Consider the following 72,089-nt stretch of genomic DNA (forward strand, 5'->3'; position numbering starts at 1 on the left):
TCCGTAGTATAGGATAACACTAGCAAAGAGGCCTAAATAGACCCAGCCTGTAAATTATACAAAAAGAATAACCCTATTAGAAGCGACAAATAAATCAAAAGGGGCCACATTGGATATAAAAGGAGTAATTAATGATAACTTTCATAAAAAATGGAAAAGAAAAAGAAAAAAGAACCCTATAATGGCTGCAGTTAGTCATTCCATAAACTTTTGATGACCTTAGCCCTGACTTACTAAAGGAGTGGGAACAGCTACTAATTACTTCATCATATGGTATGATGGATATTCTCATTCGTGATGCCAAGGCCAAGAGAGATAAACTATTACAGGACATTGCACTGCTAGAAAAAGAGATTAATGACATAGATTCACCCGACACCAAAACTAAAAACTTTAACATTCTCAAGGAGGTCCTACAAAAACACCAGCTATATATAATGGACAAGAAATTACGCAAACTCAGGAGAGATGATAAAGACTATAAGAATGGCAGGGTTTTTACTTTTGCACGCAAATATGACAATACCAAATTAGATAGTAACAGGGAATCCTCAATCATTAAGAAAAACCGTTCTCCTTCTAATCTCACTACTAGCGACACGGACATATCCAGTATCTCTAGTGGGACCAGTGAAGATAAAAGGGACCAAGCACCATTGCCTCCTTCCACACACAGGTCACCTTTTTTATTAGAACTGGAGAAATTTCGGAGAGGCCAAAAACAACTCCAGAGGAGAGAAGAAATAACCACAAGGCCATTAGGCGGGGAAAGCACAAGTACAAACACAAACAGACGACCAGAGGGCTTTGCCACGCGTTCGACTACTCGCAATGCTCAACAATGACGGATAAATGTGGATCTACGCGTGATACTCCCGATACCATCTCTATTGTCAATCTATCTTCTATAACTCTGAATCCTGACCAAATTAACATCCTCATAAAAAGTCTAGGGTTTGTGCCTACCACACTTCCAGACTTTACTCAACTCCACATCAGTCTGTTCAAGTTTATTCGCAAATGCAAACTCTATAAATACTTCTATGACACAAACACCCCTGCCCGGGTCGCTTCTGCTTTTTATCACACCCCCAGCACAATGACCATCAAGGATGTTAAGGACATTCAAACCTTGCTATCTATTGAGCACAAGGAGGGCCCCATGCCATCACTCGCGGAGATCCTTACTGATTTAAATATAGATTCCAACACTAGGACTTTCAGTGGTCTGAAGACAACTTCCAAGTTCACACCTATAATACCCAGGGATTATGCAATTGATTCATTTTGTCATAAGGTCACCAGCGATCTTTATCATATGGAGGAACAATATTTGCTGGGACACAAGTCCATCCCTGTGCACAACATTACTCTAGCCGAGAAGCAAGCCTTACATTCCCTAGGAACTTGTAATGACATAGTCATTAAGGAAGCGGATAAGGGTGGGAACATTGTAATTATGGACAGAGCAGATTACATATCCAAACTGGATCGTCAACTATCGGATAGTACTGCATACCTTAAACTCACCTCCAACCCCATGTTGGGAGTGAATAGATGCATTCTACAGAAACTTCAAACCTTCCTGAATCTTGACCTGATATCGGATATGGAGTTTAAATACCTGTAGAACAATACACCTACTTCACCATGTATATACATTCTACCGAAGATACACAAAACGGGCACCTTCCCCCCTGGCAGACCTATCATTTCTGGCATTGGCTCCCCTACGGAGAAATTGTCAGAATACATAGACATCTTCCTACAGCCTTTTGTCCAGAACTTACCCTCTTACATCAGGGACACCAAAGACCTATTGTGTAAAATTGCGGACAATGACTGGACGGAGGACCACTACCTAGTTACTTTGGATGTTACTTCATTATACACGAGGATCCCGAGAATAGAGGGTCTTTCTGCTATCCAACACTATCTGGACACCAGGGATGCCTCCCTACTAGATCATACTAATATGCTTATGGACCTGATAAGTATGGTCCTGGACAGTAACATCTTCTTGCACAATGGGTGTTGGTATCGCCAGATACAAGGAGTGGCCATGGGGGCTAAGTTCTCTCCATCTTATGCCAATCTATATATGGGGTACCTGGAAAAAACACATGTGTGGCGCTCTTGCCCCCCACTCCTGACACAACACATTTTGTACTGGGGTAGATACATTGATGACATCTTAGTTTTTTGGTCAGGCGATGCACCTTCATTTACACTTCTCACAGAACATCTAAACAACAATACTTTCAATATTAAGTTTACTCATGAGGCCAGTCAATCTTCCATCAATTTTCTGGATCTCACCATATACATCAAGCATGGTAAAATCTGTACTAAACTGTATAGAAAACCTACAGCATGCAATGCTGTTTTGCACGCCACTAGCTCACATCCTAAGCCCCAAATTAATGCCATTCCATATGGGAAAAGCACTAGAATCCGTCGCAATTGTAGTGAGGATCAGGTGTTCGAGAAGAATTGCACAACATGGAATTACATTTCAGGCCTAGAGGCTATCACCCACAGACCCTTAACAAAGCCTGTAATATGATCATGAAAACCAAACGCCCGAACTTACTTACCAACTCTAAGAAGAATAGGTCACACGAACATATCTCTCTTGTTATAAAACATAGTGTACTGAGCTCCCAAGTCTTTAAAACTGTACGCAAACATTGGTCATTGCTACTAAGAGACGATACACTAAAGAATGGTCTTACTGTAAAACCCAGCATCATTTACAAGAGGAGCACCACCCTACGGGACCAGTTATGTCACAGTTTCATGCCACCTGAGAGTAGGGATACTTGGTTGCCTAAACCGCCACTAGGCACGTACAGATGTGGCCATTGTAGCATTTATGGGTGCATTAAAGACAAGACAGTGAGTTTCCAGTACAACACTCAGGTTACACACAAACTCAAACACTTTATCAATTGCAACACACGCTATGTGGTGTATTGCATTGTCTGCATATGTGGGCTTATTTATGTTGGAAGCACCATTCGACCATTAAAAGAGAGAATTCAAGAACACCTGAGAGCTATTCGGTCATCAAACATCAACTATCCTTTTGCAACTCACTATAATGAGGCACATGGACACAGAGAAGTCTTGGACATCTCTATCCATGGGATTGACTCTCTGAACAGGACGCCTCGAGGAGGCAACCGGACTTTGGCGCTAAGACGCCTTGAAAGCAGGTGGATTATTAAACTACGAGCGGTAGAACAGGGCCTTAACATCCACAAGGACCTTCATGTATTTCTCTAATATTAGATGCTTTTTAACTTCCTTCTCTTTCACTACACCCTCATTACGTGATCATGGGACATACTTTTCCATGAGATACAATTTAGGATGTAGTATCATCTCGCCTCCTTTCGGAAGGAGAACAAAACAATATATATGTGTACAAAAAATATTCTTCTGTTAGGAGTTTGCTGCCTATGGAACGATTTTGTGTCTTCCTTATCTCTTCTATGTATACTACATGATTGTGTATGTCAAGTACCTGGCATTAGTATTGTACAAAATTATGTCCCACTCGAAAGTGTATATGCCTCTCTTTTTATTATTATTTTATTATATTTGATTGTTCTTCGTGTCCCTTATATTATGCTCAATGTCACTATCATGCATTAGTGTTGTACAATTTTATTTCCCACTTAAAAGTGTATACGCCTCTGTTTTATCATATTCGACTGATCTCTATGTCCCATATATCTTGCTCAGTGTCCTACTAATCTTACTTCTATATGAATGCAATTACTTTCTATATTAGTACCCTCTTTGCCCCTCTTTTTAAATCTCTGGTAAAGGGATCCCTTCAACACCACTCTATATTTATTGGCATACTTCCACATTGGGGAATCTTTAACTCCCACCCTTTGTTCAAGTTATTTTCACAAAACTTTATGTGTTTTTATACATATGTCTACGCTCTGGAACACTCTTCACTACAACTAAAATGGCACCTGGTGAGTGCCTTGGATTACGAGTGGTTTTTGCCCGTTTTCCGCGTCTGAGTTTTAGTCCTTTTTTTATTTTGGAGTGCGCGTATTTAGACGCCGACACTCTACAGGGACGTGTTTCACACAACACGGCAGCGGTATCATGCGCTGCCCTTGCTCGTACATGCCGTTTTTTCCTGACTCTCGGATTCTTGAGCAGTGCAGGTAAGGGGGAATGCTTACTGCCGTTCTCCTTCACTTTTCATACAGTAGTCTATATTTGGATAACGGGAGACGTGTAATGGGGAGGGCTTTTCTACTTTCGACTTTTTTCTAGTTTGTATACGCATACGGAGTTATATACTCCGACGACCTGGACTGTTACATTTTTTGGCGAATACTCAGTCTATATTAACAGCTTTTTTAAGGAGTTAGGTACTCTGATATTATTTTGGACACCACCCACGTGGCTCTTCACTCGCGCTTTCAGTTTTGTATGACATATACTTTGCCTGCTTTGCCTCACATGGGAGGTCACCATTTTGCGTCCTTTGGCGTTTTAGCCCATTTCTGTTTATGGAATGACTAACCGCAGCCATTGTAGGGCTCTTTTTTCTTTTTCTTTTCCATTTTTAATGAAAGTTATCATTAATTACTCCTTTTATATCCAATGTGGCCCCTTTTGATTTATTTGTCGTTTCTTATAGGGTTATTCTTTTTGTACAATTTACAGGCTGGGTCTATTTAGGCCTCTTTGCTAGTGTTATCCTATACTACGGATACACTCAACGGTACAGTCCTTCTGCCTTGGAAGATTACCTTTTCCTTTACCACAAGGGACGACCTTATACTCTGCTGGATTACTCTTCATGTTTGGTAGGTCTACATTCGCCTTCCTCCTCCCCGTTTCTTGTTTTTTGCACTTTTTGAATAGGACTTCACAATTATAGTCCGTTTTTCTTTGGGCCTCTCCCTTAGGCATAGAACCACATTTGAGGTTAAACAGAAGGACCCTAAGAACTGTCCTTCTTCAACTTTAGTTTCTGAGGTAAATCAACTTTTCGACGTGCACCGTTTGTCCCACTCATGTATATAGCATGTGCGCAACAACATCATCTCTACTCTTATGTCTGATAATTACACCCTTTAATGTACTTAATTCTCACGTGGTGGCTCTCTACATCTTCATTCACTATTGTAAATAATTTTCTCTCACCTCCTTCCTATATCCACCAATCCTGTGTAGGGTGGCTTGTTTTTGTGCTCAACGTTTCAACAATGGGAGTATCTCTATTCTGACTATCCGTTCACGCCGAAGGGCTATGCATCCTATGCAAAATTTCTTTGATGTAAATGTAACTTTAATCTGATATATCACTGTTTATTGTACCTACCGGATGGTAGTGATAGTACTTGTAAGAGTTCCCATTTGTTTTTGTTTCCAGCCTTGAAAAAGTCCGTGTGAACGAAACACTTGTTGGCTGTTTCTGAACTCTAATATGCCTGTTCTAATATGTGGATTTGACTATCTTTGAGTACTGATTGGATTTCCCAATACAAAGGATTAAAGTATTTCCTGCAACTTTACCCATCCTGGACTTATTATTTTGGAGTGCCCTGGTTGCTCTTTTGTCTTGCAGTGTGTGTATTGTGGTGGGTGGGGGTGTTGAATGTTGCGTGTGTGTGTCCCTGTTTTTTCCCTCCCCCCTCCCCTGTGTCGTAGGTGCAGTACTCACCGTGGCCTTTGCTGCCGGCGTTCGTGCTCCTGGTAGAAGGGCAGGAAGACTATCGCAGGTAGAATTTGAGTTCCGGGTCCATGGTGTCCTCGTTCCTCGTGGGGTGTGTAGAGGTGAGCGTTTTTCCTTCGGAATTCCTGTTTCCGCCGTGTTTTTATCCATGGTGAATCAACCCCGGAAAAGGCAGCGGATTGGCCTGTCATAATAGTGGGGGCGGTACTTTGTCCTCCGCCTGTCTGTTGGCGGTGACCACCAAGATGTTTGTTTGTACCGCCGTGGCGGTCGGAGTGTTAAAGTGGATGTCTTTGTTGGCGGTTTCCGCCACAGTCGTAATTGCACATTTTTTCCGCCGGCCTGTTGGCGGTTTTACCACCACTTTAACACCGTCCGCCAGGGTTGTAATTTCCACCATAGTGTAGGGATATTATGCCAGCAATGGTTAAAAAGGTTGTCACTTGATGCTGTTAATGATCACCTCTATCTCTAGTCTAACAATGCAAATTTGCAGGATTTCCTGTTAAGCCCCAGAAGTCAACACAGAAAGAGCTTCTTATATGCAGTATATGATGAAATTTGGAAACTTTCCCAAAAAGAAACAGCTGCCCGATTAAGGCAAATAGATCGGGAAAATTCACAGAAGGCATTAGCTGTTGTAGATAATCGTATTAACACCATGTCCAATTGGATATGCACTTTAAGCATCATTGGCCCTCATTACAACCCTAGCGGTCAGTGATAAAGTGGCGGTAATACTGCCAACAGGTTAGCGGTAACTACTGCCTGTAGGAGGCTGGCCTGGTTTGTAGTGGGTACCTGGGGTACTTACACCTTACACCAGGTTCAGTTATCCCTTATTAGTGAATGTAGTAGTGTATTAGCAGCTTAGGCTGATAGAGGTGGCTGTAGCAGAGCAGCTTAGGCTGAACTAGGAGACATGCAAAGCTCATGCAATACTACTTATAGTTACACAGTACTTATGCACAAGTAAAGACAATACTCTGTGTTACCAAAAATAAAGGTATTTATTTGGGTGACTCAGTACCAAAAATATCTTAGAGACAATACTCCTTCTGGAGGTAAGTATTATACACAATATATACACTAAACACCAAAATTAGACAAGTAAATAGTCATAGAACAATGCAGACAGTAGAAAATCCTATAGAATGCAATGGGAGAAAATAGGTCTAGGGGCAACACAAACCATATACTAAAAAAGTGGAATGTGAATCGCAAATCTCCCCCTAGACAAGTGTAGTGTGTGCTGAATCGCTGGGAGAGTACAAATGCACTAAGGGTAAGTAAATTACCCCACCCCAGAACACAGAAAAACAGGAGTAAAGGACTGCAAGTTTCCTTAGGACACACTACAGCTCGTTTAGGGGATTTTGCAGCAGCCAACCAAGTCTGCAAAGAGCAACTGCTGGATTATTGGACCTGAAGACCGGCAAAGGAAGGGGACCAAGTCCAGAAGTCGAAAGAAGTTCCAGGAAGGACAGGAGCTCCTGCCAACCCAGAAAAAGGTGCAAAAGAAGAGTCCTTGGTTAGTTGAAGGCTGCAGAAATGCACCCTAAGAAAATGCCAGCATGTTCCTGCATGATGCAAAAGATGTCCCATGGTGTGAAGATTGTTGCAGATGAGATTTTGTGTTGGATGGCACCAACAAGCCTTGGCTACAGTAAACGTGTGTTTTACATCAAAATGGCGCTGGATGGACCCAGGAGGGACCTGGTGGCCTCAAATCTATGTGAGGAGGAAGAGGGGGCTCTCAGTACTTTAGAGAGCCATCAGAATTCCAGCCAGCACCCCCCGAAGCCGCAGGATACAAAACACAGTTGATGCAGCACAACAAAAGAACATCCCATGCCACGGAAGAACAACTCAGCAAGGTGAGTGTCACAGGGTGGGGTGCTGGGGACCTGGGCCAGACTGTGCATGAAGGAATTTTGCAAAGAGTGCACAGAGACCTCAGGAGGCAAAGAAGACACAAAACACAGGGTACCATAGTTTTCGTGGAAGGCAAGGTCTTATGTCCTCCAAATTGCGTCAGCAGGACCTCAGGACAGTCTATGTCAATGATGTCTACCCTCTTTTTCCTTAGGCGCATGCTCGTCACCCTGAGAGGAGTCCAAGTGGACCGGTCATTGCCTTGGAAGGTGCCTGCTTGGAGCCATGGAAACTGTTGCAGTTGCTGACTTGGACCTGAGGTTGCTGAAGAAAAGTGTCTCTTGTAGACACTTTGTTGCAGTTACAGCGTTTCTTGGAGCAGGCTGTGGTTGATCCGAGGTCAGAGGATGCTGAAGTTGTAGCAGAGGATTCCTGAAGGAAACTTGCAAGCAGAATCTGAAGAGAACCCAGAGGAGAGACCCTAAATAGCCCTGAGAGGGGGTTTGGCTACCTTATCAGGTATGGACCTATCAGGAGGGGTCTCTGATGTCACCTGCTGGCACTGGCCACTCAGAGCTCTGGGCACCACCCCTGGGGTGGTGATGGACAGGGGAGTGGTCACGCTCCTTTCCTTTGTCCAGTTTCCCACCAGAGCAGGGACAAGGGGTCTCTGAACCAGTGTAGACTGGCTTATGAAAGGAGGGCATCATCTGTGCCCTTCAAAGCATTTCCAGAGGCTGGGGGAGGCTACCCCTCCCTAGCCTGTAACACCTATTTCCAAAGGGAGAGGATGTAACACCCTGCTCTCAGAGGAAATGCTTTGTTCTGCCTTCCTTGGACGTGGCTGCCCAGACCCCAGGAGGGCAGAACCCTGTCTGTGAGGTGGCAGCAGCTGTAGCTGCATTGCAAGCCTCAGAGAGCTGGTTTGGCAGTACTGGGGGTCCATGGTGGAGCCCCCAGGATTCATGGAATTGGCTCCCCAATACCAGATTTGGAATGGGGGGACAATTCCATGATCTTAGATACCTTACATGGCCAAATTTGGGCTTACCATTGTGAAGCTACATATAGGTATTGACCTACATGTAGTGCACACGTGTAATGGGGTCCCAGCACTCACAAAGTACTGGGAATAGGCCGTGAACTATGTGGGGGCACCTTTGCTAGTGCAAGGGTGCCCTCACACTTAGTAACTTTACACCTAGCCTTCTTTATATGAAGGTAAGACATATAGGTGACTTATAAGTTACTTAAGTGCAGTGAAAATGGCTGTAAAATAATGTGTGCACTATTTCATTCAGGCTGCAGTGGCAGTCCGGTGAAAGGGTTTGTCTGAGCTCCTTATGGGTGTCAAAAGAAATGCTGCTGCCCATAAGGATCTCCTGGAACCCCAATGCCCTGGGTACCTAGGTATCATATGCTAGGGACTTATAAGAGTGTCCAGTGTGCCAATTAAAATTGGTAAATGAAGTCACTAGCCTATAGTGACAAATTTAAAAAGCAGAGAGAGCATAAGCACTGAGGTTCTGATTAGCAGAGCCTTAGTGACACAGTTAAGCACTAGACAGACACACACATTAGGCCATAAACTATGAGCACTGGTGTCCTGACCAACAGGATCCCAGTAAGACAGGAAAAAACATACTGCCATACAGGTAAAATTGGGGGTAACATGCCAAGAAAGATGGTACTTTTCTACATCCCGCAAATTATGACCATGGCGTAAAGACCTTCGAAAGACAGCCACTGTACCACATCGACCGCCAGGGCGGAAACAACAGACACCACAGCGGTAGCTGGCTATAGCCAGGCAGAAGTCAAAGTTCTGCCCACCATATTACAACAACACAATCCGCCACCTTTTCCGGGGCGGTACCAACGACATCAAAAGCCTTGCGGGAACAGACCTCAGAAGTGAAAGGAGTCACCATTGGAGACACAGGGAAGAACAATGTCGCCATCGAAGCGGTTTTTCCGATGACATTCTACGTTCTGCTCCACCATGACCACCAACACCGGCGAAGACGAGGATGGTGAGTACAGCCCCCTAGCACACAAGGTAGGGGGGAGGAAAACAACAGTGACACACACACGCACCAAACACACCCCACAGACACACACACACACACAAACAAACACACAAACACACCATACACACAACCAGCTGCACAAGAAAACAAGTTAATCCCCCTAAATCGGCTGAATAAGGCAAGGACAAAAATAATTTACCAAAGTGAATGTAATAAAATCAACACAGTATGAATCATAATTTAGGCAATGTAACAGATATATACAAATGTACAAAACAATGGACACAGCCCAGTCCTCATTTTGCGTGGGCCACATGGCCACAAGCCAAAGTCCAAGGCCCCACTTGTCACCTGCATCAACAGGAAGAGAACACTGCAGGAACATCAGTTGGTAAACAGGCAGGCACCTCAGGGGGACGGGGGGCACCTGAGCCGGGAGCTGAAACAAGACCACTGGTTCTGGAGGGGGCAACATGCCCTGTGCTTGGTCCTGGGGAGTGCAAGGCCACAGTCTCTGCAGTGGGTGTCTTGCCCACCGGTTCTGGGGGGAGGACATGCCCTGTGCTTGGGCCTGGGGAGTGCAAGGCCACCGTCACTGGAGTGGTTGTCTTGCCCACTCGTTCTGAAGGGGACAACATACCCTGTGCTTGGTCCTGGGGAGTGCAAGGCCACAGTCTCTGGAGTGGGTGTCTTGCCCACTGGTTCTGGAGTGGATAAGCCGCACAGAAGCCCATGGACGCAGGATTACATTTTGTCTGTCAGCAGTAATGGCTGCACTGTGTTGGTGGTAGTAGGAGGCTGGGGCACATCCCCTGCATCCTCGGATTGATGCACTGTGGTGGTGCTGCTGGTGGGGGGAGGCTCCTGCACATCCCATGCACCCTCAGATGGATGCACTGTGGTGGTGCTGCTGGTGGGGGGAGGTTCCTGTCCATCCCCTGCACCCTCGGATGGATGCACAACAATGCTTGGTGGTGGGGGCTCTGTCACAGCTGCTGGCCCAGGCTCCTAGCCCTTCTTGTCTGCTAGTGCAGGCTCCTTTCCCCTCTTGCCCGCTGGTGCAGGCGCCTTGGCCTTCTTGCCTGCTGGTGCAGGCTCCTTGCCCTTCCTGCCTGCTGGTGCAGGCTCCTTGGCCTTTCGGGTGGCAGGTGCAGGCTCCTTGCCCTTCCTGCCTTCTTGTGCAGGCTCCTTGGCCTTTCGGGTGGCAGGTGCAGGCTCCTTGCCCTTCCTGCCTTCTGGTGCAGGCTCCTTGGCCTTTCGCGTTGCAGGTGCAGGCTCCTTGCTCTTCTTGCCTGCTGGTGCAGCTCCTTCCCCTTTAGGCTGGCTGGTGCAGGCTCCTTCCCCTTTAGTAAATGTGGAACAGGGCCCATGGACTGTGTGGCTGAGATGCTTGGCTGGGTTCGTGATACCCTGGCCATATGTGCAGGATGGGGGGAGGGGTAAGAAGGAGGTCAATGGTGGATAGGAACAGTTTTTTAAGGACATTGGGGTGGGAAGAGGGAGAAGGAATGGGATTGGAGGATAAGGGAGTGGCTTTAGGAGGCATCTGACTGCTGGATTTGGGTTCAGGTGTATGGGCGGTATGCTGTTGTGAGGTGGATGGCTGTTGGGTGTCTGAGTGCTTGTGTTTGTGTACTTTAGGGGGGGACAGACACAGTGGGTGAGGACACAGGGGACGTGGGCATGGATGTCGTGGAGGTGTCTGCCAGTGAGGTGTGTGTTCTGCTTGGTGTGGTGATGATGGTGGTAGTGGATGACGATGTAGTGCATGCAGGTGTGAGTGTTGACGTAACTAGGTGGGAGGTGGAGGAGGAGGAAGAGGGGGAGACAGAAATAGTGGGTGTTCTTGTGTCTGTAACTGGATGGTGTTTGTGTGAGTGCTGTGGGATGAAGGGTGGTGCTTGCGTTTGCCTTTGACACTCTTGGGTGTTGTCTTGTGTGCATGCTCATCTGTATGTGTGCCTGAAATGGGCTGGAGTTGAGGAGAATGGGGCTGGGAAGTGGAAGTTGGAGGGGGGACAGTAGAAACAGGGACAATGGCAGCCATCAGAGAGGAGGCCAGAGCCTGAATCGATCTTTGTTGGGCCGCCAACCCAGTGTGAATGCCCTCCGGAATGCATTAGATTGTTGCATCTGGGCTGCCAGCCCATGGGTGGAATTCACAATGGTTGACTGCCCTACAGAGATGCCTCCTCACTCAGGGCAGCAGGGCTTACTGGGGCAGGGCCTGAGGTTCCTGGGGCGAAGGAGATTCCCACCCTCCTGGGTGAGCGGGCACGGCAACTCGATGAGGGGCTGCTAGGAGGGCGGTACTGGTATGGGCGTGGCGGCTGTACCTGTAGCTGGGGTGGTCATAGAAGTGTCCGCCACCCCATGGATCTTCCATCGGAGGAGGTATCTGTGTCTGAAGTGTCCCCTCCATTCTCTGCCGTGGTGCTCCCCTCGCCCTCCATCCCAATGGTGCCCTCAGCATCAGTGGACTCTGCCTCCTGGGTCCTGTGGGATGCAGCTCCTTCCCTCACCGGTGCCTCTACTACTTCACCAGATGATGGTAATGCACATAAGGACAGGATGACAAAACAAGAAAGAGGGGGAGAGAGACAAAGGATACACTGGGTCAGTGGCTGCACCAACACCACCGTTGGCATACACAGCACCCTCACACACAGGGAAGAGGCCTACGCACTATGCATCGCACTACCAGTGATATTGCTAGCCACCAAGGCATGGAGAGGGGCACACACCAGCAAATGCAGCACACCTGGGACCAACGTAGCCATGACCAGTAGTGGATGTCTACGAGCTAGGTAGCAGGATTATCCCTTCAGAACCCTAGCCACCAGGGGGCGTACTCTACAATGTCAGGCCTGGCCCAGGGGCACCCACTGACACACATCCACCACCACCTTCTCATGCATAAGTTGTAATGATGGGCAGTGTACCCACCCCCTTGTGGCTGCTGGGATGCCCTCAAGTGCCCATCCAGCTCAGTATATTCCACCGCCAGTATGCGGGCCATCAGGGGGCTCAGGATTCGATGGGCACCCCTTCCTCGTTGGGAAGCTGGCCCTCCACAGCCTTCCGTGCCAAGCATCTCAAGTCCTCCCACCGTTTGTGACATTGGGTGCTCCGCCTGTCATAGACCCCAGCATCCTCACCTCCTTGGTGATGGCACGCCATATACCCTTCTTTTGATGGGCGCTGACCTGCAGAGGCAATACACACAGGGAACAACCATTAGACAACGAGTCCAGCCTGTTACACATATGGCCCACCACACCTGTTTCCATCACCATTGGCACACACATAGCCCAGCACACAACCTGTACGCTGCCAAGAGGACATCCACCCACCCCTCTTACACGAGGCCTTCACACACCACTCCATGCATTCTTCCCACATGCATTGATCCCACAGTGTACTCACCTGTTGGTCTGGAGCCCATACAGCAGTCCGTACTGGTTTAGGACCCCATCCACCAGTCTCTCCAACTCCCCTGATGTGAAGGCTGGGGCCCTTTCCCCGGTCAAACGGGCCATGGTAGGTTCCAGACACAGGTCACAGCAGCACATGCAGTGTAGGTCCTCTCATATGGAAGGTCAGGTAGCAAGTGAGGAATATGATAGAAAATGGCGGTCACATCCACGGCGGTGCATACCGTTACCACCGGAGTACATCACCATTGGCCACTGTACCCCATAGGGCCCAATGTTAACCAATGAGGAGTTGCATGGCGGTTCCCGACCGCCTCCCGCAATGTGCACAACGTCTGCGGAATTACCTCACTTCCAGGTGGAAGCCATTTGCGGGGGGGGCAGACCTCTAGAATAATGCTCCATCACAAGAGGTATTGGCACATTCTGGACAAATCACACTGACCCATTACAGAATGCAAACTATTGTTGTAGCTCCACTGTTCAGGTTGTGACCGGCTCCTCACTCTTGTGTCCCTTAGATTCCTACTGCTGCAGATGAATAGGAGATGGAGACATACCCCAGTGTACAGAACCCTGGTGGACTTGGCAACACTGGAGGACAGGCACATTATCCTCAACCATAGACTTGACAGGGCCACAATCACAGAGCTGTGTGCCCAATTGGAGTTTGACCTGATATCTGCTATCCTTCACCGCACTGGGATCCCCCCTCTTCTGCAAGTGCTCTCAGTACTCCATTTCCTGGCAACTGGTTCTTTCCAAGTGACAGTGGGCTTGGCAGCAGGAATGTGACAGCCAATGTTCTCAAACGTGCTGACAAAAGTGTTGTCTGCCCTGATAACACATGTGCAGCTGCGTTGTTTTCCCCCAGGTTGAGGATTTGGCCACAGTGAAGGATGGGTTTTATGCAATGGGACATATCCCCAACATAATTGCTGTGATTGATGGAACACATATTGCATTTGTCACCCCCCCCGGCATAATGCAAAGGTATTCAGAAATCGTGTTTCCACTCCATGAATGTTCAGATGGTGTGCTTGGCAGACCAGCACATCTCCCACGTCATTGCTAAGTATCCTGGGTCGGTGCATGATGCCTTTGTTCTGAGGAATAGCAGCATCCCAAATGTGAAGGGCCAACTACAGAGGCAGAGGGTGTGGCTAATAGGTGAGCCCTGGTTCCCACAAAGTATATGTTGGTGTTTGGGTATGGTGTGGGCAATATAGGATAGTGTGTGGCTAAATGGTGTCCCTCAGTATTTGCAGGTGACTCTGGTTACTCAAACCTATCAGGGCTGCTGACCCCTGTGAGGAATGCCAGGACAAGAGCAGAAGAACGTAATAATGAGGCACATGGGTGAACCAGAAGGATCATTGAAAGGACCTTTGGCCTCCTGAAGGCCAGGTTCCGGTGCCTCCATCTAACAGGTGGATCCCTGTGCTACTCACCCAAGAAGGTCTGCCAGATAGTAGTGGCATGCTACATGTTGCATAACCTGGCCCTCAGATACTATGTCCCTTTTCTGCAGGAGAAGGAGACTGGAGATGCCTGGGTGCCAGCAGTAGACCCGTGGACAGGGAGGGTGAGGAGGGAGAGGATGAGGACAACAGAACATCTATGATCCGTCAATACTTCCAATGACACACATGTAGGACAGTGTAACTTCACATTTCAATGACTGGTTGTAATCTGTGTGGCAATGGCATGCTGATATTTCCCACTTCTATGTCCACTTACTGTTCCCTCTGGCAATTCATTTTGCAGATGTTGGTGACCTGACATATACTCCTGGTGTGATCACTACAGCCAGCTACAGGTCATTAATCTATGCCCATTCTATTTGCAGTTAATTTGCAATAGTCGTACCTGTTTCAATCAATACATATTTGAAATACATGACATACTCAAAATCGATTTTTATCCAAAGGTGTTTATGGAAGTGCTAACATTTAGGGGGAGGTGCAGTGGGATAGGGTTATGATGGAGAAAAGTCCAAGTATTGTTCCAGTCTGTTTTTAGCACAGGTGCAGTGTCCATGGGGACATAGGAAGGGGAGAAATGGCAGTTCAAGGTGGACAGGGTTACTGAGTGGGACACAAGGGTGACAGTCAGGAGAGTCTCATTTCCTGGCCAGGTCTTGTCAACTGTCTCTGGCTTCGGTCTGGATCGCAGGGAGTGTTTGCATGGTGGTTCACAGTCTGCAGGGGGAAGGATGCTGGTGGCCTGTGAGTCCTGTGGTGGGGCCTCCTGGCCACTAGCAGAGGTGGAAGGCTGTTCAGATATCTGGCTAGTGGCAGGGGGCCGCTGGTTTGAGACTGCCTCCCTTATAATGTTGACCATGTCTGCAAGTACCCCTGCTATGGAGATCAGGGAGTTGTTGATGGCCTGTAAGTCCTCCCTGATCCCCTGGTACTGTCCCTCCTGCAGCCACCTGTTCTCCTGCACGTTGTCCAGGATCTGGCCCTTTGTGTCCTGGGAACATTGGTAGGTTCCCAGGATCTCAGCGAGTGCCTGCTGGAGAGTCAGTTCCATGGGCCTGTCCTCCTCCTGGCACATAGCAGTCCTTCCAGTTTCCCTTTTGGCCTGTGCCTCTGTCCTCTGACCCGTGTGCCCACTACCACTGACCCTAGGTCCCTCATTGTCTTAGGGGGCGAGGTGTGACCTGGGGACCCCGTAGAGGTGGACACACTGCTGATTGACGTGTCCTTGGGACAGAGGTGTGGGTATGCTGAGTGGGTGCCTGGGTGGTGTTTCCTGATGGGGGAGGCTCTGTGGTGGTGTGTGACTGGGCCTGGGTAACCGGCTGTCCAGTGGTCCCTGATGGGCCCGGCAGGTCATCCAGATCCTGAAGACCAGAGTTGCTGTCATTACTGTGGGCCTCTTCAGTTGGGGGACTGGATAGTGCTGGCACCTCCTCTCCACTGACATTGGCTGGGGTACCTGTGGGGATGTAAATGATATGTTAGGGTTTATGTGTGTGACATATTGTACATCCGTGGCTTCCCCTCTATGGTTGGATTTGGTCCTTCTATAAGACATGTCATCTTTACACCATGGACAGAGTCAGCTAATGGCCATTATGCAGTTAGGTTGGATACTATAAATGTTGAAAGCAGGCTGCATTCCCAGGCAACACATTGGCACAAGGGACATATTTTTAACATTTAATGTAAGAACAAAATCCAGTCTTTCTCCCCTTTCACAGGGAGAAGCAGCAACCGAAAGATAGCCCAACAAAGCACAGTCACAGACAGGGGCAGTACTTCTCCTCAACTCTTCAGCTCTTCTCATTGGCAGAGGTTCCGCATGGTTCCAGAAGTGATCTAAAAATCTGGGGTTTTGGGTCCACTGCGGTAAGATCTGAGAGCCTTAGGGTGGTCATCCCCCACCCTTTTACCTGCCTCACTCCACTTTTCTGACACTGCTTTTGCTGGTTTTAGGACTCTGCTCACTTTACCATTGCTAACTAGTGTTAAAGTGCATATGCTCTCTTCCTTAAACATGGTAACATTGGTTAATTCCCAATTGGCATATTTGATTAACTTGTAAGTCCCTAGTAAAGTGAACTACATGTGCCCAGGGCCTGTAAATTGAATGCTACTAGTGAGCCTGCAGCACTGACTGTGCCATCCACATAAGTAACCCCTTAAACATGTCTCAGGCCTGCCATTATAAGGCCTGTTTGGGCAGTTTCACTGCCACTTCAACTTCGCATTTAAAAGTACTTGCCTAGCCTAAAACTCCAATTTTTCTACATGCAAGTCACCCCTAACGTAGGCCCTCGGTAAACCACTGGGCAGTGTCCTATGTAGGTAAAAGGAAGGAGAGGTACATGTTTGTTTTGTCTGTCCTGGCTGTGGGAAACTCATAAATTCATTTTCCACTACTGTGAGGCCTGCTCCTTTCATAGTAAAGCATTAGGGCTACTCTCAAACTGCTTGAGTGGTAGATTCTGATCAGAGAGGAGTAATCAGGTCATATTTAGTATGACTAGAATGGTAATAGAACATCCTACTTATTGGTGAAGTTGGATTTTATATTACTATTTTAGAAATCCCACTTTTAGAAAGTGAGCATTTCTCTGCACCTAAAATCCATCTGTGCCTTACAGCCTGTCCCCAATCCACATCTGGTCTGGGCTGGTTGACAGCTCCCTTGTGCATTTCACCCAGACAACCACAAACACAGGATACCCAGTCACACCTGCACTCAGCTGCATACTGAATGGGTCTTCCTGGGCTGGGAGGGTAGAGCACGTGACACTAACATTTCAAAGACTAGTGGCCTGCCCTCACACAATGGACTGCCAAACCCACTACTGGAACCCTGGCATACAGATCTGTACTGAAAGGGGACCTTGTGCACTTCAAAACCACACTTGGAAGTCTCCCCCACTGCAAAGGCATTTGTGGGTACATAAACTGGGTCCCTGACCCCACCAACTCAGACACTTCTGGACCTGAACCTGCAACCTGTCAAGAGGAACTGCCTGACTGCCCAAAGGACTCAACTGGACTGCTTTGCTGAGAAGGACTGCTGCCTTATTGTTGCCCTGCTGCCCTGCTGCCCTCTGACTTTGCTAAGAAGTGCTCTCCAAGAGCTTGGATTGAGCTTGCCTAATGTTTTCTGAAGTCTCAGGGCGAAAAGGACTTGCACTCTTAAAGGAACTCCTTGTGTGAGGTTTCCACACAGCATCTGCCTTCCGACTGGAAATTTGATGCACAGCTCTACCGGACCAACGCACAGCTGAACCGGAATGACGCAGCCTGATTTCTCGAGTGAAGAATCGATGCAGCACCTACCGTAGAACAGAAAATTAGACGCATCACCACACCCGATCGTGCAAACCCCGTGACTTTGTCCTTCACGCTCAGCACCTTCCCAGGGTTGTCAAAAAGACCCTCGCATCGCGGTGAGGAACCACGACTGGGCACCAGAAATTGCTGCAAAGCCCATTGCAGCATGGAAAGAAACAACGCATTGTCTGTGCCACCCTGGAAATTCTGATGCACACCGTATTTTGCCACGCATCTCCTCCTCTGCTGTCTCCGTGCATGATATTTTTGACGCAAACCAGTTATTTTTTTAAACCAAAACACAACTGCTGATTGCTAAGATTTAAGACTGATTTTAATTTTGCAAAAGTGATATCTAAACTTGTGCTTATTGAATCTTTATCATTTTGACCTTAGTTTAAAAAGATAAATATCTTATATTTTTCTAAACCATGTGTGGTGTATTTTTATGATGTTTTCACTGTGTTACTCTATGGTTTATTGCTCAAATGCTTTACTCATTGTCTTCTAAGTTAAGCCTGACTGCTCAGTGCCAAGCTACCAGAGGGTGGGCACAGGATAATTTGTATTGTGTGTGACTTCCCCTGAATAGGATTGTGGTCCCTATTTCGACAAAGTTGAATACCTCTGCCAATGAGAGACCCCATTTCTAACAACTACTTATACCCCTTTCTGCCTTTGAAGCAGGTGCATTTCAAAGGAAAGTCTCAGTTGTTCACAAGATCCTGCTTTGCCCAGGCCAGGCCCCAGACACATACCAGGGGTTTGGAGACTGCATTGTGTGAGGGCAGGCACAGCTTATTCAGGTGTAAGTGACCTCTCCACCATCCATTCCAGCTCGGATGGCTCATCAAGATATTCAGGCTATAACCCCAGCTCCCTTTGTGTCACTTTTTAGAGGAAATTTATAAACAGCCCAACTGTCAGTCTGACCCAGACAGGGAATCCAAAACAGGCAGAGTCACAGAATGGTTAAAGCAAGAAAATATCCACTTTGTAAAAATGGAATTTTCAACCTGACAATTTAAAAGCCAACTTTACCAAAATATGTATTTTAAAATTATGAGTTCAGAGACGTAAAACTCCCGATTTCCATCTGCTTTCAAAGAGAAACTGCACTTAAAAGTTATTTAAAGGTAGCCCCCATGTTAAGCTATGAGAGATATAGGACGTGCAACAGTTAAAGCCGAATTTGGCAGTGTTTCACTGTTAGGACATGTAAAAAACATCAGTACATGTCCCACCTTTAACATACACTGCACGCTACCCATGGGGCTACCTAAGGACTACCTTAGGGTAACTTACATGAATAAAAAGGGAAGGTTGGGGCCTGGGAAGTGGGTACACATGCCAGGTCAAATTGGCAGTTTAAAACTGCACAGACACTGCAGTGGTAGGTCTGAGACATGTTTACAGAGCTACTCATGTGAGTGGCACAACGAGTGCTACAGGCCCATTAGTAGCATTTGATTTACAGGCCCTGGGAGCCTCTAGTGAACTTTACTAGGGACTTACTAGTAAATCAAATATGCCAATCCTGGAAACGCCAATTACACATGCACTTTAGACAGGAACGCTTGCACTTTAGAACTGGTCAGCAGTGATAATGAGCTCAGAGTACCAAAAACTGCAAAAACAGAGCTCAGCACACAGTCAACAAAAGGGAAGTAGAGTAAAGAAAGACTGGGGAGACCATGCCAAGGATGCCAGGTCTAACATGTGTCTTCCTAGCTGAAAGTAGGGAGAACTACCCAACCTCCTGAGAGTTCTCATCACTGAGGCAGAATAATCTAGACAAACCATCAGTATTGACATGTTTTATTTCAGGGTAGTGTTCCACTGTAAAGTCCATTCCCTGTAGGTAGAAAGACCACCTCATCAGTTTTGGGTTCTCACCCCTCATCTGCATTAATCATCTGAGGGGCCTGTGGTCGGTCTGAACCAGAATTGAGTCCCAAATAAGTAGGGTCTTAGCTTTTTCAGTGCCCAGACCACAGCAAAACCTTCATGCTCAATTGCACTCCACCTATGTTTTCAGGGAAGTAACCTCCTACTAATGAGGGCTTCAGGCTGGCCTAGGCCCTCTTCATTTTGCTGTAACAACACTGCTTCCACACCATGCTCTGAAGCATCAGTCTGCACAACAAATTCTTTGGCGAAGTCAGGTGCCTTCAGCATGGGTACCATGCACATGGCTGCCTTCAGGGCATCAAAAGGTGTCTGGCAAGCCTCAGTCCAAAATACGTTTCTGGGCTGCTTCTTGGAGGTTAACTCAGTCAAGGGAGCAACAATAGTGCCATACCCCTTGACAAGCCTCCTATAGTATCCGGTGAGACCTAAAAAGGCTCTCACCTCAGTCTGGGTCTTAGGAGGCTTCCAAGCCAGAATGGGGTACATCTTGGGCTCCAGGGGTGCCACCTGGCCACTCCTCACCTGGTGTTCCAAGTACACCACAGCACCCTCCCCTATTAGGCACTTACTAGCCTTAATAGTGAGGCCTGCCATTTGCAGGGCCTCCAACACTTTGCAGAGGTGCTGTAAATGTTCCTCTCAAGTGGAGCTGAACACAGCAATGTTATCCAGGTGGGCTGCACTGAAATCATCCAGTCTAGCCAACACCTGGTTAACCAACCTCTGAAGGGTGGCAGGGGCATTCTTCATCCCAAAGGGCATCACCCTAAACTGGCCGTGCCCACCTGGGGTGGAGAATGCAGACCTGTCCTTAGCCCCCTCGGTCAGAGCAATCTGCCAATATCCAGAGGTCAAGTCAAAAGTACTTAGATATTTGGCAGCCCCTAACTGATCAATCAGCCCTGGGATGGGGTGAGAATCAGTCTTACTGACTTCAATGAGTCCCCGGTAATCTACACATAACCTGAGTTCTGGAGTGGCACCAGGAGCAGCATCTTTTGGGACCAAGACCAAAGGGATGGCCCAAGGGCTACTGGAAAACTCAAAAATCCCTAATGCTAACATCTTGGATACCTCATTCTTGCTGTTAGTTCTAACCTTGTCAGTTACTCTGTAAACTTTATGTTTTACAGGAGGACTGTCCTCAGTGTCCACATCATGTGTACACAAAAGTGTGACCCCTGGGATCAAGTAAAATAGAGAGGCAAACTGTCCTAACACTTGGCAACAGTCCCTCTGTTGCTCTGGGATCTGTTCTTATGCAGGGCCCTCAAAGTGTTTCTGGGAGCCGCAAGCTTACCAAAAAGGTGGTGTCACTTTTGTGCTCCACCACCTCAAATGGACCAGTACATTATCTTGGAGAGCCCTAGGCTCCACTGGAGCTATTACCCACATTTTTTGGCCAGGCTGAAACTCAACTAGGTTGGCATTCTGGTCATACCAGCGCTTCATATCTTCCTAGCTTGCTTCCAGGTTCTCTTGGGCGAGTTGCTGGAAGAGGACTGTCTGGTTCCTAAGAGCCAGCATGTAACTGAATATACCCTTGGGAGGGCTTACCGGAGTCCTTTTCCAAGCCTTCTCTAACCAGACTCAAAGGTCCCCTGACATGGTGGGCATACAGTAACTCAAAAGGGCTAAATCCAAAACCCTTTTGAGGCACCTGCCTGTAGACGAACAGAATGCATGGTAAGAGGAAATCCCACTTACGCCTCAACGGCTCTGACAGGCCCATGATCATGCCCTTCAGGGTGCAGTTGAATCTCTCAACCAGACTGTTACCTTGGGGATGATAAGGAGTTGTGAACGTATATGTCACACAACACTCCTTCCAAAGAAACTTCATATAAGTGGATATGAATATGGTACCCCTATCAGATCTGCAGACTGAGGAGTAGGTGTTGCAGGGCTGAAGGCATTGGGGCCTGGTTGGGGCCCTGAGTACCGGCAGCAGGAACTGCTGCTGCCTCATCCTCCTCTTCTTCCTCAAGGACCACAAGCCGCTGGTACTCAGCCCGTATGGGCTCCAGCTTCGTCTGCAGCAGCCGGGCTACTATTTCCTGCCATGATGGTAGACCAGCAGGAATAGCTATATCAAGAAAGAAAAAAGAGAAATTGTCTGCAGCTGGGGCAGCTGTACTGGAAGATAATTTTATTCTTTTTACCTGGACTACAAGGCCGATGTTTACTAAGAATGAAACATAAAAAATATAATTAATCTGGCAGATATCCTGTCAGCCATAAGTAAGTGGTGGGAGAAGCAATGCACTGCAGTAGAGGGAAAGGATAAAGGAATGGGATTTAGATTGCAGGTGGTGCATTCACATCATCACATATTATGCCATTCAGGAAAATCAAGGCACTTACTTATGGACCACTTTACTCACTGTCCTCAGGCCCCTCCTCCACCACTCATTGTAAATTTGTAATAACTTATTTTTTGCAAAAATAATATATACATTTGCTTTGAGGTAAGAAAAGGAATCTTCTTAACATACTCAACTGCAGGGTAAGGTAGAGTTATTTTAGGATGGGTAGGTAGAGTACACACTTTAAAGATCAATCAATTCTTCATCATCATCATGTGCCTAAGGTTTGGGTGACTCACTGTGATTGGCAAGTGTTGAAAGGAAAACATTAGAACAGAAGTAAATCAATGATAGAAGCCATAGTGAATTATATTTATCATTTCCCTTGACAAATGGAGCACAACCAAAGGTTGATTTTCCCAAATTATTCTGAAATCTGGGACAGAATTTAAGACATATTAACAGAGTGAAGCACTAGGAAGTGACTGACACAGTGGGCATTGGGAGGAAACTGGGAAACACCTTTTCTTAGCATTTCCATGCTTTGAAAAGTATTTGACACATTAACTAAAGCTGACAGACACACATTGCACATCCAACATTGCAGTTCTGATTCTGCCAAATTGACCCATGCAGCTGTTAGGTCATCATGGGTGTGACTGGTGAAAGGCCATAGCGAGAAAGAGAGGCAGTGGTTAATTAATGCTGGAATACATATTATTACCTGCCTGGTTTGAAAAATACTGAGAGTCAAGGGAATATTCTGAAATACCTTCCAAAGCTTTGCATCAAACCTTTGAAAAAAACATTCCAAGCAAGTAAAGTGGGTGAACAGAATGCCCCTATCTATAAGTGCTCCCTTGTTTCTTCATTCCAAGCATTTATCTATTCATCATCATTGCAAATGTCTTCTTCTGGTTCTCTTATTCTTCTTAAACCTTGGCTTTGATACACACCAATTCAGCTAAGCCTTCCGTTCTCTCATCCATTCCTTCACCATTTTCCAAATTCCAAATATGGCTCTCGACTAACCTTTCACCAACATACATTTAGCCAATAACCACCCATTCATCCTGTCACCCATTCACCCATCCAAGAGATTTAACCCACACGAGGATTCCTTTCACCCACCCACGCATGAAATCATCATGCCCTTTCACCCACCTGGTCTGGCATTGTTCACCTGGATACCCTTTCATCCACACTTCACCCATAGATGCATCCTATCATCCTCCTCACCACCCACTTATATGATTATTATTATGCACCCTTTCATCTACATCCACACACATCCTTTCACTCATGTTATAGTTTACCCATCCATTCTACTTCCATCCTTTTTCCAATATTTGAAAACACAGAGCACAACTTCATTTTATGAAACTTAGGGGGTCATTACAATCCTGGCGGATGGTGTTAAAGCTGCGGTAATACCGCAAACAGGCCAGCGGACAAAAAAAGGGAATTATGACCGTGGTGGAAACCGCCAACATAGACAGCCACTTTAACACTCCGACCGCCACGGCGGTACAGACAAGCAGCGCGGCGGTCACCGACAACAGACAGGCGGAAGACAAAGTACCGCCACAGTATTACAACAGGCCAATCCACCACCTTTTCCGGGGCGGATTCACCGTGGATAAAAACACGGCGGAAACAGCTTTTTCAATGGGAAAACGCTCACCTGAACAAACTCCACGAGGTAGGAGGGCATCATGGAGCCGGAATTACAAATCCTACCTGCTCATTTACGAACACCAGCAACTGCGACGACAACGGTGAGTACTGTGCCTACGACATAGGGGAGGCAAAAGTCAGGGGGATACACACGCAACACCCCCACCCTCATCCTCGCACATTACAACACACACAGCAATGCATGTCAAAACATCACAGTAACAACCCACAACCCCCCCGGAACAATGCAAAGACCAAAGAAAATCAGTTCAAAAATTCTAATCTATCAAAATACAGGTACCAAATATATACAGATATATATACACATTCAAAAGTATATACATTACGAGAAGCAGTGCAGGTATGCATATATCAATGTCCGTGCACCACTGGTCCAAAAATGCATGGGCGAGGCCCACAATAGATACCTGTCCACAAACGGAGAGAACACTGCTGGGGCATCAGATCGAAATACAACAGGCACCTCAGGGGGAAGGGAAGGGGGGGCACGTCAGCCGGATTACAGCACCACGCCAGATCCACAACGGGGCTCCATGCCCATTGATGTATCCTGGGGATTGCAAAGCCACAGTCTCTCAAGTCTCTACAGTGGGTGGGTTGCCCACTGTTCAATCCTGGGGAGTTCAAAGCCACAGTATCTCAAGTCTCTCCAGAAAAGTGCTGGAAGATTGACAGAGGGAGCAGCCATCACCTCATCTAGTCAGGTAAGAGAACTATGGGGTGAAGTAAACTAGTTTAGTTAGTACGTAGCTAACTTCTACTGAAGATGAGATAAGTCATTGTTTATCTAGGCCTCTGTCAGCAAGAGGATAAGGCATTTTTAGAAACTGGTTTTCTGGTTGGCTAAGGTATGCACCTACGCCAGGCAGAGATTACTACAATAATGCTCATGTCATAATACCTTCATAAAATGCCCATACTAGGAACATTTGGAAACACATTGCAAGTCAAAAACATAGATTAGCATAAACGCCCATCACATGAACATTAGCAAGTATATGGCACATCATAAAAAGAAACAGTTTAGCATAATATTTCCAGCATGCCCATAAAAAGAACATCAGAAAAGTATATGACAAGTCTCTGCAAACACCACATAAATAAAGCCCCAAAATGAACACGGGGCCATTAAAATGGGACCTGTCTTTTTATATTCTAGGCACCTCAAGTGCTGCAAGAAAAACAGGGGCTCCTGGTGCTCCTCTGTGCCAAAACGGGGGCCGTTTTATAGTTGGGAGGTGGAGGGGCTGCATGCGCCCCCTCCTCTTTTATACAGGGGCCCCTCCTGGGGACCTCGCCCGAACTAGGGTGACCACTGTCTATGCAGGGCTCAAGGGGCCACAACCAGCCATCCAGGGGGGATGAGAACAACAACAAAGGAGCCAAGCGTAAGGGGGGCGTCCAAGGAGGCTTTCTTCCCACCCACAACCTCTGAAAAATAAGGGCTCGTGGTGCGAGGGAGCCTACAATGAAACTCTCTCCCCTCCTGTTCTCCACACCACAAAAAATGAGGTCCCAGTGGGGCAGGGAGCCTCCAATGAGGCTTCCTTCCCGCCCATCCACAGACAGGGACTCGCCCGCACCCGATCTGGTGCACGAGTCAGCTGTGGCCACAGTCGTGAGTACCCCAAGGTCAGTGCCTTTTGGTGCCCCTAGGACACTCTTTACTACACACTTTGCCCCAGGGACACTCGTAGGAGCACAGTTGCTCCAACCTTTGCCTTCTCGTGGCCCGCGGGCACCGGGAGGGGTGCTTCAGACGCGCTCCGGGAATCCAGGCTGCAGCAGTGATTTCTTCAATTATACCTGCCTCCAGATGTGCTCCGAATTTGAACAAGGTAAGCGCTTTCCAGGACGCTTCAGGAACAGCACCAAGGTGCTCTTAACGGGCTGTAGCACAAAAGAAAAAGTGCTTCTTCAGGCGTTCTGCCACCAGGGTGAAGCGCTCCTCATGCGCTTCCGTAATGCCATTCCAAAAGTTTACAGAGGGTTGGGGCCACAGCACCCAGTCACTGGGAACACAAAGGGCACACAGGACCGCATAGCCCAGCAGCAGGTCAGGACCAGGAGATGCGGTCAGTGCCAGGTCAGCACAGAAACAGCAGCATTCCTAGGCGGTTCCAGGTGAGTTCCTCCAGTTCCAAGTATACTTCAGTGTCCAGAGCGTTCTATTTTCATGGGGAAATCTCCTTGTACTTATACTCAGTTTTGAAAGCACTAACAAAGAGGGGGAGAGGAGTTTCCAACTAGTTACAACTGGTTCTAGGAGTGTCCCCTTTCTCCTCCAGCCCAGGGTTCAGACATCAGTTTGGGGTAAACAAGCCCTTTGTGTGAGGCCAGTGCACAACCTTTACAAATTTAAGTGTGCCCCGCCTCCCCTTCTCTCAGCCCAGGAAGACCATTCAAAATGCAGATGCACCTCTGTGACACCTCCACCTTCCCTGTGTACAGGCTGTCTGAAAAGTATGCACAAAGCCCAACTGTCACTCTGCCCAGACCTGGATTGGAGTCAAGCTGCAAAACACCAGAGTCATAAGCACAGAGAAATGCTCACTTTCTAAAAGTGGCATATCTGTATTGATAATAAAAAATCCACCTACACCAGTAAGCAGCATTTCTCACTACCATTACAACGGTACCAAACATGCCTCCCCAAACCTCATAAATCAGATAATACCCCTTAGACATAAGGCAGGTAATTTCCAATGCAATCCCATGAGAAGGCAGCACTCACAGCAGTGAGAAACCAAATAGGTTGTTTGTCACTACCAGGGCACATGTCCTGCCTTCTACATACATAGCACCCTGCCCATAGTGCTAGCTAGGGCCTACCTTTGGGATGACTTTCATGTAATAAAAGGGGAGTTCTGGGCCTGACAAGTAAATTTAGATGCCGGGTCCATGTGGCAGTAAACTGTGCATGCAGGCCCTGCGTTAGCAGTTCTGAGACAGGTTTGGAAGGCTACTTCTGTGGGAGGTGCAAGCAGTGTTGTAGGCCCACTAGAAGCAATTAAGTTACAGGCCATGAGTATTGGGATACCACTGTACAAGGAACCTACAGATAAATTAAATATGCCAATTAGGTGTAGGCCAATCATACCAACTTTAGAAGGGAGCGCACCTGCACTTTAGCACTGATCAGAAGTGATAAAGTTCTCAGAGTCCTAGAGCCAACAGCAAAAGGTCAGAAAAAAATAGGAGGAAGGAGCCAAAACGTCTGGAGATGAACCCGCAAAAAGACCAGGTCCAACAGGCATCATATCCTCCTGATGGTGAATATTGTGACAATGGAAGTGAGACAAGGGTATAACTAACTATAACTAACTGGTAAACACTTTGAGAAGCAACTGATGATTTAGATAGGACTGAGGCATAAATTGAGCCATACCTGTTAGTGTAGGAAAGTAAATGGTTATTATGGGTGCACTGGGAAAAGGGGGTCAGTCCTTTTCACCCCTTAGTTCAGGCATCATCCCTACCATAAAACTAAAAAAAAACAAGCACCAAACTCATCAAATGGCCAATTATGTTCAGAGATTCATATTAAATGCATCTATTGGAAAATAGTCCAATTTGAAACTCCCATATATATTCAAATAAGTGCTCAAGGAAAAACACATCCTTTTGAAAATGTGTGCACCAACCACATGACCCTACGCACATTTCTTCATATTATAGGTGGTAATGGACAACATTTATTGTTGATTTTAATGGATCCATCTATAGTGATTGTTTTTGATTTTATAGTGTGTTTTTATATATATCTTTTTTTGTAGCCCTGAAGAAGTCCTTGTAAGGGACGAAACATGTTGGCTACTTGTAGGAATAAATGTGGACGATGAATAAAGAATTTTCATACAAAAGTGGACACTCTTCTGAGGACTTTTCTTGAATATTTGAATGTTTCAGAGTTTATTCGCATACATATGGAACGTTGAAATTAAGACGATTTTCTCTTGGATGCATTTAATATGAATCTCTGAACATAATTAGATATTTGAGGAGATTTATGCTTGGCATTTGTCTACTTTGAAAAGGAGAATAAAATGTAAGACTGTGCAATGAGGCATTTGTACAAAGTAAACACAAAAATAGATCTTGAGACATAAATTAGAATAGAAAGGTTTTCCTTTGTTCAAAATGAAACATTAAAAAGTAACCCCATTCTTGCCACCCACAACAGGCCCACCCCTGTCCTGTAACAATATCTCCCCATCCACAACCAATGTCAGAAATAAATATCAATGTCCAAAAGTCCAAAGAAGTCATGCCCAATTCCTACCCTCTCCACCCACGATAAAACTCCCCCCACCAAAAAATAAAAATGGGCTTAACAGAGGGCATTCTCCAGGAGGTTCCACAGGTCATGCAGATGGGCCTCGAGGCATGCCATCCTATGGCCCAAGGCCACCAGCTCACACAGCACTCAGCGATGGAATAGCCAGTCTTGAGAGAGGATGGAAATGGCGGTATAGGAATGAGTAGCTCTGAGCTGTCAACGGTGCTAGCGCTGGCATGGCCTAGAATCTGGCGGTGCCAGAGGGAGCGGCATGTGCCTCACCCACCTCCTCCATCAGTTGTTGAGTCTGTGTCCAAGTAGCCTCCATCCTCTGCCACCAGAGCCAGGTTGCTATCTCCTGCTGGGTCGATGGGGGACCAGCAGGAGTAGCTATATCAAAAAAGAAAAAGAAAAAAACATTGTAAAGAATGCTCTGTGCAAATACTTGTTTAAAATATTATAGTGGCACAGTAGCAGAACTTTACTTGTCCCCTGGGGCCATTGGAGTTTTAATGTGATTAGGAGAGTCACAGCAACATGATTTTATCAACACATTCCTCACATCAAAGCAGTGACTTGCTGAAAGGAGGCAGCATAAAACCAGATTTTAAAAAGTGTTTTTTTCTTGTAGAGGATTTCCAAAAAAATGAAGTACACCACACGGACACTTTGTGTGGGAAAAAGCAAAATAGCTCTGATTAACGAGTAAGGTATCATCCACTATGGCGTAAAAGTATTTTAATATTTTTGTGCGAAATGACTGGTGGCATACTTACTAGCACATCAGGTACAAATCTGCTGCTGTCTGCAGTCTGCAGCTGGGACAGCTACAACAGACAGTTAACTATCTTTTATTCCAGTGGCCCTTATCTTCTCTAAATGCCTTTCAATTCTACCCTGACTCTAAAGATGTGCATAAATATTATATGTCGCACACACCCCGTACATCATGCGGATAATAGATATCCTGCTACGGTAAGCAGCTGGTGGGAAACACAATGCATTTCAGTACAGAAAAAGAAACAGGATATTTAGATTTTATTGGACACATTCATCACAGAGTATCCCATCCACAAAACACGAAACCACAGACACTTAATCCTACTTTACTTCCTGACCTTACCTTGAATTAAACTTATTCATTTCTCATTAAGGGAAAGAAAATTGACTTAGGGCCTGACGTACATCTTGGTGGTCATTGTCCCGCTGTTGTTTTTCTGTCTAAAAACGAGTCTGCCGCCATCAGGGTCCGTCTGATTTATTTAGATGTTATCTTGACCATAGGCAAAAGACTGCTGTCACCACCAAGAATATCTATCCACCATAGTCACTGCTGAATTAATCACGATTTGCATTCCTGCCAACACAACTGTGGTGGCTAACCCTCAACACCTGAGTTGGTGGATTGGGAGATAAAATGATTAAACTCACCTTTTTCCATGTTACCCATTTGCTGCTGCCATGAATGCAATAGTAAAATTCCTGCTGTTGCTGCTGCTCCTCGACCAAGATGAAAACCAACCCCGTCATTGCTGAACACAAGACAAGTAACTGTTTTACCTGTTGTCCTTGGAATTGTCGCTGTACAGTAGCACTGGACTCAAGCATGTTTAACAAAGGTTTGCAGTGATGTGCAGTGCATATGTCTGTAATGCTATACTTAGAAAAATTTCTATAAACACACCCTGAGATATTAGTAACACCCACAAATCCGGCACTAACTGCCTTCATAGCAATGGACACACATCAAAAGTCACATCAATCCCAAACAAACATTTGTGCATATGGGTGTGTGCAATAATGCCCCCTAAATTATCATATCAAATACATAAACAGTATACCAAAACTACTACTCAAATTCATAATACTGTAGCAATTGCACTACAAAATGATATGACGGGGCGTACACAGAATGCACAAATTATCTTTCCTTCCAAACTGCAAACATGTCAGAGATCTATGAAGGTCACAAGTCCCATTAGTGAGTGCAATTTATGACAAACAGCAGGTGTCATTTATGTGTAATACATATGTGCATATTATTGACACATCATACCAAAATAAACACACATGCATTTTTCAGTCACAATTACAGAAAAACATATAACTTTGGTATCCAGTAACATACTGAATGCTTGCACCAAAATTAACATGTCCATCATACATGTACAACACTAATGTATGCACTTTTAAAAATATCTAAAATATTCAACCTGTGCTTGTCACTGTCACAAATGAGAATAAGTGCATGGCCCACACATTAGCACAAATAACACAATCAGCAAACAATTTGTAACAATTAAAAAATAAAGTCAGGACTAAGGTATTCTCCAACAAATGTTTGATAACTGAGATAACTCTCTCATAACTTCAGAAAATTTTAATCTGAGCAAAGAACAGAAAAGGCTCTAGGCCATTATGTCCAGTATGGGTTGCATGCCCATCACTTACCTCCTAATTTCACTGCCATAATAAACCTCCTCTGGGAAGGGCATTTTTTGGGGCAGAGAACAGGTACAGCAATGATGTTAAAGGTGGGGTACTTGGGTTTGGGAGAAGGGGTTTTGGGTTTGGGAGGGCTAGGTTTTGGTTTGGGAGGTGTCGGTTTGGACTTGGAAGAGGTGGTTTGAGATTTTGAGGGAGTGGATTGGGGTGGGGATATGGTATGAAGACATTTGGGTGAGGGGGTCTGAGGTATGTGAGAGGTGGTCTGGGATGAGGAAGGGATCAGGGACAAGGTATACATAAGGTCCTCCTTGGGGAAAAAGGTAGGGTGACCAAGGGGTAGTTGGGGTTTGAGAAGTAGAGGTAGTGTCAATGGTTTTCTTGATGTATCTGTTGATGGCGTGGGTGTCTGACAGTCTGGTGTATGTGGTGTTTGCTTTGCTTTATGTTGTTTTGTAGTGGGGGTCTGTTGTTGAGGTGAGTGTAGGGATCTGTGTTCAGTACATGTGTGTGTGGATGTGTGTGTTGTGGAGGTGGTGTGTGTGGTTGTGGTGTCTCCGGGTTTGCTAGTGCATGTTTTGTGTTGTTGTGGGTGTGGTAAAGGCGGGTGTGCTGGTGTTCAGTGTGGGTGTTTGTTTTGTTGTAGGTGTGGTGTCTGTGGCTATGCTTGAGGTTGTGGTGGGGTGTTTGGTATCTGCATTTATGTGTCTGTGTTTTCTGACATGTCGGTGTGAGGATGTACTCCTTCTGTGTGTTGAAGTGTAGAAGGTTGGGGTGGGTGGGAGACTGCTGTCCGTGAGGGGGCCAGACCCTGGAGTGGCTGCTGGAGGCTGGACAGGGCACTGTGAATGCCATCCAGGTACTCCAGCATCAGGGTATTATGACCAGCAAGTCCCTGGATGGCCTTCAATATTGCGGTCTGGCCTACAGCAATAGTCCTCAAAATATCAACAGCCTACTGATTGAGTGCAGCCTATGAGACTGAGGAGGGGGGAGATGCTTGCAGCAAAAGTGATGCCACCCCTTTTAGGGGAGCTGCAACAGCCAGCGAGGGGGAGCAAGAGGGAGGCGGGAGCATGCAAAGTGGGTGGCAGATGACGATGCAGATGTAGTAGTCGTACTGGGGTCTGCTACCACTAGGGACTGATCAGCTGTGGAGGCCTGTTGAAAAGATGACAAGTCACTTGTAGCCTTCACGCCAGTCCACTCACCCTCTGTGGCACTGGGTCCCTCTGTGTTGGTGGTGTCTTCACCAGGACCACAGTACCCAGCATCATCCCCACCAACATGGCCGCTGTAACCTTTGCCTTGCTCAGATGATTCTGTAATGACAGATACAGCAGTTTAAGGATATCTGGGTACATACATTTCCCCAAAACACTTTTGTCAAGTCAACATATTAAAATACCTTCAAGGTACTCAAACTTGTCTGCCTAATAATCAGTGTCTCATGCCTCTAGAGAAGAATTCCACAAACCATTTGCTCACAGTCTAGAAATCCCCCTGCCTACTCCCATACCATGTATGCCTTTTGTCTCTTACCCACTTTTATTTTTCTGCATGACAAATGGCTTTGACAGCATTGGTAAATACATAGTCCTGGATATATTACTAAATCATTGCAGTACAAGCAAAAACCTTTCAAAGGAGACAATGTTTTGAGCCAGAAATTGACTCATCTAGACTGGATACTCCAACATCCATGGATGGAACCTTCCATCTGCAATTGTTGCTTCAAGTATCACTTTGCTCACCAACATTGCTTTCCCATCCAGGCAAAACTATGGATATTCACATGTCATTTTGGGTGCATGCAACTCTGTCACCAATGTATACACATTCCTGTCTGTTTCAATCAATACAATCAGGCATGAAAAGTCATGTTGGTTGACAGAGACCAGCTCACATGCACATTTGGAATTGACTGAGACTTCATGACACCTGCTTCTGTCTACATTAAATTAACTGATTTTTACTATTGAAACATTTCTCAAACCGATTTCAGCTAAGGGATGATGACATTGTACACAGGTTCCCAGTCCTCTTGGTGTAGATCTCCTTGACCAAATTTTCATTGTACTACCTTACCAATGTTTTGTCTGAAACAACAACTGTCTCACTAGTGCCTATGAAGCCATTTAACCAGTAATATGGCCTACATTACCTACTCAAATGCTGGTACCCCCTTTTTTGCATGCTGCCATGTGTCTGTTACAAACAATACTTGGCTTGTGATGAGGAATCACATGACAAACCTTAGCACAAAAATACATTCCAAAGACAGCATCAGACACCGTCTGAAACAGGTACACCTCCAGAAATCCTCATCTGCATTGGATGTGTGTCAACAGTGATAATGATGCCCAACAACATTGCTGTAAATTAAAAAGTTTAAACAGCAAGTTTCATAAAATAACTCACTCCCTTGATGCTGCTGTTGGGCCCTCAACTGCCCATCAAGCTCCTGGCAATCCACCACAAGAATGCAGGCTATTGGGTGGGAGGGGGTCAGGCTGTAGCACATGCACTTGCCTTGTTGGAAGGCCTGGCTGAGCTGGACTTCCTGGCCCAGCATCAGAGGTCCTCCCACCTCTTCCTGCAATGTAGGCTGCACCGCCTAAAGACACCCAGGGTCTGCATGTACTTTATGATGACCTTTCACAACTCACGCTTCTGATGGGCATTGACCTCTATGGATAAAACAAATAACAACAAAAGAGGTTTTGAGTGATTTTGGTTGTCTGTTGTGCAGTAACACCATTTAGTAGCAGCTCTCACAGGCATTCCCAGAACAGACAGGACAGATTATTCACAAACATTTCGAAGTTCCTAAAAAACACTAATTTGCAGTGGTCTGTGGAGTACCCTCATGTTACCAATACAGGACACAAACACAATCTAATCTAGGGATAAGGAACTTGTCACGTAGTGAGACCCACTTCAGATTGGTCCAGCTCATTGTGAGCTACTAAAGACTAAACAACCTGTACATTATTTGCACATACCCATGTGCACAGCTGCATTTTCTTAATGCCTAGCCTTCTAAGAGTCAGATTCTATGGTTTGCACCACATAAAGTGACTAGGGGCAGTATACAAGGGCTGCCATGTGTCAGTGAGAGCATGGATTTGGGTGATGTGTGAACAAGTGTGTGTGTAGTAATGGGACACAATTGTATGGATGATTGAGAGCCTGTGTTATTTAGACTGGCAGCACAGTAAATACCTTATGTGGTACCAATCAGTCTTTGTAAAGCACAGCTAGTCAACTGTGAGTGTCTCATGTGCTGGGCGGAGGTAGGGAGGGTGGAGCCTCATGTGAAGAGTCACGTTTTGAGTCTTCATGAAGATGGTGAGCGATGGGCTTCGCCTGAGGTATAGGGGCAGGTTGTTCCAGCTCTTTGTCTGCGATGTAGATGAAGGATCGTCCCCTGGGGGTGGTTTTTCGAATTCGAGGGATAGTGGCCAGAGCCAGTTGAGCGGAATAGAGGAATCTGGCGGGGTGTGGAAGGAGTTGCAGTGGTTCAGGAAGGCTAGTCCGATGTTGTGTATGGCTTTGTATGTGTGGGTGAGTAGCTTGAAGGTGATTTGTTTTTCTATTGGGAACCAGTGGAGGGTCCACAGGTGCTACGAGATACTTCTTGGAGTGGGAGATTGGGGACGAGTCTGGCAGGGGTGTTCTGGATGAGTTGCAACTTTTTGATGTTTCTCGTAGTGGTGCCAGTGTATACATTCACTTGACAGAACAGCATCAGACATCTTCATAACTTTGAAGATTCCTCTCAGGATTTGAATTTCTACCATTTTAACCTGGGTGGTATATTTCCACTCAAATTAGTGGTACCATGCCTACTGGAAGTAAGGGGTCTGCATCTGTCTCATTAAACCTGAAATTGTGAGCAGCATGCACTGAAAATTCAGCTAATTCTTACAGGTGAATTTTCATTTAAATGCACAGGCATTTCTAACATCCTCAAACAACACACACATTGTACCCAGGTAAAACATTCAGTTCACTACCCTCCACTCACAACTCTTCAGTCATGAACAAAAAGGGACAAAATAATCTATGGACAAAGAGGGAGCAAATAACTTAGGCACCCATTTCCCATTCAAACATGTACCTGTTCCTCTGGGATCCCAGACAGCTGGTTGTACAGGGACAGGACCTCCCTGGTAAGGAGTCACAGCTCCTCAGGGGAGAAGGCAGAGGCCCTATCACATGCTTTGCCCAGCTTTCTGGCTCTTATTGGTTGGTTACAGCAGCAAAAGTCAAGGAGGTATTTCTGGCTGCTGTGTTAGGAGGCAAGTGAGCTTTTTTCAATATGCCGCATACAAGTACATAGAGGACACGATCCGCGATGGAGAGGGACATAGCCACTGGCATTCGTGTTTAGCTGTCACACATGTTAGCCTATAGCAACGTGTGTCACGGACTGTTCCACTTACTACAAGGACAACTTTCAAAGACAACCATCTGGTAGCCAATGTCTGATGGCAAGGTCAGGCAGCCATCATTTTAGCATGTGAAGCAGTGCATTTTTAAATTGTTAGTGCATCACCAGCACTCAAAATCGAAGCTACTGTCAGATACAAATGACACTGTTTTTGGAAAGATATAACATATTAAAAAGTAAACGTGAATATGTTTGACATCAATAGTGCCTCAGGGGACGTAATAGTTCCAATATTTTAGAACAAACAAATTAAAAATGATGTGCAAATAATACACTTCAAAGATATCATTTGCACTAATAAAAATAATTGACAAGCAAAAAAGGGATTTTTTTATTAAAAAATAATTTGATAACATTGTATATACATATATGACAAAATTAGATTCCTAATGTTACCAAGACATAAGATGTGTGCTGATTATCAAAGTATGGGTTTACCATTTAAGCTGACATTTTCTTTTCCATTAATGCATACATTTGAACCCAGGTATGAGTAGGAGACAATGGGCTCTGGTCTTCAGGTAATTTCCCGATCTTGCCACCATGGAGGAAAGGGATGCTATAAGAGGTTTTGGTGAAATAGGCAAACTATCCTGGATTTGTGTCACCAGCTAGAACCTGATCTCCTGCCTCACAATATGAATACAACAGCAATAACACCAATAGTGAAACTCATGGCAGTACTTCCTTTTGTGGCCACTGGCTCTTTTCAATAACTATGGCAGTATCTGGAGGCATGTCCAAACCAACTTTCAGTGGTGTACTACAAGAGGTCCTTTCCTCAATGTTCAGACACATCAACAGCTACATCAATTCCCCATTACAACAGGATTTAGCCACTGTGAAGGGAGAATTTTATACTTTGGGTAGCTACCATATATGGTCCGTATATTGCCTTGGTGCCACAACATGCAAGGAAACAGGTCTACCACATTTTGGAAGAACTTACATTCCATCAATGTGCAAGTTGTCTGCTTACTGGATTTATACATTTCAGATGTGTGTGCACACTTTCCTGGATCAACACATGAATCGATTGTACTACGGAACAGCACCACACTCCTGCAAATGTCACAACTTGGACCTTGGACCTAAGAGGGATTGGCGTGTTGGTAAGTACCATATGACTTGAGGCTCATTTGCTTGAGTCCTAGTTTAGGATGGTACAACGGCTTGATATGACATTATTCTATTGATATTGCTTGCATGTAGGACACTCAGCTTATCCTAACAAACAATGGTTGTTAGCACTGCTGAGGAATCCTACAATGTCAGGAGAAACCTGCTTCAATGAGGCCCATGGAAGAACACAGAGGACAGTGGAGTAGGCTTTTGGGCTTCTCAAGGCCAGGTTTAGGTACCTGGACAAGACTGGTGGAGCCTTCCTCTACTCACCTGATGAGGTGGGCCCAATCACAGCTGCCTGCTGCAGGTTCCACTACATTAGCCTGTGAGATGTCAGGGCAGTGAAAGTGGGAGTCTCTGCGGTTCTGTGTTACCCTGTGACAAAATATCCTAAACGTCATAGAGAATGAAGACCGTGAAGAGTCACTTGGTGAAGATATTGAAATGCACAATGAAGTTGACAGTGGCGAAGAAGAAGGAATTGATCTATGTCAAGATGTTATTGACCACTTCTTTACCTGAGTGCAAGTTTACCTTTAGATATTGTAATCTCCAATGTCAGAATAAATTGTGACAGAGTGAACATATCAGTCTGTGATAGTAATTTGGTCGGAATGGTCAGTTCAGGGAAGTCCAAGGCAAAGCTGTTTGTGGATCAGAATTTCCTTACATTGAATACTGTGTTTATTGATATAGATCAATGTTACTTGTGCTATGTATATATGTTCTCCTAACTTATCATTTGAGTCAAATTGTCTATGTGAAATCATGAAATCATTGATTTTCCATTATTATTCTGTTTCAGAGTTCTTTACCATGTCATCTCATTTGGACATTTCAAAGAGGTGACATTTGTAGTGAAATGTTGCTGTTAGAAAGTACACAGTGAACATGTGTTGATCCTGGGACAGACATCTACTTGGGATGGACATTTATTTTACAGCAACAACTTGCTGTGATCGAATGGAAGTTCTTGAGATTGTTACTGGACCTGTTTTCTGTAGGAGGTTGCCAACAAGGTAGCATGTGCTGCTGAACTTGCTCAAACCACTTGTGAATGTCAAGCCATAGCATACACTTCTTCCTTCACATTGGCTAAATCTTCAATTTGTGTTCAGTGTAGGTACCTAGCAATGTGTCTCCTCATTGTTGATTGAACCTATTTTTAGCACACCACTGACATTGCACCAGATATTGCAACAGTGTCCTGTAATGGTCCTGTGATCTCAAATTGAATCACTGTCATGATGTAGACTATTGGTGTTATTTAGGTAGGATTCCTATTGTAAGGGCAGTGTGTCTGATACCAGCTGAGGTCATGCAGCAATGATAGTTTGCCTATTTAATTTAATCCCATGTAATATTCTTTTTATTCCATTCTGTCAAGGCTTTGGAGTGTCCACCTCTTCATGGCACAAAACATTGCGGTTATGCATGGTTAGTGAAACTCAGCTCTGATTTTGTCTAAGATTTGTTACCTACATATGTATGACACCAGTATGTTGGTATGGAATGGATAGCACATTACCACTTTGTCATATCTACTTTTACTTTGCAACTATTTGTTCAATAGATTTGACAAAATGATGGTGGAAGACAGGCATGAAAACTGCCATGCCACAATTAATGTAACAACACTCTTGTTCTTTGTTTCCTTATCATATATTTACATCACTCAAAGGAACTGAAAGGTGTTTCAAATGATAAAACAGTGAACAAAAAAGAAGTCTTTTGTGGTGGGTGTAAGTATAAAGTAGAGGCAAAAAAGTTTGGAGACCAATGTGCAAAATATAACTGTTCTAAAAAAAGGTGACTATTTCCCTGAAATAGTCTACAGACTGAATGCTAGACACACATTGGAGGAAATTAGGATCAGGGTCTCTTAGGGGCGGTGGAGGAAGCCTTGCCATCCTCCCCTGGTGCTCCAGATGCCCAGCCCTCTGGGGACGAGCGGGAGCACAGGTACAGGGCCTACGGTGGGAGGAACATGCTCCTCATGTGACAGGGCCTCCCTGTCTGTGGCTGGCAGTGGTGTACTTGATCCAAATGTAGAAGGACCACAGAAAAGGGGAGATGGTATGGTAAAAGCCCTGCACATGTGGTGATAGATATCGAAAAGCACCCCAGTCAGGGATCTCATTTTGCCATTATAGATGTGGATTTCCAACATGAGCTCCCTCTGCACCTCCTTGATCTCCTGGAGCTCAGTTAAAGCCTGACCCATCACATCTTGGGACTCTTGTACTACTCCCAAAACTTAGTTAATGGTGGTCTAGCTGACAAATACACCAATGGCCTCACTTTTCTGGCTCACAGATTCCCTTCCCACAACCACTACCCACATTACCCTGTGACATGGAGGCTGTGTGCTCCATCCCACTGGGTCCTGGCACAACTGGATGTGGTGTTGGTGGTGCCCAAACAGCAGCCAGGACTGAGGCCACAAGATTGGTGTGAAGTTCCTCTCTACACAGGAAGTGGAGGTATCATTAGGCTGTGATGTGGATGCAGCTGTGGTGGGAGGTGTAGGTGTGGGCCAAATGTGACTCACTGGAGCTGGCTGCCCAGACAGACCAGATGGACCAGGCTGCTCTGTATCATCTGGACTTACAGGAGTGGAGTATTCACTGAAGGTTTGATCCTGGTCTGAAGTGGAGGTGTCCTGAGTGGCAGACGGTGGTCCACTGGCCCATGGTTTTGGACCTGAGAGTAATACAGACAATATAATATTGAAATCTGGTTTGTCCCAAATAATTGTCCTTAGCTACAAATGGAGAAACCTAAGAAAAGTAAAATCAGACTGACAGAATGATTAAGCCTCTGTGACTTTTATTGTTTTACACATGTATTCTGATTTACAGACGCAAACTCCAGTGATGATGTTGTAGAAATGTCCTGAAATTCAAAATGTTATTTCTGAAGTGTACATTACATTATATGTACCAGAAATTTAACCCAACACAGTGGTGAGTAGATTAGAGTACTAGACCATTTCAAAGCCTAGCAGGCTAAAAAAACATTAGACAAACTGTGGTACAGCTTCATAGAAAAACTGCCATTTGTCATCATATGGACAGTGCATAGCAAATTGTGTGTGGATACTACTTCTATTCAGCATGCCACATCACATGGTGGGAAGTCTTGGATTCAACAGACTATGAATTATGTGAGAATTTACATCAATTAAATGTAGCTATTTGAAAGTGTCAACATGCTTGATGAACACAACAACTGATATTGTCATACACAGTATAACATGGTGACTGTCAAATGCACAAGGATTTGAGATGTGTGCACATAAGGAAATAAAGGAAGGTAGAGCAACATTACATTGCACTATTGTTTTGCAGATACAAAAACAGGGCATTAGGGTAGTTGTAGTAATCTTTTGACACCAAAGAAAATTGTTGTTGAAAAGTGAGCTACACATACCTACTTCTATACCTATAGTGGAGATGAATAAACATTAGCAACATGTACATACATATGTGCATGATGGGAATCAGTAAAAATACCACTTAGAAACAGTGTACCTTCATGTGCTAATAGATGGAGCTTTGGACCTTTATTTGGGAGACCAGCAGCACTCAGTGATAGAAAACACTGGAGTAAGCAATTTGCAAGGGATGATCCATGAGGAACAACACACAATCTGACTAAACATATTGCAAATTTTTAAAAAGAGAGGTACAACCATGATACAAGTAATTGGGATAAAAGAAGATATTTTGTGGAGTAAAGTTTAGGTATATCTGTTTTGAAAATGGGTATTGGCCAATCTAAATGGCTAGCTTAAGGGCTGAACTTCAATTCTGATTGTTGAAACATTGCTAAGTAGTACTTACCACACTCTACTCCACCAGGGATTCCAGTCTAGCTTTCAGGATGTAGGATCTGCATGACCTTCTCCTCCCAGGAAAAGAGTTCTATGGGTAGGGGCTGGGAGAACCACCACTAGTCCTGTGGGCTTCCAGGTGATGCTTGGAGGCCAGTGAGAGCACTCTTCCCAGCAGGTCATTCCACCTCTTCCTAATCTCCTCCTGTGTGCACAGATTGTTACCTACAGCATTCACTCTGTCCACTATTCTGGCCCGCATTTGCCTTTTTTGAGGTGTGGTTGAATTTTGTACTTGTGCCCCAAAACAATTGTGTCTCTTATCCAATGATTTCATCTACCAAAACAGACAACTCTCCTTCTGTGAAAAGTGGATTTCTCCTCCGTGCCATAGTGAATAATTGTGAAAAAACTAGTGCCCAAAAAAAGATGAAGGGTAATAAAAAAAGGAAATCACAGAAGAGGGACTGGGAGATTAGTGGTCCAGTGTACAGTCTCCCCAATGACATATAGCAAATACAAAAGTACACTGTTCCAAAGGGAAGAGAGAGAAGTAAGGAGAACCTTATTCTACAGGAGTCAGAACCCTCAAGCATCACATTGGATGTCTTGTGTCATCATTGTGAAAAACTCCTCGCTAGGCCGGCGCTGCAATGCCTAACGGGCTCCGAGAGGGGAGCTCTTAACCGTATTGCAGATGGAATTAAGTTAGAGTACTCACGCAATAATGAGAGAAAAATGTGTTAAAATTGGTTATCCACCTACTTCTTATAATCATGAATTTTAATCAGTTGTGATAAGATGGAGACCAAGGTTAAAAACAGGTAGAGAGGCAAGGGGTGAGTGGTAATGCTCACGTCCTCTCAACATTTGAACAAGAGGAACTGTCAGGGGACAGTCACTTACTTTAGTGCGTCTGTTATGTCAAAAAAGGTCGCCCATCCCCGGTAAAAAAAAAAATCGGGACGCGGTCGAGAGGGTAGGTTAATAAACCTACGAACGACGGACTTCCAACGTCAGTTCCAGTTTCTGACTAGCGATCCCAAGGAGCCTTCTCCTAATACCGGGGATGGGCGACCTTTTTTGACATAACAGACGCACTAAAGTAAGTGACTGTCCCATTATCCTTTTCCCGAGCAGGGTATATTATTAATTTTTGTTGGAGAAGTTTATGTTACCCTTGGTCCTGATGAAGCGTCAGTGGACCCTTTTGGGCCAATAGACGCGAAACATGTAGACCTTCTATCAAGTAGGACAACAACTAGTCAGTTCCTCTTGTTCAAATGTTGAGAGGACGTGAGCATTACCACTCACCCCTTGCCTCTATACCTGTTTTTAACCTTGGTCTCCATATTATCACAACTGATTAAAATTCATGATTATAAGAAGTAGGTGGATAACCAATTTTAACACATTTTTCTCTCCATTATTGCGTGAGTACTCTAACTTAATTCCATCTGCAATACGGTTAAGAGCTCCCCTCTCGGAGCCCGTTAGGCATTGCAGCGCCGGCCTAGCAGGGAGTTTTTCCCAATGATGACACCAGACATCCAATGTGATGCTTGAGGGTTCTGACTCCTGTAGAATAAGGTTCTCCTTACTTCTCTCTCTTCCCTTTGGAACAGTGTACTTTTGTATTTGCTATGGGTAATAAAAAAACACTGAGAAAAACCTGGCTCCTGTGTGGCAATTTCTGCTGATAAATGGTCTGCTGCAGTGTGATGGCAAAGGATCATGGTCTGAAATGAAGTGTGTTTTGTGGTGCGTTTTGTAGATGTTCACAATTCTCCAATATATAATAGGTGTGGGCTGCTAGCATCCAACCAATAGCCACATCCATAGTGCTATAATGAAATAGATCCATGACAGACTCCCACCGTCATGGGATCACCACTGATACACCACCAGCACAACTGTGTTATCTAAAGGAGCTCAGCTGGATCTGCTGTCAGGACGGCAATGGTGGGCTAATCATCAGCAGGAGTCTCCCATACTGGCTGCAGGATTCAGCTGGCGCGATGGAGTACACTTGTCATGGCAGTCTGCGGCTCAGCCACAATGCATCTAAATACAGCAGTTGCAACACCGTTGACTTGATGTTTTTTTAGGGTCTGCCACAACTCCAGATTGGCAGTAAGACTCTCAAAATCTAGATCAGGCCCTAAGTCTGCTGCAGAGTAAAGTGCTAGGAAAATGCTGAGTAGGTATGGTAGAGGTTTTCCTATGGAAAAGAGGGGAGTCACTCATAATCACGACAAGCTTAGGCTTAGTTGTCACTGCAGTTGAAACTGAAAATTAATGAATACCAAAAGGGAAAAATTTGAACAGGTGTAAATCCATTATGGAAGCCATATGAACCACTTGTCCCGTGACGTGTGGCACAAGCCCAAAATGCAATGTTTTTGATAAAGTGGGACAGAACCTTGGAATGAATGAAGGAGTTTGGTAATAGGAGGTGACTGACTGGGCACTGTAAGAGAAGGGAAAGACACCTTGTTTTCATTCCAGTTTGCATTCCATTAAAAGCTTTGTAACTGCCACATTAACAGAAGCAGATGCACATTGCACAGCCAGCACTGCGGTGCAAATTGACCAATGATGCAGTTAGGTGGGGTCATGGTCCACGGGTCACAGACTTCTGTGGTCAGGGAGGTCATGGATGTTGATGGGTGGGATCTGCCCTACTTAGCAAATATAGTGGGTAAGTAATTGTCAATAACTAAATAAAATGATTTACCACCTCCTGTGCTTGCCGCTGCAGAACTACAGAGACTCCCACTTCCACTGCTGTGACATCTCACACACTGGCCCTGGCCCCGGGCCTGGTGGTCTGTGTGGCTAGACAAAACATTGTACATTTTAGATGCCAGATACACCTCCTCTTTTTAATTTGATTTTAACAAAATAGAACCCCAATACATGACTTTGGTTCAATTCTCAGTATCGTCTCTCCCATCTAACATATTACTTTGGGCATTTTGTTGGTTGACAATAATAGAAAAGCCAGCAGTCAAGCCAACTGAAACATTTTTGTAATGGAAGGACAGAGATATGGTGATGACTGTGAGTCATTTGAAAAGTAATAATGGGGTACAATAAATTGGTCAATGAAGGACATACATTTGGCAACTGCAATGGGACTGTCCTCATACTACTTTCCTGCCATGTTGCACTGTTAATGAAAATGCTGGGGTACTGAATAATACATGCAACACAACACTGGTAGAGTCACCTTAACAATGACTACTCTCTTGTCATTTAAGCATGAGCAAGAAATAGAAAACATTCCCAACAAACAAGCACAGGGTAGATTGCTTGGGTGTGCAAACTCAGCAATCTTCACAATAGAGTATCTTATCTATTTTCTTAGTCTTCCAGTACCAGTCCACAGGGTATATAGGTTAAGGGGGAGGGAAAGCTTAACAATCAAGCAGAAGAAAACTACATATTAGTACAGACAGGAGGAAGTCAGCTACAGAAACAAGAAATATGTAAAAAAGGATAATGCAGGGAGGGATAACAAGAATTAATAAACATCAAAAAGAATGAAGAGGATTTAAAAAAAAGTCACAGTATAAGAAAAACAAGGAAAGATCATTGTAATGGGGAGAGGTAAAAGTTAGAGAAATAAATAATATTAACAATAACATACTGGGGCCAGAAGAGCCATCAGCTGTGCTCTGGTGGTGGTGGTGGCACTTCTACCTGCCGCGGCACTGATGGTGGCAGCCTTGGCCTTACCTTTCCATGCCCTCTTCTTGCCCTTGGGTGTTGATGTAAGAAATAAAGAAGGCAAAACTAGATCAGTGTTACAGTTACTGTCCCAGAACATATTTTGACAGGCAAAGGCAAATGTAGTAATACATTGATATTGTACTTTTCTAAATCAGATCACCTATATTATGGAGTTGACGTATTCCTAATTCCTGAAGCTTTACCTAAATCCTTTTCCAAATGTCATAAAGCACATCTGGAACTAATAATGCATTCAACAAATATTGTTTTACTTTGAAACCCCCTTTGATGCACCAACTCAGTCAGTTTCCCTTTTAAATGCATAGATGCATACAATACATCAATCGGAGATTGCTTGGGACTTTACAAGCTTCATCAAAAGACTTAGAGAACGCTAACTCACTGATATTACTACTACTACTACTACTACTACTACTACTACTACTACTACTACTACTACAGTACCACTATTTTAGTGACAGGACAGAGGAATCTGCAGGACTTCCTAAATGATCAGCCCATGCGAGTGCCTACAAAGACGAGCAGAACTGGAAAGCACCAAGCTCCTGGCTCTCTCAAAATGCATTATGTAATGGCTCTCATAACAACCCTCGCAGGTGCGGTAATATCACCAACAGGCTGGCAGTAATTACCACCAAATTAGGACCTTGGCGGATAGAGCTCAGATAGACAGCCACTTTACCCCACCTACTGCCAGGGCGGAAACAACTGCCACCACGGCGGTAGCCGCCTACAACCAGGCGGAAGGCAATGTTCCATCTGCCGTATTATGACATCCCAATCTGCCACCTTTTCTGGGGCTATACCAACAAAATCAAAAGCCTGGTGTAAACACTGCACAGAAGTGGAAGGACTCACCATTGGAGGCACAGGGAACAACCATGCCGCCATGGAGCCCAAGCTGCAAATATTTCAGATTATTTTTTACGTCCTGCTCCACCACGAACACCAACGACGGCGAAGATGACCACAGTGAGTACATTTGCCTAGGAAACAAGGGAGGGGGGGAGGAACAATTGAGTGACACATACACACAACACACACACACACACACCCAACACCATACACACAATCAGATGGAGTAAGATAACATTTTTACCCTGTACCCCTCAGGAATAATGCAAGGACAACACCAATAGATGAAAGTGAGTGAAATAATATAAATACAGTAGAAATACGTACATCCAATCTAAAAGTATATACATATGTACAATTCAAGGGACCCAGCCTAGTCCTCAATGTGTGTGGGCCACAGGGCCACATGACAAAGTCCAAGGCCCTACTTGTCTCCTGCACCAACGTGGAGAGAACACTGCAGGGGCATCAGTTGGAAAATAGGCAGGCACCTCAGGGGGACGGGGAACTGGGGGGGGCACCTCAGCCGGCAGATGGCATAATACCACTATCCCTGGAGGGGGCAGCATGCCCATTGCTCTGTCCTGGGGAGTGTAAGGCAGCAGTCTCTCAAGTGGTTGACTTGCCCACATTCTCTGGAGAGGGAAACATGCCCTGTGCTTGGTCCTAGGGAGTGCAAGGCCACAGTCTCTCAAGTGGGTGACTTGCCCACATGCTCTGGAGAGGGCAGCATTCCCTGTGCTTGGTCCTGGGGAGTGCAAGGCCACAGTCTCTCAAGTGGGTGACTTGCCCACATGCTCTAGAGGGGGCAACATGCCCTGTGCTTGACCCTGGGGATCCTGGGGTTGGTGGGTATCTTACCCACTGGTTCTGGAGGGGGCATTGTACCCTGTGATCTTCATCCTGGGTAGGACGGGGTGAGTGGGTGCCATACCCACTGGTTCTGGAGGGGCATCGTGCCCTGGGATGAAGATCTTGAGCAAGTCAAGGTCACAGTCTAGCAAGTGGATTTGCAGGGGCCAGGCCGCACAACAGCTCATGGAGGCAGGTCTACAGACCGTCCGTCGGCAGTGACGGCTGCTCAGTGGTGGCAGTGGTGTTGATGCTGCTGCTGCTGGTGGTTGGGGGGGAAGATCCAGCCCATCCCCTGCAGCCTCAGAAGGCTGCCAACTGGTGGTGGTGGTGGTGCTGCTGCTGGAGGTTGTGGGGGGATGCTCCATCCCATCCCCTGCAGCCAGGGGATGGGCCTCGGATGGCTGCCCACTGGTAGTGGTGGTGCTGCTGCTGGTGGTTGTGGGGGGATGCTCCATCCCATCCTCTGCAGACTCGGATGGCTGCCCACTGGTGGTGGAGCTGCTGCTGCTGGTGGTGTTTGTGGACACCTCGGACGGCTGCACAACCATGGTTGGTGGTGGGGGCTCTGACTGAGTCCCAGCACCAGGCCCCTTGTCCTTCCTGCCTGCAGTTGCAGGCCCCTTGCCCTTCCAGGCAGCACCTGGGGATGACTCCTTGCCCTTCCTGGCAGCAGCTGGGGATGGCTCATTGCCCTTCCCTGCAGCACTTGGGGTAGGCACCCTTTCTGTGAGGCAGCCTGGTGCCCTGGAACCTTTCCCACCACAAGTGGGTGTGGACACTACTGGGTTCGTGGACTGGGTGACTGAGGTGCTTGCTTGGGTTTTAGCCACCCTGGCCAGACATGAAGGATGGAGGGAGGGGGAGGGAAGAGGTCAATGGTGGAGAGGAAAAGCTGCTTAGGGACATTGGCGCGGGAAGAGGGAGAAGGTATGGGAGTGGAGGAAGAGGGAGTGGTTGTGGGATGTGTCTTCCTGCTGTGTTTGGGTGCAGGTGCATGGGCTGGATGCTATTGTGAGGTGGATGACTATTGGGTGTCTGAGTGCTTGCGTTTTTGTACCTGGGGGGGCAGACACAGTGGTAGAGGACACAGGGGACCTGTGCATGACTGTTGTGGTAATGTCTGCAAGCGAGATGTGTCATTTCTGATAGGTGTGCTGGTGATGGCTGTAGTGGATGATGGTGTAGTGCATGCAGGTGTGAGTGTAGACACAACTGGGAGGGAGGTGGAGGAGGAGGAGGACGGGGATACAGGGGAGGCAGTAGATGTTGGTAAGTCTGCATCTGGATGGTGTTTGTGTGAGTGCCTGTGGGATGATGTGTTATGCTTGTGTTTGCCCGTGCCACTCTTGTGTGTTGTCTTGTGTGCATGCTAGATTGCCTGTAGGCTTGGGATAGGTTTGGGTTGAGGGGAATGGGATTGGGATTGGGTAGAGAAAGATGGAGGGGGGAGGTTGGAAACAGGGACAATAGCTGCCATTAGAGAGGAGGCCAGAGCCGTGATCGATATCTGTTGGCCCGCCAAGCCAATACCCCCCAGAAATGCATTGCTCTGTTGCATTTGGGTTGCCAGCCCCTGGATGGCATTCACAATGGTTGACTGGCCAACAGAGATGGATCTCAGGAGGTCAATAACCTCCTCAATCGGGGCAGAAGGGCTCAGTGGGGCTTGGCCTGAGGTGCATAGGTGTCAGAAATGGGGCTTTTGGTTGGCAGTCAGGTTACCCTCTGTCCAAGCAAGAACCCTCACTCTAGTCAGGATAAGTCACACACAATCCAAATTATCCTGTGCCCACCCTCTGGTTGCTTGGCATGAGCAGTCAGGCTTAAGTTAGAAGGCAATGTGTAAAGTATTTGTGCAATAAATCATACAATAACACAATACACCACACAGTGTTTAGAAAAATATATATTTATCTGGATAATTGCAGGTCAAAACGAATAAAGATGCAATGTGCAATTGTAGAGATATCACTGAAAAGTGATATAAAGGGGGTCATTCTGACTCCCGCCGGGCGCGGTCACCGCGCGCCCGGCGGGAGCCGCCAAAATACCGTACCGCGGTCGGAGGACCGCGGTGGGTATTTTGAGGTTTCCCCTGGGCTGGCGGGCGGCCTCCAAAAGGCCGCCCGCCAGCCCAGGGGAAACCGTCCTTCCCACGATGAAGCCGGCTCGTAATCGAGCCGGCGGAGTGGGAAGGTGCGACGGGTGCTGTTGCACCCGTCGCGTATTTCACTGTCTGCCAAGCAGACAGTGAAATACTCGTAGGGGCCCTCTTACGGGGGCCCCTGCAGTGCCCATGCCAGTGGCATGGGCACTGCAGGGGCCCCCAGGGGCCCCGCGACCCCCCCTACCGCCATCCGGTTCCCGGCGGGCGGACCGCCGGGAACTGGATGGCGGTAAGGGGGGTCGGAATCCCCTCGGCGGCGCAGCGAGCTGCGCCGCCTTGGAGGATTCAAAGGGGCGGTGGTACACTGGCGGGAGACCGCCAGTGTTGCCGGTCTGACCGCGGCTTTACCGCCGCGGTCAGAATGCCCTGCGGGGCACCGCCGGTCTGTCGGCGGTGCTCCCGCGGACCCTGGCCCCGGCGGTCTAAGACCGCCGGGGTCAGAATGACCCCCAAAGTGTCTTAAGTCTTTAAAAAGCAAACAAAGTCTCTTTCAAGCACAAAGTACCTGGTTTAAAGTGGAAAATCTCCGCAAAGGGCCGCAGAAGAAGAGGTACGTGGAAAAATGGTGTGTGCGTCGATTTCTCCCCAGCACACATGGACTTGCGTCGTTATTTTTCACGCGGGGAAGTCGGGCGTTGTTTTCCGGCGCACGCACAGTCTCTTTCTGTGGTTCCCGGGATTACCAGATGTCCCTGGGTCTGTGCGTGGAATCCTAGGCTTGTTTTCCGGCTGCGTGTCATTCTGGTGGGCTGTGCGGGGAATCTTCTCCCTCACAGCAGGCGTTGCGGCAATTTCCTTTCCGAAGTCAGGCGGCGTTTGTCCAGGCGAGGCCGTGCGTCGATGTTCCAGTAGCGCCGAAGGCGTTGTGTCGAGTGGCGTCTTTCCGGATCGGCGTGCGGTGAATTTTGCGGAGCAAGCTGTGCGTCAAATTTTTCGGCGCACAAGGCGCCCAAATAAAAAAGAGAAGTCTTTTGGGTCCTGAGACTTCATGGAACAGGAGGCAAGCTCTATCCAAGCCCTTGGAGAGCACTTTAGCAGCAGGACAAGAGTTCAGCAAGGCAGCAGGGCAACAGCAAGGCAACAGTCCTTTGTAGAAAGCAGTCAGGTGAGTCCTCTAGGCAGCCAGGCAGTTCTTCTTGGCAGGAGGCAGGTTCTGGTTCAGGTTTCTTCTCCAGCAAGTGTCTGATGAGGTAGGGCAGAGGCCCTGCCTTTATACCCAAATGTGCCTTTGAAGTGGGGGAGACTTCAAAGAGTGGCTAAGAAGTGCACCAGGTCCCCTTTCAGTTCAATCCTGTCTGCCAGGGTCCCAGTAGGGGGTGTGGCAGTCCTTTGTGTGAGAGCAGGCCCTCCACCCTCCCAGACCAGGAAGACCCATTCAAAATGCAGATGTATGCAAGTGAGGCTGAGTACCCTGTGTTTGGGGTGTGTCTGAGTGAATGCACAAGGAGCTGTCAACCAAGCCCAGCCAGACGTGGATTGTAAGGCACAGAAAGATTTAAGTGCAAAGAAATGCTCACTTTCTAAAGGTGGAATTTCTAAAATAGTAATATTAAATCCAACTTCACCAGTCAGCAGGATTTGGTATTACCATTCTGGCCATACTAAATATGACCTTCCTACTCCTTTCAGATCAGCAGCTACCACTTCAATACTGTATGAGGGCAGGCCCAATGTTAGCTTATGAAGGGAGCAGGCCTCACAGTAGTGCAAAAACGAATTTAGGAGTTTTACACTACCAGGACATGTAAACTACACAGGTACATGTCCTGCCTTTCACCCACACAGCACCCTGCTCTAGAGGTTACCTAGGGCACACATTAGAGGTGACTTATATGTGGAGAAAGGGGAGGTTTAGGCTTGGCAAGTACTTTTAAATGCCAAGTCGAGGTGACAGTGGAACTGCACACACAGGCCTTGCAATGTCAGGCCTGAAACAAGGTAAAAAGGCTACTTAAGTGGGTGGAACAACCAGACCTGCAAGCCCACCAGTAGAATTTAATCTACAGGCCCTAGGCACATATAGTGCACATTACTAGGGACTTATAAGTAAATTAAATAGTCCAAGCAGGTATGATCCTAGGTTACCATGTTTAAAGGGAGAGAGCATATGCACTTTAGCACTGGTTAGCAGTGGTAAAGTGCGCAGAGTCTAAAAGCCAGCAAAAACAGTGTCCAAAAAGTGGAGGGAGGCAGGAAAAATGTTAGGGGTGACCACCCTAAGGCTGTTAGGTCTAACACTGGGGCTAAGGAGAAGCCCACCCTCCTGGGTAAGCGGGCACAGGCAAATTGATGAGGGACTGCTGGGAGAGCGGTGCTGGTACAGGGGGTGGCGGTTGTACCTGTAGCTGGGGTGGTCACAGGGGTGTCCGCCACCTCCAAGGAGCTTCCTTCGGAGGAGGTATCTGTGTCCGAACTGTCCCCTCCTGTCTCCGCCGAGGTGCTCCCCTTGTCCTTCGTCCCACAGGTGCCCTTCCCGTCAGTAGACACCCCGTCAGTGGACTCTGCCTCCTGGGCGCAGAAGGACCAGATAGACCCGGTTGGCAATTTAAGTTTCTAAACACTGTGGTGGTCATTATGGCCCTGGTGCTCTTCTGACCGGCAGGGTTAACGTGGCAGCAACACCGCCAACAGGCTGGCGGTAATGACCGCCAAATTATGACCATGGCAGTGATCCCTCCCATAGACAGGCAATGTACCACACCAACCGCCAGTGCGGTATGAACACAAAACAAGGCGGTAGCCTCCAAAAGGCAGATGGAGACAAGGATCCGCCTACCATATTATGACAGAGCACACCACCACGATTTCCAGGGCGGTAGCAACAACACCCAAAGCCTGGCAGAAACACATCAATTAAAAGGAGCCACTCGCCTCCAGGAACACACAGGAGTGTGCGGTCGCCATGGCACCAGAACTGCAAGTATTCCCGATGCTGTACCACGCCATGGCCATCCTGGAGCACCACCACCAATGAAGATGACAACGGTGAGTACAGCCACATAGCACACAAGTGTGGGGGGGGGGGGACACACATGCACAACACACACCATACAAACACCATACACCCAGAAGCACATGCGCAGGAATAAACAGCAACATAACCCCAGATTAAAAAAATAAGGACACATACACAGTTCTAACCATTGTATTCCTATTGTATGAATAGGTCAAATGCAAAAACATGCACAAATGCAGTAATAAAGAAATGCAGGCCAAAAGGCCACTCAAAAGTCACTAATGCCCATAGGGCAAAGTCAAAGCCCCAACTTGACTCCACTGTTCATGGAAATCATGTTGGAAGTGGGCCGGCACCTCATGGGGTGGGGGCTGCAACTCATTGTGAGGGTGATCCTAGTGCATTGGTTTTGGAGGGGCTTCCTGCCTACAGGATCAGGAGGGGGCTGGCTGCCCACTTGTTCTGGAGGGGGCTTCCTGCCCACAGGATGAGGAGGGGGCTGGCTGCCCACTGGTTACTGATGGTGCCACTTGGCCTCTGGTACTGGACGCTGCTCCTTGGCCTCTGGTAATGAATGCTGCTCCATGGCCACTACATTGTGGGCCTCTTTGTCCAGGACTTCCCGTGGGGCCTCCTTCTCCAGGGATTTCTGTGGGGCCTTCTTGTCCAGGGATTTCTGGGGTTCCTAGTTGACTAGGGATTTCTGGGGCTCCTCCTTGGCCTTGGATGTCTGGGGGCCTCCTTGGCTTTTGATTTCTGGGGGCCTCCTTGGGCAGGGACTTCGTTGGGGCCTCCTTGGCCCTGGGTTTTGTAAGTGGTCCCATGGTCTTGGCAATCTTTTTGGGAGGGGGCGGCACTGTAGCACTCCGTTTCGCAGGGGGAGGAGTGTCATGTTGCGTGGGTCCAGCTTAACATTCATGTGCCCCATAGTGCCAGCTGGAGACTTTGGGAGTGAAGCTGTGTAGGACTAGGTGCTTGAGGTGCTGGCCTGGGGTGGTGGGACCTTCCTTTTATGGGCAGACAAGGGGGAGGGAAGGGAAGAGGTCAAGACGGGAAAGGAAAAGCTTCCTAGAGACAATGGGGCAGGATGTGGGAGGAGGGATGGGAGCTGAGGTAGAGAGAGTGGTTGCAGGTGGAGGAAGAGGTGTGTTGGACTTGGGTGCAGGTGCATGGCCAATGTGCGTGTGTGAGGTGGATGGCTATTGGGGGTCTGAGTGCAAATGAGTGTGTTACTGGAGGGGGCAGACAGGGTGGAGGAGGACAAACATGACGTGTGGATGAATGTTGTGGTGGTGCCTGCAAGTGAGCTGGTTGTGCTACATGTGGTGGTGGTAGTGGTGACTGCACATGTGGTGTGCGGGGTGCATGTCTGTGGGTCTGCTCTCGTGGTGACTGTGGGCAAGGCGGTGCAAGTGGAAGGATCTGGGACTGTTGATGTAGTGCATGTGGTGTAAGTGGGGATGTGACTATGAGGGAGGAGGAGGAGACAGTGGAGTCAGTGGATGATGTTGATTGTGCATCTGTTTGTTGGCTGTGTGAGTGCTTGTGCACTGAAGTGTGCTGCTTGCGTTTGCCTGTGCGTGTCTTGTGCAATATTTTGGGTGCATGCTTGTCAGAATGTGTGCGTGGGATGGGTTGGGGGTAAGGAGACTTGGACTGGGTAGTGGGACTTGGACGGGGACAGATGACACAGGGACACTGGCTGCCGTCAGTGAAGAGGCCAGAGCCTGAAACAATCTCTGTAGCGCCGCCAACCCATTGTGGATGCCCTCCAGGAAGGCACTGCATTGCTGCATCTGGAATGCCAGCCCTTGGATGGCATTCACAATGCTTGACTGCCCTACAGAGATGGATCTCAGGAGGTCAATAGCCTCTTCACTGAGGGCACAGGGCAGACTGAGGCAGGGCCTGAGGTGCCTGGGGCGAAGGAAATACCCACCCTCCTGGGTAAGCGGGCAACTCAGTGGGGGGCTACTGTGAGGGCAGTGCTGGTACAAGGCAGTGGCGGTAGAACCTGTAGGTGGGGTGGTCCCAGATGGGTCCCCCACCACCAGGGAGCTCCCATCGGAGGAGGAATCAGTCAGTGGTGTCACCTCCTGTCCCTGCCATGGTGTTCCCCTCACCCTCCGTCTCACTGGTCCACTCGGTGTCGGTGGACTCTGCCTCCTGGGTGCCATGGGCTGCAGCTCCCTCACTCGCCAGTGCCCCTGCTCCTTTGACAGATGATGCTAATGTACACATGGACAGGATGACAAAAGGAGAGGGAGAGAGAGAAGGGGAGCACAGGGTTGATCTCAGCACCAACAGCACAGATGGCAGACACATCACTGTCACACACTGAGACTGAGAATGTGCAGTATTGACCACATTGGCATACCATTGGCGAAGTACCACAGCAGGTAGGAACCAAACCCTGCCAGCCACACACCAACTGGGACCAGCTAAGCCCTACCTGACATGGGAGGCCACCTATCTTGCTATCTAATTCATGCTTTACACCCTATTATCCTGAGCTGGACCACGCAGCAATATCTGAACTGGCATATTGGGGCATCCACTGACTTGTACCCTGCACCCAAATCCCATGCCAGCCAACAGAGATGGTAAACATACACATGCACCCATCCAGCTCTGGGTCAGCCACCACCATTATGTGGGCCATCAGGTGGCTCATGTTCCAATGGGCACCCCTCCCTTGTTGGGAGGCCATCCCCAACTGGGCCTCCGCGGTTTTCCGGGCCCAGCGTCTAGGGCCTCCCACCTTTTCCTACAATGGGTGCTCCACCTGTTATAGACCCCGAGGGTCTGCATGTTCTTGGCAATGGCATGCCACAATCCCTTCTTCTGATGGGCACTGACCTGCAGAGTCAGCACAGAAGGCGGTACACCATGAACCTGACAATCCAGCCTCTCACACATATCGCCCACAAAAAGCATTTCCCCTCATCAGGCACACACATGACCTGTACCCCATCATTGATGCTGTCACCAGCCATTCCCCAACCTGACACACTCCCAGCACACACATCTCCATGCAGTCATGATGTGTGCAACGTACCCATGGTGTACTCACCTGTTGGTCTGGAGGCCCATACAACTGGCCATACTGGGGTATGACCCTGTCCACAAGACACTCTAACTCCTCCGTCGTGAAGGTTGGGGCCCTTTCCCCTGTGGCACGAGCCATGGCAGGTTCCAGACACAGGTCACAGCAGCACACGCAGTGGAGATGTCATTCTGTGGAAAGTCAGGAATCAAGTGAAGTGTTAGATAGGAAATGGTGGTCACGTCCGCGGCGTTGAACGCCATCACCACCGGCGTTGATCATCATTGGTTCCCATACTCCATAGAGGGCCATGTTAACCAATGAGGAATTGGACGGTGGTGCGGACCGCCTTCCACCGTGATGCCAACGCCAGCAGTGTGAGGTCACTTCCACCTGTCCCTGAATACAGGACAGGCGGGTGCCATTTTCTATTGCTGGTACACATCTACAGATTAATAAGTGTGTCACTGTGGTCGAATGCACTCAGCTACACAGTTCCAGTGTCCAACATACAAACATGCTCTGTATACACTGCTGTAGTGTGTCCATAGTTCCTGAAGACACTCCTTTTCTACATTTGGGTCAATTAGGTACCAACCACTGTGGAGGGATAGGAGGAGGCAAACACCCGTGTACAGACCCCTTGTGGACTTGGCTGCACTGGAGGACCGGCACATCATACTCACCTGTCGTCTGGACAGGGCCACAATCTCAGAGCTGTGTGCACAATTGTAGCCTGATCTGCTACCTGCTATCCGTAGCACCACAGCAATCCCCCCTCTAGTGCAGATACTCTCAGAGCTTTATTTCCTGGCAACAGGCTCCTTACAGGTGACAGTGGACTTGGCTGCAGGGATGTCACAGCCAATGTTCTCTAATGTGCTTGCAATGGTTTTGTCTGCCTTGCTCAAACACATTTGCAGCTACATTGCATTCCCCCAGGTAGATGACTTACCCACTGTGAAAGCTGGATTCTTTGCAATGGGACATATACCTCATGTTATTGGGGCCATCGATGGGACCAATATTGCCTTAGCTGCCCCCAGGGCCAATGAACAAGTGTACAAGAATCGGAAGAGTTTCCACTCATTCAATGTCCAGATGGTGTGCCTGGCTGTCCAGTACATCTCCCACATCACTGCCAAGTATCCAAGGTCAGTGAATGATGCCTTTGTACTGATGAATAGCAGTGTCCCACAGCTGATGGCACAACTACAGAGGCACATAGTGTGGCTAATAGGTGAGCCTGTGTCCCCACCCAATGTTTGTGAGTGCATGCCTTTAGGATTCATGGCCCATGTCATTGCTCTGGGCCAATGTGTGTCCTTACTTCTTGCAGGTGATTCCGGCTACCCAAACCTGTCCTGACCCCTGTTAGGAATCTGAGAACAGGGCTGAAATAGGTTTAATGATGCCCATGGGCATACCAGGAGGATTGTAGAAAGGACTTTCGGTCTCCTGAAGGCTAGGTTCAGGTAGCTCCATCTGACAGGTGGATCCCTATGCTACTCTCCTCAGAAGGTCTGCAGAATCATTGTTTTGTGCTGCATGTTGCACAATCTGGCCCTCAGACGTCATGTACCCTATCTGGAGGAAGAGGGGGGTGACAATGCAGCTGTGGCAGCAGTGGACACTGGAGACAGCGAGGAGGAGGAAGAGGAGGAGGGTGTGGATAACAGGTTACATTTGACCCAGCAGTACTTCCAATGACACTCAGTTAAGACTGTTAAACTAAGCAAGAATACATTTTAGTGTTGTACTGTTTTACTGCAGCATGATGCCAGTAATTCCCTTTGCATCCCACCTGACTGTCACCTATATCTTCCCTTATTGCAGACGTTGGTGTTTTTCCAACAGTGTACTGCTGTGATGTGTGCAGACTGCTGAGACACATTTTTTGGATGGGTCAAAATGTTACTCGACATTTACACAGGATTATGCAGTTCCTTACAGTTCGTTACATTGTACATTACCTGTAGATGAAGCACTATTACACACGTTGTGTCCAAGGATATATCTTGAAAATTGTTCTACGATGGGAAGTGCAATAGAGTGGGGTGATGGTTGGGAATATTCCAGGGTAGTGGTCCAGTCTGTTTGTAGAACAGGTCCAGTGTCCAAGGGGCCACAGGAAGGAGACTAATGGCAGTTCAAAGTGGACAAGATGACACAGTGGAACACAAGGGGGACATTCAGGAGGGGCTCATTTCCTGGCAGTGGTCTTGGCAACTGTCTCAGGTGTCTGTCTGGGTCACGTTTGTGGGTGGTTCACCTTCTGCAGGGGGAGGGGTGCTATTGGCCTGTGAGTCCAGTGGCAGGGCCTCCTGTCCACTACTTGCAGCAGATGTGGAGGGCTAGTCAGTTGACTTGCTAGCGGAAGGGGCCCGCTGGTGTGATGTGTACTGCCTCATGATGTTGGCCATATCACCCAGCACCCCTGCTATGGAGACCATTGTGGTGCTAAGGGCCTGCAATTCTTTCCTGATCTCCTGGTGTTGTTCCTCCTGCAGCCGCTGGTCATCCGGCATGATGTCTATCACCTGACCCATCTTGGGATTGTTGGTAAGCCCCCAGGACATTAGTGAGTGCCTCCTGGACAGTCAATTCCCTGGGTCTGTCCTCCTCCTGGTGCACAGTTGTCCTCCAACTGTCCTGGGCCCCTGTGACTGTGTCCTCTGAACGGTGTGCCCACTGCCACTGACACCAGGACCCTCATTCTCTTGCCTGTGAGGTGTGGACTGTGGTCCCTGTACAAGTGGGCACACTGCTGATTACATCAAGTAATGATGTCCTGGGGACAGAGGTCTGGGGACATTGCGTGGCTGCTGTGGTGTAGGATTCTGAGGGGGGAGACTCTGTGGTGGAATGGGTGTGGGCTAGGGTATACGAATGACCAGTGGTCCCTGATGGGCCAGAGAGCTCATCAAGATCCAGAACTCCAGAGTTGCTGTCTGTCGGGACAGGGCCACTCACCTGAAAAGCAGGTTGTCTGCAGGGGTGATGGTATGCCCCCGAGCTCTTGGAACACCTCTCAGCACTTCATGGTGAACACAGAAACTCTGGCAGGTGTCCAAAAGGAAAGGGGGAGTGGAAGTGAAAGAGACAAAACACTGCCACGTGTTGCCGGTTGTGGTTCTAAAAATTCTGGACCCATGTAATTTACTTTGCCACAGCAGTACGATTTTAGTATCAAAAGACCGATAATGACTAGTACACTAAGCATGAGCATTTTCGCTCAATTCCAGCAGCGTTTTCACCTCGAAATCGCCATTTTGGTCCTGCACTCGTGGCTCCCATTTTATACACGGCAGCCATTTTTAAAAGTTGCCCTCACATAGGCTTATAATACAGTCAGATTTGATTCCAAGGACACGTACACCTTGATTGACTTTTCTCTGACCTGGGCAAGCTGGAACCATTGCCTCAGGCCAAACCTGTTTGGTCAGTCCCTCTCCCAGTGGCCGAATCAGATAGCATCAAGGCACACCAGGCCATAAAACCCTTATTATCGCTCACACACCCTGCCTAACTTGCTCACACCTGCACCTGCTCTTTTCTTCTTCTTACTTTACGAGGGGGAGGTGCCCGTTTTTATTAGGGGTCCACACTTATCTGATGTAAAATACTAGGCCTTGCCGGGTAATTTATTATGGGTTGGATGACATGAAATATAAGGTTTCATCATGACACTGTTTTTTCCTTTGTAGTGAAAACATGTGAATGACCAACCAAAATGTCAAGAATGTTTGCCTGAAGCTTAAAAAACTGTATATAAGGAAACCTGACTTTGCATTGAAACACAGTCTCCTGAGAACATACAAATCGTGCTGTTGTACTTCTAGGACACTTGTCAATTGGTTGCAGCCAATAAATTCGATCTTTGACTTCACCTAGAAGACTCTGAGTTTCTGTAGTCTGAATCAGGAAAGTACCCGAGGTCTTTGGGTGTACCCTGGCACCGCTGGGTTACCGGATCAGTACCGGTTCTGAAAAACCCAGTACCTCACGGTCCAGCCAGGCAGGCACCCTGTATCTTCAGGGGGCATGTCGTTGTTGACATAGTGATATTATAGTTAGCGCACTCAACTTCCTTGAAACTGAATCTCTCTTTCTGATATGGGCACGGGAACGGTAGAAGAACACTGGAATGCTCCAGCACTTTTCTTGGGTAATAATAATAATTGTTGCCACAATTACTAACACTGCATTACCAAAAACCAAAACTGAGTACCATAACAATAAGTACTGCGATGCTAGGGCTGGTTTCACAGAGATTCACTGTTGCACACTACAATTACAATTAGAACTGTAGTGGCACTTATCATGCACAAGAAAGACAAACAAGGGCATTCATTATATCACGTATAACTTTCATGCATGCATAGGGTTAAACTATAAGGAACAAAAACAATTCAAGAAATACAAATGTCCACTCTCGGTTGAAACAGTTAGGGTAGCACAGTTTGGTTTGGTTTCACTGTGTGTGTGAAAAACCCTTCAAAAGCAAATTCCTCAAACCTGAAACACAAGCATGAATTACACCATTTAAATCCAAGAGTTATGCTATTAGAGAAAGAAAAGTCACGTAAATTTTCTTTTAAAATTGCACTGTCACTTTTTGTAGTACTTGAGCTCAAGCAGATTTCCTGAAGCACATTTAGGCAAGTAACTACAATAATAATGTAGAATGTTCAGAAACGCATTTGACTCTTCAAGATAAGCACTCTGCCAAAATACGAGGTCTGAAATACACCAGGTGTTCTTGGAAAGCGCGGCGCTCAAGGAACAAACTCCCTGGAGAATACTAGTCACTTAGCTGCAGTCTTTTCCGGAGTGCTGGAGGAATGCCTGGTGTCAGCTGGTACAAGAAGGAAAAAAGGAATTGCCTCAAAAGTCCTGAATATAAGGATGACAGCAGGGGCTGGACTGCCAAATCAGATGCTGAGATCAGGAAGCAAAACAAAGCCAAGCAGGGAGGCATGCTTCACTCTGCTATTTATAGCCAGTCAGGAAAGCAGTTGAGTTTCAACATGTAGATGAGTCACCACACCCAATTAGAAGCACATGTCTACACCTGCTCACATTAGCAAACAAGCATTGGTAAAACAAGCATTGATAAAACCAATTGTGTAACACAGCACATTATGTTTACTTAGAAACATGAAAGTTTAACCAAGAACAGAGATATGATTAACCCTAATCCCTGGGGATGCAGACAGATTACGCAGGAGGCACCTTGGGGATTCCTGACACTGTCATCACTGGGTGCATCTTTTGGTGGGGGACTAGTTAGCCATGGCACCACCTCGCTGCTGAGATTGGCTGGGGCACCTGTGGGGGGCTTAAGTGGTGTATTAAGCTACATGTCTGTGACATATTCAGCATCCCTAGCTTCCCCTATATTATTGCTGTAGCCCTGCCACCTTTGTTTGTGATATTGTTAGTTTTCCATGCTGTGCATGCATTGGTGTTGGAAGCACATGAAGGGCTTGAAGGGATGTGCATGCAGTGGGTATGCATGCAGGGTCTTGGCATTTGGGTTAGTTAATTGAGGTGATGCACTGTGTGGGATGAAGCCGAGTGACGGGTTTTAGGGTGAGGGGTGGTGGTAGCATGCAGGTATGGGGGGTATATAGTAAAGTTGACTCACAAGTGTCCAGTCATCTGGCAACTCAAGTAAGTTCCTCAGGATGCAGGATTGCCAAGACTTGCTCCTCCCATGCTGTCAGCTGTGGGGGAGGAGGTGGGGGTCCACTGCCAGTCCTCTGATTGGCGAGCTGTTTCCTTTCTGCTATGGAACACACCTTCCCCTGTAGATAGTTCCACCTCTTCCTGATATCGTCCCTTGTTTGTGGATGCTGTCTCACGGCGTTCACCTTGTCCACGATCCTCCACCATAGCTCCATCTTCCTGGAAATAGATATCTGCTGGATCTGTGCTCTAAACAGCTGTGGCTCTACCTTGACTATTTCCTCAACCATGACCCGCAACTCCACATCAGTGAAACGGGGGTGCCTTTGTGGGAACATGGGAGTTATGTGGTGTGTGTGTTGTGCAGAGGGTGTTGAGTGATGTGGTGGGATGTGGGGTATGAGATACATGATGGATAAATGGGTGGTTGTGGTGTGTGTCTGCCAAGCTACCAGAGGGTGAGCACAGGTAAATTTATGGTGTGTCAGTAACTTACCCTGACTAGGGTTGTGGTTCCTATTTAGACAAGGTGCATACCGCTGCCAACTAGAGACCTAGGCTCATAATTATGAGCTTTTTGCATAGGGCAGCGCAGCAAGTCACCTTGCTGTGCTGTCTTGCGTCAAACGAAACAATAGGACTGCTCTGTATCTATAGCAAACAGTGCATTCCTGTCCTTTCCCACTGCACTGGTGCCATTTTGGCAGCCTAGTGCCAATGCAGGCATCCTTGCGTTGGTGGGAGGATTGTTTTTGTGCAAGAAGGGGTACCGTCCTGCACAAAAACAACCCTGGGAGGCTTTGTCCTCTTTCTATGTGTGCAGCACAGTGTAGGACACATACAAAGAGGATAAAATGAGGAGAAACACTGATATTTCTCCTCGTTACGCCTCCCCTGGCATAAGGTTTTGGCACATCCCCAGGTGTACAAGTTCTTATAAATCTGGAGATGAAAACAAATTCATGGATGTTGCATGAGAACAACCACCACAATGCCCATGGAACACCTCCCATGCTCAGAGGGAACATAGCTATTTGCACTGCTTTGCCTTACTCCATATCTATGAGGCCATCCAAACCCACACAAGGTGGCATTGCGTGGCCTCTTTGATATGGTTTGAAGGTTTGTGCCGCTGTCATGTCACAAAATATGATGCTGAAGCTCATCTGAGGGGCCTACAAATATGCTAGCCAATTTCTAATATTGTAGACTAGGAGGGAGGATAGGACTTTAATTTGCGCTTTGCCTTATAATAACTGGCTGTACTCTCCCATCCCCATCCAAGACCAATCCAAACTAATTTTATCTAATCCTCATTTGCATCTCTTATTTCTCTACTCTCTCTACTTCGCATGTTTGATTTTTCTGATTCTCCCTGATTGGCATTTTTACTTTTTCCTGCAATCATGTCTCTTACTGGAGGGCCTACATCTGCACCTGCAACAGTGGTGTGTAAGCTGGTCCAGCTGGAGGCGTACACTGTGGCCCACCTCAAAAGCTTCTGCAAGGGGTTTGGGATTTCCATAACAAGTTTCACCAAGAAGGTGGAGCTGTAAAATATGCTTAGGGCCTGGTTAGTAGCCCAGGATGCAGCTGTGACCCCTGAGGATGATGATGTGATAATAGATAAAGCAACGTGCAACTAGATTCACTGGAGGATCTGGGACTGCCTGGGGGCCAGGGAGCCAACAGAGTGGAACAGCCCCCCAGGCAGGGAGCAGCATGTCATCTAAAGGCCTGACCCCATAGGAGTTGGAGGACAGCAACGAGGAGAGGAAATTAAAACTGGAACTGGCCAAGCTCAAATTTGAGAAGGAGGGAGCCTTGGAGGTGACAAGGCTGGTCATGAAGGAGGAAAAGAAATGAAAGAGATTGGCAATGGAGGCAGAGGAGAAACAAAGTGGCTTTTGAGGAAAATAAACTACTTCTGGCCATTGAGCTCAGTATGAAAGAGCTGGACATTAAGGGCAGGCAGGCGGGCTGAGTCCCACAGTGATGGTGGAAGCATACCTACATTGTCTGCTTGAGATGAGAGGGTCTACAGCCTATACAATTTGCTGTCCAGTTATGTGATAGGGGATAACATAGACTTGAGGTTCACAGCCTATGAAGTAGCTCTCAGAGTGCACAAGGTTCCTGAAGAGTATTGGGTTAGCTTGTAGGGGTATATGCCCACAGTAGGAAGGGACACACTCCTGACACTAGAAGCAGAGGACCAGACACAGTAGACTCCCATGAAGGCTGTACTCATCAGCAAGTTTCGGTTAACTTCAAAGAAACACCACTAGAGGTTCAGAAAGAGTCATATACTTCCCACACAAACCTTGGTGGACTTTCTTGATTATTCAAGCAAGGCACTGAAGGGCTGGGGGAGGGACAGCAGGGTAGATTACTTTGATTGGCTGTACACCCTGGTTATGAGGGAGCACATGCTTGAAGTTTGCTTTCAAGAGCTGTGCTAGCACCTAGTGTAAGGCAACCTGACTGACCCTACGAAGTTTGCTGAAGAGGCGGTCAGAAGCATTGTCCTCAAAGGCATCTGGAAGGGACTCCCAAAAGGGTAGTCACGGTTTCCTCTGGAAGGGGGACAAAAAAGAAGAACAAGCTCTCAAGACCCCAAAACAGTTCCCAAAACAGACCCCCAGAGAGGGTCCCATACCCAATTTGGCCACCAGAAAAAGAAATTCCTTACCCAGAATCAGTACAAACCCCTCAAGTGCTAAGAGTGTTAGGAGTTTTGTCATGCAAAGGGGGATCCCAAATGCAGTAAGAGGGCACAGTATCACAATGGAGGTCAGACACCTGGGTTGGCGAGTGTAGTGCTTAGGGAGGATTTTGTCACAGTTAGTGAGGGAGCCTAGCGGGGTTACCCTGTTGTCCCTGGGTGACAGAGAGATGGTCTCAAAGACCAATGTACCATCCAATACTACCACGTATAGGCAGTGGGTTACCATTAATGGGCAAGCTGTTGAGGCTTTGACACAGGTGCCAGAATGACTGTGGTAAGGAGTCACCTGGTTCCCCCTATACAGATTTTACCAGGTTGTGGTAGCAGGCAACCTTGAGGGTCACTACCCAGTGGTCCTTGCTTTCTTTGAGTGGGGGAGGGGTCTCAGGTCTTCTACAAGTAGTTGTAAGCCCTGCACTGCCTGTGGACTGTTTGCTAGGGAATGACCTAGAGCACACTACCTGAAAGGAAGTATATCTCAGGCCACACCTGGTAATGTTGGGGGCACTTGAGTGGGCTTGTGCTAACACCAGGTCCAAGAGTACCTGGAAAGAAAGTCAAAAACATCTAGAACCTGGAACAATGGCCCAGACAGCTGCCAAGTCAAGGAGGGGTAAGTGGACCAGAGAACCAAACCCTGAGAGCCTTCCTACTGAGGTGGATTGGGCACCCTGGGGGCCACCCCAGAGCCCAGTGGAGGGGACACTGACTCCCTTGGTGACCTACCAGAGAACGTGCTGTATAACAGGTAGAAGGAGGACCCAGCAGGAGGACTTCTTCAATGTTTAGAGGGAGTGCCTAACCTTGGATGGCATGAGGTGACAGGTCAAAGCCCAGGCATCAGGTGTTGCCTCTGGTAGTCACTGCATTTACTGGGAGGACAACCACCTGTAGTGAGCCTAAGGAACTGATGCATGGGATAGCAAGGACCCTGGTGGTCCCCCAATTCTACAGGTCTTTTGTACTAGTGCTGGCTCATGAAATTCCCATGGCAGGACATCGGTCCACGACAAGTCCTTTGCCATGCTTGCCCCTCTGCTTTACCAAATGAGGAGGTCTTCAGATGCATTCTGTAGAACCTGTGTGACCTGCCAGGCCAGTGGGAGGACAAGACAGAAGGAAAAAGCTCTCCTATCTTCCTTACATGTCAGCACTAAGGGTGGTAAACTCTGCTCCGCTGGCAGAGTTTGCAGAGTTTTGCCTCTCTGTGCTCCTCTTGGAATGCAGAGTTCGGCAAAAAGTCTAAAACTGCCTTGTGGTGAATTTTACCAGCACACACTAGTTAGTTTTACTTTTACTTGCACCCCCAGCTGACCAAATCTTGCACTGATGTCAGTGCCACCCCCCTTTTGTTGGGAAAGTGCACCAAGGGCAGGATTAGATTGGATGCAGGAGTCACTCATCAGCAGAAGGGCAGAATGCATGGACCAAGCTCAAGCAGTACTTTGAGGAGAACCTTCGTCCATGATTGCTAGGCTCACCAATCAGCTGGAAACCAGGCAGGCCCAGGTGTAAGTCCCCAAATCCAGCTGCTATCAGCAGTTGAGGGGCTCCTCTGTGTGAAACACCCAGCACTGAAATGAGCAGACAGAAACATCGTAGTGTGTGACCTGCCAGGGAAATCCTAAAGAAGCGGATCCCTGTCTAAGACTAAGGAACTAACGTGTGAGAAGTGCGCATGCCAGAGGAAGCGAAGGCAGATCCCCTGTGTGTGAGCAGCATGAATGAGAAGGGCAGGACTTGGTAAGAAAGACGGTGTAATGCCTGTTTAAAGAACAAGTCTTGAGAGATAACTCAATGGGTTACGAGCATGCTAGAAACATCTGTCATAAATTCATATTCTTGCAGGGAATAGTCAGCTCTCTGTTTGATCCATCTAAGGTAGTTTACACCAGTACCACTGGCACTGGCGATGGAGCAGATAAAAAAAATAAGCTTACACTTTGTGCAATATCAATCAGTGGTAATAAGTATGTATGGATTTTATATACCAGTTGGTGTGCAGCAACTTGCCCATATGGACCCCTTTGCTGTCTTTGAATACAAGCCTATTGTAGGCATTTGATTTGCACTTTAGCTGTATTTATAAAGTGTGTCATACCCCCGATGAGGCGCCATAGAGCTACAGTGGATGCATAGCAGGCTAAACCATACATTATGGATCATGACTGGAAAGTAGAATGGCATTTCTAGTGAACTTTTCCCAATATGAATCTGAACTGGAGGAACATTGATAGTTGAAAAGAAATGCTGAATTTACAGTGTCTGCTGAGTCTGACAGGGGTGGCTCCTTCGCAAGGGGGGAGGGGCGTCGCCTCCTGGCTAAAAGCCAGCAGCAGGAAAATAAAACAATATTTCAATATTGTTTTATTTTTCTGCTGCTGGATAAGACAGCATGAGAAGGGAGGGCTGGGGATGGGCTTTGGGAGATGGTAGGGGAGTTGAGGAGAGAGCGCACTAAGTGCGCATGTGTTTGGCCGCCCGTCTCAGGCCAGCCAAAGACACATGCGCACTTAGGTTTCTCCAGCCTGCCTGAGTACACAGGCACCAGTCAGTCCGAGCCGCTGGGACACCAGAACAGGAAGGGAGCGATGAGCAAGGCAGCAGGAGATGGTGACAGTGGTGGAAAGTCTTTTTTCAAAAATGTTTTATTATTTGTCCCCCCCCTTGTTGTCGGCCCCTCCTCTTGATATTCGCAGCAGCCACAGCTGGTGGGTGCGTGAATATCTGAGTGGATGCCTGAGTGTCTAAGTGGGTCTGTGAGTAGGTGCGTGAGTGTCTAAGTGGGTCTGTGAGTGGCTGCATGAGGCTCTGAGTGGGTCTGTGAGTGGGTGTGTGGATGCCTGTGTGATTTGTAAGTGGGTGCATAACTGTCTGAGTGAGTGTCTCATTGCATCTGTGAGTAAGTGTGTGGGTGTGTCTGTAGCTGTAGCTATACGATGTAAGCGCTTCTTTGTTTTGTGGAGGTGTCCTCAAATCTCTCAGCATCAAGAACAGGCCACCAAAATAGGCAGCAAATGCACTGGGGGGCCCTTTGTTAAGGTGTCTATCATCCTGGAAAAAGGTGGGAAGACCTTTGCATACTACTAAGGATGACGGTCTGGGGCCACCAAACGGGTGAAGCTTCTAGGTGTTTTGCACATTTACATTCTCATAGCAATTTAAGGAGAGAACAATGGACTCTGCTCTTTCCAGGAGAAAATAACCCACTCATCACAGTCACATACAGATTGCATTCCCATGGATCAGCAATGCATTCACCTCCACAAAGGACTTTAGATCATTTTTCACTATGAAATTGCTCAGTAAACACACTTAGAGGAAAAGAAGGGGGGGGTTCTACGGCTTCCCTCCCCCAGCCAATTTTAGCCCAGGGACCCCATCAACCTGGGCCATGTCTTTATTCAAAAGGGGAGGGGTGGTTCATGCATCCCAACTCCCAAGGCCGATTTTGGCCCCGTGTACCCCATCCCCCGGGGGCTGGCCATGTCTCCTGGGTACACCCAGAGCACCAAACATGTATTGGGATTGCGAAGGAGCCTCAAGGCCCCCACAGTCCCAGTGGGCCCCCTGCCTCCTGTGGGAGCTGGCATTGCTAGTGCACACAGTGAGCTGCTAAACATGCAGCTTTCTGTGTGCAAGAGAAATTGTTAATCTCTGCAGGCAGGGAAAGAGATGAAACCTCCATTTCCAGCGAGTGAGAGCACTTTAACAGTATTTGCCCACTAGAACCAGAGTGTATGCTCTGAATTAGAATGAACTGTCAAAGCTCCTGCCAAGTCAGAGCAAGCAGCTATGTCCTGGAGGTGGGTACCCTGGGACATAGCAGGAACCAACCCTGGGGTTGTGGCGGTCCCCAGGGTGATGTATGATGTGTGGCCCCTCCAATGGTTAATTTAGCCCCAGATAGGTGTGGCTATGGGGTCCACAATGCACCCCATTCATTATCTTATTTCAGCAGTAGGGTGGTGGCAGTCCCTGTATCTGTGGGCATCCATGCTGCCACCCTTAATTTTAATGAATTACCCCAGAGAGGTGGTGGTCTCCAGGGCTGTGGGTCGAGTCACATAGCCCCCCAGCTTTAATTTCATATCTATCCCCATGGAGGTGGCGGCCCCTGGGACTGCAGTGGAAGGCATATGGGCCCCCCATTAAAAATAAATGTTTGCCCTGAGTAAGTGGTGGTCCCTGGGGTGCGTGGGTCTTCCTGCATACTTATTTGACCTTGCCCTTGAGGAGTGATGGTCCCCAGAGCTTTGAAAAGCCCCAGGGGGGGCCTTATGTGCCCCCCACCTTTTTTCACTCCGAATGCCCCTGAGATGTCGCCCACCTGAGTCTTTTTTTTGTTTTTTAAATCGTGGAAAAATCTGCAGATCCATCCATGGATTTTTTGTAGATTTAAAAAAATACTTTCTTAGCCCTGGTGGTGTCCCTTGGGCCCGGGGGACCCCTAGACCAAGGCTAGGGGCTCAGGGTGACCCTACCCTTATCTCTTTTCTTTTTTTAATCCTTTTTTGTGGGACTCGGCGGAAGCCATGTCCTAAAATGGCTGTCAACACTTCACTACATCCCACTATATATATATTACATACTGGTGATTGCCAGTAGCTAGACATTTTCAACCTTTTCTACTCCAATCCTCGATTCCTATTTTTGACCGGTACGCATTTTGCTCTAAAAAGATCTCCGGCAAAGAGCCCCTGTGTGGGGCCCGTCAGGCATTGCAGCACCGGCCTGACGAGGAGCACAGCCCTATGATGAAGCATGTCACCGAAAGGTGAGTGAGGGCTCGTGCTTACAACCTTTTGGTTTCCCTGATGTGCAGAACCGGTAGATACAATTCTCCGCCTTTTGGAACCGTGTGTGCAATTTTTGGGTTTATACAGTATTGGGAGCTTCACACACTGGACCAGGAGTCTATCCTCCGAATATCCCACACTCCGCCCCCCCTGTTGTTATTTATTGATGATTAAGTGTAGCTGCTTGGCTAAGGGGCTCCTTTAAGTGCACTCCGATAAAGTTTATCTGGTGGTCAACATGTCGGACCTACAAGGTCTGAGTTTTGACGACAGTATGGTACAGGCCATACTTCAGACCCCTTCCATCCTGGATGATGAGACTAGTGGTCCCTCTAGCGGTAATAAAGAAGACTGGACAAAGTTGGCATCTTTAAAAAAAGAACTTATAAAGACTCTCCTACATGGTACAATTATGACAGAGTACCTGAGGGCCAATATTTCACCTAATGGCCTCATTGTCACTAATGTCCCAAGGATCTTTTTACAGGATTTACAATTTCGACTTGACTGGTCGCAGATTTCTTGGAAATGCACTTGTGATTGGTTGATCTTGATCATTAACACCTCCAAACGGTTAGCGGATTCTATTACCATCCAAATTACCTTCACGGAAGCAGCCATGAAGACTACAGTACAACTGTCTCAGTTCAAGTCCCGGCTGGCCGAGATTAACTTAGAACTTAATGAGACGAAGGAATATCTCACTAGACAGAAAATTAATAAACTACAGAAGGACATCAAACGTTTCAGTAGAGAGAAGATCTACCCTTATACCAAAGATGACTACCAATGCGAAGGAGCTTCCGAGACCTCAGATGATTCAGACGCCCCGCAACGTCATTCGCGTACATCACAGTATAGCTCTAGCTCGGATGAGTGGAGCGGTGAAGAGAGGCCAAGGCAGAATCGGAACCGTTATACTCCACCAATGCATTTCAATTCTCCATTCCCTTACCAGCAGATCCCACCATGGCAGCCTATGCCTATGCCTTTTTTTCAACCTCAGCCGCAATATAATTTCAATCCTTTTTTAGGAAGAGGCCGGGGCAGAGGCAGAGGCAGAAACAGAAGGCGAGGCAGAAACGTCCACTGGGCACAGGAGGAACCCCAGATGATTACCAGGAGCCGCGGTCTAACGTTACAAAAGAAACCCTTGTCGTGAAACTTTCGAAATCTGTTCTTACACCCCCAGAGATGGCAGTTCTTGAGAAAGGTCTTGGAATTGTACCCACTCCCAAGGAAGATCCTTTCAGACTTAACTGTGAGATGGCAGCATTATTCCGTAAAATCAGATTACACTTTTTCTTTAAAGACAGCCCGACGCCGGATCTAAGAGGAGATACTAATCTAAGGACGCCTTCGACGTTCACTCCCCCTGCTAACAAGGTCCCTTTAAAGGTTCTTACCTTTGAAAAAGCTGTCCGTCACGAAATACAACTTCTTGAGCCTCCTTGCCCATTTCAGAATATCTCCAAAGTGGAGCGGGCCGCTATACATTCCTTGTCTCACAATCCAGACATCACTTTGAAACCTGCAGACAAAGGAGGAGCAATAGTAGTGATGGACACAGTCGATTATAGACAGGAATGTCTTAGGCTACTGAGTGATGAATCGTATTACCATCGGATTCCAAATGACCCGACCCCACGGTTACAACGTAAAATCCGGGGAATGATATTAGAAGCAGAGTCAGCCGGTTGGGTGACTCACCAAGAAGCTGATTTCCTGGATACTAAGAACCCCAGGATTCCTTAATTTTACTGCCTCCCAAAAATTCATAAAGGTATACCTCCACCTGGTCGCCCGATAGTTTCTGGCATTGGTTCCCTTTTGGAACCCCTTTCCAAATTTTGCGATTTTTTTCTACAACCAATTGTACAGAAGACACCAACCTTTTTAAAGGACACTAAAGATACTTTGGTCCTACTAGATGATATCAATGATTCAGGCACCACTGACATATTGATATGTCTAGATGTAGAGGCGCTCTACACCAACATCCCGCAAGACGCAACTCTAGCTGCAGTGGAAGATATACTCTTGGCGGAGACTTGGCCTTATAACACTCCCGTAAGCTTTATTATGCAATGTGCAAGTGTGGCCCTTAAAGAAAACTTTTTTCAATTTGAAAAGCTTCTTTTTCACCAGATACAGGGTACCTCCATGGGAAGCACTTTCGCGCCCAGTCTGGCGTGTCTATATATGTTTGCTTTTGAACAACGCCACATCCTTACTCCTGCCCAACCATTTTTTGCCAACATCAGATTGTGGCGTCGCTATATAGACGACATCCTAGTGATTTGGCAGGGCAACATAGACCAAGCTAGAGCCTTTGTACAATGGGTTAATACTTTGGACACGCATCTGCGCTTCACGTCCACGATCTCTGACAGTGAGGTATCCTTTCTTGATTTACGAGTCACGCTTAAGGATGGGTACCTCCATTCATCCGTGTTCCATAAACCCACGGATAGGAATAGCCTTCTACTCTATAACAGCCACCATCCCAAGGCTTTACGAGAGAACTTACCTTTTGGCCAGTTTCTTAGGATACGCCGTAATTGTTCTGATACTAGTGACTTCCTTACTCAAGCAGATTCGCTGTGCCAAAAACTGTACGAACGCAATTATCCCCCAAAGAATGTTAGACAAGCTAAGAAGTGAGTCAGTAACATCCCCAGGGAAACACTACTGACCAACAACACCCGGTCAAATCAAACCAGACTTACTTGTGTGACTACGTTTACTCTCCTGAGCAATCGGATTAAAGGGGTTGTACGCAGACTCTGGCCAATTCTGACTAGTGCTGGCGAAACACTAGAGTACCCGCTTTTTACATTTAAACGTACCCATAACATCAAAGACCTGCTAGTTCACACGAGACCAACGACGCCCAGACACACAGATGACGTGGGCCCTAGTCAATGGTTGAGAGTCAAAGGACACTACCCCTGTGGTGGTTGCAATGTCTGTACCTTGACTAACTGTATGCAAGAGGTGGATCTAGGTGAACCCAAGACCTGGCAACTTAGATCCCATACCTATTGTCGCACTAGGTATTGCATCTGTATGATTACTTGCCCCTGCAATCTCAGATACATAGGCATGACAACCAGAATGATTAAAATCCGTATTAATGAGCACCGTAGTACTATTAGGTGCAAGAGATCTTCTATGAAATTGACTAATCATTACATTGAGAAATGACACACTCCTGATGACATGAAATAGATTGTGCTAGAGACTATTAGAGATAATAAAGACTGTACCACTAGACTTTTTGAGAAAGAACAACGGTGGGTGTTTAGACTGCAGACCCACATCCTTGGACTCAATGATGACATTCAGTGGGTTAACTTTATTCACTGAGGATTATTATGTATTACTGCAAGCCTTTTTTATGCTTCAACTTTCTCTTAATAGTGAGGGCTCACCTTCCTTACACCGTGATCCGCCTAAACCAAACCATTGTGCCCTTAACTTACTTAACGTACCATCTTGTATCTATTGTTTCGATTTTTGGTGTCATTTTTTGCTCTCTGTAGACTGTCTAGAGTTATATCCTTCTCTATTACAAGAGTTCTGACTACTTGTTCCTCTTTTAAGATGGCCGACACAATATTGCCTTCTTTTATGTGTCCTCCGTAGTCCTTCCTCTATGCCTATTAATGTTCTTTGTCTTTTAAATGCTCATGGGTGAATGCTCTCCCCAGTTCCGGGGAACCACAACGAGCATAGGTTTACAGTCGGCTTTGCAACCTAAGTAAAGTAAGTGAACTGGGATCGGGCGGTTTGTAATTCCTCTATCCTCCTGCCCACGAGCATTGAAGCAAGCGTTAACCTGTCTGTTCACTATAGAGGCCTTTGAGACACGATGCCGTTTTGGAGTCGTTTCCCGCCCCAGCCGGCACTCCTCGCGGGCTGGGTCGGGCAACGCTACGGCGCGCTTCAGGTAGTTGCTTGAGGTGATTTGGAGACGCGCTACCTGCCGCGCTCCACTACCATTGTTGTTTACTGTTTACCACTGCTGGCATTACTTAACAGGCCGTTTTTACTTCTATTTGGACTACACGAGTCCCACTTGTTTTTTCATGGATTAATCTTTATTTTTTATATACCGCTATCATTTCAGTATGTGGGCTTAATCTAATTGTTTATCGACAGAGATAATCTTTGTGTATACTACATTCTATATCAACCCTCATTGAAATCCAGTAGATGATAAACGTTGGTGCATGTGCATATAATCTTTGACAGACAACACCTGTTGTTTGGTGGTTTTCTAATACTATAATTATTGCGTTTTCAGCATGCATTTGTTTATATACTCTGTACCCTCCCTGGCTCAGCTAGGAGAGGATACCAGACCCCAGTAGAGGGCCCTCTGATTAAGACGCGTGTATTTATTGTGTGTGCTAAGGTCAGCGTACATATCTTTTGAAGATTACCCTCTTTTATTCACTTAACACGCAGTTTGAAGTTTGTGTATTTTTTCTATGCATATATAGACCACAGAGGATTTTACGCATCTCGATGTTTGTCCCCCGATGAGGCCCTGCATTTAGTATTTGGAGGGTAAGCATTGAGGAAGTGATATTAACCTGTTGCCTCCTCCCTATGACCATTGTATGTTCATTGCATGGCACCTCTGGGTTTCATCACGAGTGGATGTGGTATTTTTCAAGACAGTGAGTACATGCCACTTCTGTTAAATTTGTCTCTTTTCTTATTTGATGTATGTTTCTTTCTACCTTTTAGGTTCTGCTTCCCCTAGTATGGGCAGCCCAAATGTTTGAAGGATTAGGTACGTCTTAGAGGTCCTGACGAATCGCATAGCGAGAAACATGTTGAACTGTAATGTAGAGTAACACAGGGGATCCTGTGTTCACCTCATTTTATTTTTTCACCACTCTCTAGTATAAGGGTTGGTGACTATAGTTAGCACAATTTTGTTACGTTTTATGGGGAGTGTAGACATTACTTTACTATATCCCTATTCTTTGTTTTTAATCTTGCCAGAGGTACTAACATTTAATTAAAGATACGAACGGTTTGTACCTCTAGACATTTTTAACCTTTTCTAATCCAATCCTCGATTCCTATTTTTGACCGGTACGCATTTTTCTCTAAAAAGATCTCCGGCAAAGAGCCCCTGTGTGGGGCCCGTCAGGCATTGCAGCGCCGGCCTGACGAGGAGCACAGCCCTATTATGAAGCATGTCACCGAAAGGTGAGTGAGGGCTCGTGCTTACAACCTTTTGGTTTCCCTGATGTGCAGAACCGGTAGATACAATTCTCCGCCTTCTGGAACCGTGTGTGCAATTTTTT

The sequence above is a fragment of the Pleurodeles waltl genome, chromosome 6 (genome assembly GCF_031143425.1).
Source record: "Pleurodeles waltl isolate 20211129_DDA chromosome 6, aPleWal1.hap1.20221129, whole genome shotgun sequence".
NCBI classification, from domain to species: domain Eukaryota; kingdom Metazoa; phylum Chordata; class Amphibia; order Caudata; family Salamandridae; genus Pleurodeles; species Pleurodeles waltl.